This window comes from Boleophthalmus pectinirostris, unplaced genomic scaffold (assembly GCF_026225935.1).
Source record: "Boleophthalmus pectinirostris isolate CB_2022bp ecotype Guang Dong unplaced genomic scaffold, ASM2622593v1 HiC_scaffold_12, whole genome shotgun sequence".
Lineage (NCBI taxonomy): Eukaryota > Metazoa > Chordata > Actinopteri > Gobiiformes > Gobiidae > Boleophthalmus > Boleophthalmus pectinirostris.
In genome coordinates, this window is record NW_026571018.1 from 10232143 (window position 1) to 10304231 (window position 72089).

Below are 72089 nucleotides of genomic sequence, written 5' to 3' on the forward strand. Positions count from 1 at the left end.
GTTTCATATCGGTCACAACAAAATCCATATCGGTCGGGCTCTAGTCACTAGCCCATAAGCCCAAGTCAAGTCCAAGTCGTCTGCTTTGAGCTTCAAGTCATTTCAAGTCTTTAAACCAAAGTACCTAGATTTTTGCAATTTATATGAATTTTAAGATAAAATGTACTTAAAAAAATCATAGTAAATTTAGAGTTGTAGAAATTATTGTAGTTGTAGAAAAAATTTAAGAGTTGTAGACATTAATTTAGTTAATTTTTCATTTTTAAATGTCTTGACAAGATCTTAGTGTGAATCACTGCAGTTAGAATAGAAAGAATTCAGATTTAAAAGTGCTTCTCAAGTCACAGGACTCAAGTCCGAGTCATGTCTCAAGTCACTGACCTTCAAGACCAAGTTGACTCCCAAGTCTTAGTCAGTTTTATCAAGTCAAGTCTCAAGTCCCAAAAAATAGTGACTCGAGTCCAAGTCACAACTTGCAGGTCCACACCTCTGATAAATACAATTAAAGATGCACTGTGTAACTTTTCTGGCTTTTCTGGCATCTGTTACCTGCTTGTTTCTGTGTATACTGTGTGAATACTCAAGCTCAAAAATACCTAGAAAAAACTGTGAATTTGCTACTTTTACATTATAAAATGTCTTGACAAGCCTTTGGTACTGTTCCAATACAAAGCTTTAAATGTGGAGTTACGTCTTCATGTAATCTGCAGTAAAACAGCAAAGGATCATGGTCTATGTAGTTCCCTCCCACAAAGAGACTTGTAATTCGAGATGCTGTGATGGCCCATAATATTATTGTGAGACTTTTGACAATATGATATCACAATTTCTGTTATTTTTACTTCCCTGTCGATTTCTGGACCAAAATTGCAGAACTAAATTAGAATTTATGAGAAATGACAACTGAATGAACAACTCTGAATATTTGTACAGATCTATTACTGGAGCATGAATCGCTCAAAATACAGCTCTGAGGCAAGATGGGAGGATGTGTTGTCACAATTACAGGTTAAAAGTTGAATTAGATACTTATGATAAGGCTTGATAACAACTTTGATCCGCAATGATGGTAAGACACGCCTTTTTAAGAACAAAATAATTATAGTTTCTTTAGTGTTACCATGTGATATCTAGTTCTGATATCAATGAAGACTATTCTAAAAGTATTCAGTAAAGGTTATTTTTTTTGGCCCATTGATGTGATTTTTTTTTTTCTTTTTTCAGAATCAAAACTTGTTCAAATGAGTCTCTAGTTTTAATATCGACTGGGTATCGATTTCTGTTTTAACATCCCTACCTCACGTTTTTTAATACTGTATCTGAATTGCTAAGGGGCAGCTCAAATTTAAATTATTAAAATGTAAAATTATGTTGTAAATAATACAGTGAGTTCTTGGGTTTTGTCACTAATTGAAAACACCAACATTTGTGAGTTTACCTTTTGAATATTTCATGACAAAGTACAATGGAATCAGTAGGAAAGTCTGGCCCTTGCCTCCCCATCTGGGACATCTTCACATTTTATTAGGGGTGTAACGGTACATGTATTGATGCCGAACTGTTTCGGTGTGGGACATTCGGTTTCGTGCAGGGCTGTACATGAGTGATTTCGCGCAATTTGTGTGTGTTTAACATTACGCCACTACATGTGCAGCTACACGGAAGGCTCGGCTCTTTAATATTCACTGACTGGGGTGGCAGTGTTTCCCGTCGTGCTTTATAGTTAGAGTGGCCACCTTCACAACAATTGCCCTCCGGCTTGACTCTGAACCATGTGAATCCTCGGAAAACTGCGGCCGTCACGCAGTCCTCACTTTCGCCTGCAAGGAATCTCCACCCCCAAAATACGAAGATTGAGTAAAACTTCGGAACGGAACTGTTTTGTTTACTGTTTACAAAGAATTTACTTTTTATAATATTTCAAACATTTGTTGCTTATTTGAGAATATTTTATTTAATTTATTACTATTACCAATCAGCATTTATTTAATTTTCTCGTTTATTTAATGTTAAAATAAAATGTTGGTTTAATAAACACACAAATGTAAACAACAACAACAACGTAAATAAACAACAAGCAAATGGTCTTGTATTTTGTTCCCATTCTGGACCGATCATGAACCAAACTGTGGCCTCAAAACCGAGGTACGTACTGAACCATAATTTTTTGTGTCCTGTTACACTCCTACATTTTAGAATCTGAAAACGACCAATAGAAAAGCCTTACTGTGGCTGCACATTGAATCCAGAAGGTCCAGCCTCTGTCAACACAAGAACAACACAAACAACAAAGTCAAATATTTACACAGCAAACAAAATACAACTTAAGAGTCCATTTGGTCAACATGCTGGAGGAGTCAGACCAAATACACACTAACAATTTTGTATTCTAATGTACACATCAGAAATTGACACTTTGCAGTGACGTCACGCAGGGAGTGTTCTACATGTATGTCTAAGGCGAAATGCTTATCCATGATGACACAGCGTACACATTAGCAAACACAGCTAAAACAGATGTAAGATTGTCTGAAAACTAAAGGGAAAAAAATGCAAAAGTGACTGTAACAATGGATTTTCAGTAGCCTGTGATTGACGCGAGAGTTCATGGTCCTGTTTGGGAGTTTGAATTTCAACAAAAAGGTGAAAGTGACAACCTGAAAAACTAATTTTCTGTGTCTGAGACTTTTTTTAACAGCACAAATCAGCTAATCTGTTGTAGTTCCATCGTGAGCTCTTTGTGGTCAGACTGTCAGCTTCAGACGGAGCAGTGTCTACAGTGTCACACTCCCAGGGAATTTTCATGAGGTGCAAAGTATGAACTGAACAGGCTGCATTCATGTTCTATAATTTGATGATATCATATTTCAGATAAGGGGCAGGGTTTCGCTGTTATTGTTGAGAGATTGAGTCCACAAACTTACCATACCGTGTGGCTTTAAGTTCTTTTAATTATCAACAATCTCGCCTTAATGGTTGAATAAATACGTTTAGATGTAAATATAGATACCTGAATCTTTGTGTTCTGATTGGTCCAAAGCCGACAGCAGTCCTCCAGTCTGTAACACGGGCAAACCAACACACTAACTCCAAGATTCATACAACCACAAAGCAATTTTAAAATACCAAGTGTAGTACCTACAACTAAACAGAAAATCTTTTAAAATGTAAATTAATGAATTACACAACCCAGACCCTCTGACTGTAAATACCACAGATCTATTTTAGTCCTCGGTCTGATGTATTAACTAGTTTAGTCAACAGACAAGTGTTATGGATTATTAGTTCTGGTTAAGTCCCAGGTTTAGTCATTATTTGGTTTCAGTTTTAGTCTGGGTTCAATCTTCGGTAGGTATTTAAACCCTGGTAGTTTCAACTTTAACAAATGTTATTTTATTTTTATTCCAAATTTTCTGTGTTTGTTCAGCGTTAATCAGAATAAAAATGCATACAAATTTGAAAGAAAAAAAAAATCTAAACAAATAAGATCTGGTTCCCTTCCATTCACGTTAAAGGTGTATTATGCAACTTTTCTGGTGGAGGGTCCATCACCTAGCCTAATTCATCAGCTGATTTCACTTCGTGGAAACCGTCTGACCTTGCAGCATTAGGGTTTATTCGTTCGACAGTAGGCAAGTACTTTTTATCATTTAATCAATCACTGCTATTTGGTCGTGACGTATGAAATGCGCCGCTAACGGGGCTAACTGGTATATTAAGCTTTTTCCAAATCCCGTAGGAAGAAGGGCAATAACATCTTTCCCCTTGATAAAATTCACCAAACATTCTCTTTATTCCAGCTTTAAATCCTCGATCTCGGGACTCGTTGACAACAATGAATATATGACTCTTCGCTGATTGGCTGGTGCCCGAACTTGAACTTCTGGAGTTTTTGCAAAGCGTCTAGTGTATTTTGACTCCTGACGTTGCTGCTGAAGAGACATTAAATTGAGAGTCGTCACTAGGTGGTACCAATCTGGCTATCCATCGCCAGCTTGTCTCCCTGGAGATGTCATAGCTTTCCCTGGAATGTTCCGTGGCATGACATTATACACATCTATCATCGTATCTTGGATTTATTCCTAACGGGGGTTTCTGTTGCTCAAAAACAAAGTAATTCTCTCTGTGAACCTCTCCACAGATCTGACCTGTATATGTCTTCTTTCATATAGATAACTTTAATCTCTACCATGGAACATTCTAGACCAAGGATCTCCAACATATAGCTCGGAAGGTACCAAGCAGCTCTCCACTCACTTCCAAGTAGCTCGCCAAAGAATTTCTGAATTATATGTAACGCGCTTAAAAACTAAAATCTGATTAATTACCATTGTAAATTTATCATTTTGATGCCAAACTTATGCACCAGTAAATGGATAATGGTTAATAGGCCATAACTCTTCTACTTTCTCAATTTCTTGCGACCGCTAAAATGAGTAGCTCTCTGTCATTTTTGTTTCATGAAGGTAGCTCACCAGAAGAAAAAGGTTGGAGACCCTTGTTCTAGCTAATACAATAACATCTTCATGGAGAAAAGCATTTGACGAACCCTCCACCAGAAAAGTTACACAATGCAGCTTTAAGGAAGCGTTGCAAAGTTCGGCTCATTCCTGAACATCATGGTGTAGATGTAGTGTAGATGTGAGCTGCTGCAGTGAGAGTCAGACTGTGGTCCTTACAGCTGCTGCTCGGGGCGGTCTGCGCTGGAAGCACATCTCTGTGTGAAGGCTGTACTCTCGGATGGGGATCGCCCTGCCACACACATAGCACTTCTCCTGAGCTCCACTGGGCCTGGAGAGACACAAGATGCGATTAAGTGAGCAATCAGCAACATCGTTTTGAATGTTTGAAAATGTTTAAAGATCCTATATTGCGTAAATTTGACTCTCGTTAAGTTGAAACCATGTTATAATGTTGTTACCTCATCAAAAACAGACCTGGACTCATGTTTTGTTTCATTCACACATGTTTGAGTAACACTTTATTATTAGTCTGTCTACATTTGTAAACCTGAAAATGCTCTGTTCTACCTTGTGATGTCATGAAGCTGTAGTTTTCAAGTTAACAGATCCTTTTACCTTTAATTCAGTAGAGATTGGTAATTTCAGGGCTGAAATCATCCAAATGATTCTATTGAAGATGTATAGAGTTTAAAAACACAGTGGAGCACTTCCTGTATAACCCCATGACATCACAAAGTGGAACAAAGTGCTTTCCATTTAAGAGAAGTATATAGAGTTTGTGTGTTAAACATGTGTGAATGAAACAAAACACAACTACAGGTCTGTGTGTGATGAGGAAACAACATTATAACATAGGTCAGAAAACAGGATAACATACATAGACCCTTTAATAAGTTTCAATTTCATTTTAGAAGCTTCTCTTGCTCCCCAAACAAGTCACACCCCGTTCAGAGCCTTCTCGCAACACAATCAGCTTGCATCCTGCTAATGAAAAATGAATAAAAAATTGCTGTGTGGGAGCATAGGAGATGTAGAAATGTGAGTGTGTGAGGTATGTACTGTGAAAAGTAAGGAGGGTTCAAATAGGGCCCAGGAGACATCACTAGATTGCTCAAATATGCATGAATAACACATACAACGTCTTCAGGCATGTTTTTTGATGAGGAAACAACATTAAAATGTGGTAGAAAGCTCCAAAAAGTCAATTTAGCATTATACCCCGTCTTTAAAATGATGATGACAGCCTAGATCAGAGCAAAACTGACCCCCAACCAGAACTAGACCATGAAATGTGAATGCACTCTTGAACAGGGTTAACAAAAAGATAAAACATAAACTAGAACCAGCACAAACCCAGTCTACACCTAAATACAAGGTGTCCCAAAACATTTGACATCATTATGCATGCCAGTAATTTTGGCATTTCACAGAATGTTAGAAAACAGATTAAGATTTTATATTTAATGTTTTATTTTTGTTCTGTTTTTAGGTTGAGCCATGCCGTTCACTCCCAAAGAGAAGTCATTTTGCGTCTTGGAATCTGCTCGCACATTCACCCAAGACCCAAGACTTTGCAACCTTCAATGCAAAATTTGGAAAAACTTCACCAACTGGCAAACAAAGACCCATAATGAACTCACGATGTTCAACAACTAAACTAAATCAAGATAAAATAAGGCTTAAACAAAAACTATACCAGGACTATAAACATAAAGCGAGAGACTGTCAGGAGAACTCAGGTCCACAGTGTGTCAAAGGTTCTGTGTATGACATCAACCTCAAGTGGGAGGGGTGCATCAGTACTAGGGCTGGGTATCATTAAGAAGTCGCCGATACAATACATACCTCGATCAGTGAGTTTCGATTCAATACGATACATTTCAATTCGTTTTTAGTACGGTTAAATAAAAACAATGGCAAAATCATGACTGTGACACTAAAAGTCTTTGTTAAACCACTTCTTGTGCAAAGTTCATATGAAATACACCCATTTTACTCAGTGAAAATGTCAAATCTGTCACATAAACGAGTTTTCTTCAACTAAACAAGCAACAAAACTGTATCGCCGTAACAGAATAATCAAGTAAAATATACCAAAAAAATACTCTAGGTGATATATCGATACAGCAGCCCACGGTATCGATACTGTATCATCAGATTAAGCGATACGATATATCGATATTTCAATATTTTTGCACACCCCTAATCAGTAATAGTAATAGTGACATACTCTGTGTCATCTGAGTCCTCTGCTTCTCCTCGTCTCGTCCTTTTCCTCCTCAGTTTCAGTGACGCTAGAAAGTTTAGAGAAACAGTTAATTACAAGCGAGTTTAAAGCTTTAAGTAGGCAAGTCGAGGCAAGTTTATTTGTAAAATTCATAAAAGTACAAAGTAATTCAAAATGCTTTACAGAATAAGAAACAGATTAAAATCACAATAAAAACAGATCAATACATAAATAATCATCATAAATTTAAGAAGAGAGAGAGGCATTAAATGAGAGAGAAGAGTGCAGAACGAAAACTAAAAGTGGATTTGGAAGTGCAGTTCAACTTCACCACTAGATGTCAGGAAAACTCAATGTAATAAGACAGTTGTGGTAATTCTAGTAACAGCAGCAGCATTACCATTTCCAGGGTTGAATAAGTAATTGTAGTAGCACTAATAGTATTGTAAACTTGGCTCAGGTGGAGAGAGTGCAGTAGTAGTAGAAAATTTGTTGAGGTACACAGTAGTAGCAATGCAGTAGCAATATTAGCGGCAGAAGAAATTTCAGTAGTAGCGCGCAGTAGGTAATAATAGTAGTGGCATAAGTAGTCGTGTTACAAGTAGTAAACAGGGCTGCCATCTTTCATTTTTGATTGCCCACTTGCCCTACATATGATTCAGACTTTAGACATGTAAGAGTAATGTGTGTAAAAAGTAAAATATTTGAACTTGAGAGCCTCGCTGATAAAAGCTTTTCCAGTTTATTCTTCCACGTTTCCTTTTTCTACTTTGTGACGTGGTGAACAAAATTAATGATACTTTGCAGCTGATGTCAACATTCCCTGGGCTTGTGACACTAACTTCAGGTTCTGCTCTGTCTTAGACTTTAAATTGAGCTTTATTTTAAGACAATCTGACTATGAAAAACTGATTTAGCTAGAAATAAAAAGGTGAGCTGATTTGTGCTGTTAAAAAAGTCTCTCACACATAAAATTACAGTCATTAGCCAACAGTTTTACAGTTATTCGTACTCACCGTTATTGTTGAAAATCAAACTCCTAAACAGGACGAGCGTTAAATTAATCACAGGCCGTAGAAAATGTGCTGTTTAAAACTAAAATTTTGTGTTTTTCCATGAGTTTTCTGACAATCTTAAAACCTTTTGGATCAATTTGTGCCTTGTGTGACCATGGTAACTCCTAAACATTCAACTATAGAGATACATGTAGTACACCCCCAGCAAAGTATCATTAGTAGAGTCTCACCTCGGTCCTCCACTGAAGGCTCTCCATCGCAGAAGGCAGCGTGCATCTCGATCTGGTCCGAGGGGAAGGCTCGCTGGCAGATGGGGCACTGGACCGGACCCTCTGGACCAGGGGCCAGGTCTGAGTCCAGGTCTGGGGACTCGGATCTCTGTGGTCCTGGTTCCTCTCTGGACTGAGAGTCACAAGAGGGACGGTCCAAATCCACGTCTGCAGGTTTGAAGTGGAGCTGCTCTGGTGATTCTTTTGGTCCTAAAACAACACTCACTCAGCTCAGAATAATCATCTTTTTCAGGACAGTGAACAAAATAATTCTGGGTCTGGGTACATTTTGTTTCATTCACACATGTTTAATACACAAACTCTGCGCATTTAGGTCGGGTTCTTCTCTCAGATGGAAAACACATGTTACTCAAACATGTGTGAATAAAACAAAACACACCTCCAGGTCTGTTCTTGAGCAGGTAACAATTTCATAACCTGTCTTAAAGCTCACAAGAGTCAATTTTGGTTAATTTAGGACCTTTAAAAATGCAGATTTTACCCTCTTGTGACTCTGGACCCGTCTCCATTGATTCCTCGTGCTCCGCTTGTTCTACCACAATTGGAGAATCCACTTGGACCGTTTCAATCTCAGGGCTGACGGCCGCAGGCTAAGACAATGAAGTGTTAGGATGATTACAAACTCAAAGCTAAAAACACAACACATTGTTTTAAAGGTGCACTGTGTAACTTTTCTGTTGGAGGGTCTGTCACGAGATGTCTTTGCTCTGCCTCAAATATTCCACAGTGTGACATTAAACAGCTCTACCTTACATTTATTCAGTTACAGTGATTTTATTGCTGAAAAATATTTAGAAAAGCAGGCGTTCTGACTATGAGCAGGGTCACCTCTGCACACTCTGACCCCGTAACGTCGTCTGTTTTGGTGTCCGTGAAGATAGCGAGACCCTGTACCAGAAAAGTTCCACAATGCACCTTTAACTGTAAGATTAAAGGTCACCTGAGAAGGCAAAGTCAGCTCCTGAGTGAGGTCATTGTCACTGAGCTGAGTTTCTGTGGAATATAATATTACAAAGTAGAATTTATTGCCATAATATTAGTAATATGCTAAAATGCCCTCTAAAATGTAAATATAATGTAATGCAGCTCTATTAAACCAGTCCACAAGAGATGTAACGGCAACTGGTAATTTAATCATTTCAAATTGCTCACACTTCACTGTGATTGGTTAAAACCACCTGCCAATCAATCCTATAACAACAGAGGCTGACCTGTATTAGACATAGTGCGATAATGGACCTTGCCATGCATAAATATCAAAGTTCAACATTTGTGATTTTTTTTTTTTATTGATCTGTGTCTAGGCCTCTCATGATGTGAATTTTAAGTACAATAAATTGGTGAATGAAATAGAAGATTAACAAAATACTGAAATTAATTTATGCCACTGACACAAGAACCCTAAAGTAAAATATCCCCAAAAACTATTCTGAATGTACAATATCATAAAAACTCAGTAATAGGAGTTATTTATTCAACTCTCTATACCCTAATTCAGATTGTAGTACATAAAAGTAACAAAAAGTTCCTGTCTAGTACAAAGAAAAAGTACTCAAGATAAATATTGATAGTGACAGGCCTGCATGTGTCTGTCTCATTTCTGTCCTAAACATACAGAAATTGACTTTTGCTCTTGGTTGGGTTTATTTTATTTCATTTACCTGGACAAACCTCACAGTCCGACTCCACCTGTGTCTCGTCGTCTTTCAGATGAAAAAGTGCTTGCTTCTCATTCGGCTCTTCCTCTTCTGTCTCCTTAATCCTGGTCTCCTTCTCCCTCTCCTCACCAGCGCTCTTGTCTCCCTCCTCCTCTCCCTCCTCCTCCTCTTCCTCCCTCTGACTCTCTGTTTCCTCCCCCACCTCCTCCAGCTCATCGTTGGATTCGTGCTCCTTTAGTTTGCCTTTCTGTCTCCGAGAGCGTCTGAAATCACAAACACTCTTACACAGTTTTAGTGATAAAAAACAATCATCTGTTACCTTTCACAAACAAGATGGAAACAAAATGGGTTCTGTAATTGTGTACAATAGACTCAGAGATACTTTGCAGCTAACGTCATCAACATTTCCTGGAAGCACTACTGTTTCTCAAGTTAGACTTTAATCTGAGTTTTATTTTAACACAATCTGACCAGATAAGAAGACTTGGTTGGAACTACAACAAAACCTAAACACCTTGTTCATATCAATTTATTATTTTTTCTTGAGCTTTCAGACAATCTTAAAACTTTTTGCTTGTGTTTGTAAATGTGTGCATTATGTCACCATGGTAACATCACAAACATTCCACCATAGATATACATGTAGAACACCCCCAGTGTGATGTTACTGCAAAGTATCAATAGTATATATTGGATTAAAGAAACTCATTTACACAAGAAACAAAAGCACACTTCTGCCACCTATGGTTTAAAATGTGCCATTGTCATTTGCATTATGAGCCTTACCTTGTGGGGAGATGAATCTGAGGTGAATTAGGTTCAGGTGAGGGGGATTTCTGGAACAAAAATTTACCATATTCTTAATAAATATAAAGATACATTTTAAAAACCAAGATTTAAATAAACTTCAGGGTTACATTTTTTACATGAGATTTTGCCTTTTTTGGTAAAATTTTCCTTTCCATAAACTCTACCTGCTTCTTTTTGTGTTTTGCTTGAAATCCTTGAGAAATCCTATAGAAATATCTGGAGTGATCTCTGAATACACATGAAAGCTCCAACAAAAATGAGACACTACTTTGAGTCAGTCACATGACACTCTAACCTGGCTCATGCCGGACTGATATGTGTGTCACTCTGAACTGAGTTCTACACAAATATGGGGGGAATCCATCTTTCTGAGCAAGGTAAACGTCACTCTGCAGCTAAAGCTACAAAACTTTGGGAAAAAATGAAACAACAACTTTCTGAGGCTTTGGTCTTTAATTAAAGTGCTCCTTCAGAGTCTCACTTCTGACCTAGTTCAAGGTTTAGTCCCTGGTTTAGTCCTTGGTTTAGCTGTAGGACTGGGTTGTACCTCAGGTTGTGGCAGTACAGGCCCTCCCCACTCCAGTTTGTGGAGCAGACCCCTCTGAGCCTGCTTCAGACTCTTCTCATACACCTCCATCTGGGCCACGATCACCTGTCACAAGAAAATCATTAGTGCGGACACTGGGGACCAAGGTTAATACAGACATCATAGGCTCTTATTTGATGGATCTGTTGTACTAACATAGTTACATTACTACACAGTTACACTACCATTCAAAAGTTTGGACGGACCATCTCATTCAAAGTTTTATTTTCTATATTTTTACTACTTTCTACATTTTATATACACACAGAAGACATCAAACATATGAAGCAAGATATATGGAATTATGAAGTAAGTAAGTTCACTAAAAGTGAAAAAAGAAGTATAACCAAATCCTCAAAGTAGCCACCCTTTGCTTTGTTGACAAATATTTATAGTTATTGAACCTTTCCTTACAAAATAATTACATATATCTTACTTCATACATTTGATGTCATGTGCATAAAATGTCATAAACTTATACAAAAAACACTGAATGAGAGTGTGTGTTCAAACATTTAGCTCGTGGTGTATTTCTAATGAGAGAATTCTTGTCAGTGCCTTGGTGTAGAGGTTGGGGTCCAGGCCTCGGGGGCAGAAGGGCACTCCCCAGTAATAATGCACCGTGTCCTGGCCTGTGGAGCCTCCAGAGACACCGGGGACAGCAGACTGAGACAGGGTAGCAGACTGAGAACGAGCACCAGCAGCTCTGGGAAACAACAAAGAGACAGACAAAGATGGAAAAAGAGGTGGAGCTCACGGTACAGGATTATATTTGTATCACAACATTGAAGATATTCTTTTGCGTGCCCTTAAGCAGCAATAGTTTCCAGTTTTCCGCAATGTTCAAACCACGCATGTTTATATCTCTGTATTGTTATGTTGTTATGTGAATTATATGTGCAGGTTTAAAACAAATATTCTAACTAACTAAGTAAGACCACTGAAATATAATACGATGTAAACTCACCTTCACACATCAGAACTGAGACTTAAATGGGACTAAACCCAGAACTAAACCTAGCCTAGACTGAGCTAAACCAGGACTAGAGCAAGACTAGAGCAGGACCAATCCAAGTCTACATATGGACAAAACTGTGCTCAAATCAGAACACTCAAAACACCCAGATGTTTATAATTTGATCTTGTAAAAGCTGACAATATTACTGACACACGATACATTTCCAGCGATTGTAAAAGCAGATGTAAGTGTGAGACTGAATTTAGATTTACCTGCTGTCATTTTGTGTTGGAGCAGATTCCTCGGCTTCCCTCTCAGTTTGGTGGCTCTCACATTTTTCTTCTGGAAACACTGGACTTGGGGAGACCACAGGCTGTAGACAGAGCAGCTTGTTAACTGGGCATTTATAGATCAGGATTAAATTTCATCGCATAGATCAGACAGAGGGGGAGACTAACCACTCTGCCACAATGTTTGGCCTTACCATGGCGTTGTCCTCGTCCTCATCAGACCAGTGCAGCGTCATGTCACAGGTGGGCTCCCTCTCAGACAGATTCAGCGTGTCCTGTCTCTCTTCTGCATTTGTATCTTCAGCTTCATCTTCAGAAGCCTTTTCTCTCAGTTTATTTGTCCCAAACACTGGACTTTTACACCCGCTCTCCTCCTCTCTCTCCCGTCCTCGCTGTGTCTTTGAAAACACTGGACTTTTGATCAAACTGACATCTTTTTCTGAAATAAATGACAAAGAACTTCCCTGAGAAGAGAATACGAGGGCTGTAGCTTCACTCGTTTCTGATTTTAAGGCACTTTTCAAGTCTGTTTGCCCCAAAACGGGACTTTTACACGGTGGAGAGCTTGGAGCAGGTGGTGTGTCATCGTCCAAATCTACAATCTCGGTTTGTGGATGCGTATTTGTGGATTTGGGTGTGGGGTTAGTGGAACAGAGGCCGGGGCTTTTGTGGAAGGTGGGGCTCCGTGTGAGTTGATGGGAGTGGAAGTTCTGGGAGGGCAAGCTGCTGTCCTGAGAGCAGAGGACAAAGCCTGAAGCAGTGCAGGCGTCCAGCAGGTTCTGGTCCAGTTTGGGGACGTGGACCATGGCCTGGACTCGGAGCAGACCTGAAGAGGACGAGGGGAAGACCGGAGATTTGGGGAGTTCACAGTCTTCGATCTGAGTGGAGTCACAACTCTGGGACGAGAGACACACAAAGACCAGCATCAGCTCAGGAACCAAACCACATAAGTCACACCAAAATAAAAAGGAAATAGACCTAAAATAGGCAGGATGGTGTTACACTTAATAATGGCACAGTACATTTTCAGAGTTCCACTTTTTTTTCCAGAAAGACTTGTTAAACACACCTGAGGAGACCCTAGAGGCACGGACTCTGGGCTGCTGGGAGAGGGCTGTGTTTGGGACAGATCGGGCATCTCCATCAGAGGACTGCCCACTGCTCGCCTGCGTTTCCTGGTCCTGGACATGTGACCAGTTGCCCTTTGACCTCTCCCCTCTTGAGTGCTGCTGTCTGTGGTCTCTGGCTGTGAGTTTCCGTTTGAATAAACCAGTTTACGCCGAGGGGCAGCGCAGACAGGAGCATCATCTATCAGGCTCTGAGACTCACTGATCATCTGAGGACAAGACCACATGGAGGTTTTAGTGCAGTTACCACAGAGGTCGTCTCATTAAACATCATGTATCGCTTTATATAAAAGTCTAGGCCTGTCACAATAACAAATAAAGCACATAATTAAAGCACAATATATTACTACAAAGACATATTCTGATAAACAATAATACTGAAACTACCACTGATCCAAAGCAATAATCTCAGTAAACCAACTTTTAAATAGACAGCATCATTAAAAGAGCTGAACAATTAATTAGCAGAATGAATCAATAATTAGAGAAGTTAATTCTACCTCCTCCAGCTCAAATCTCATCACAGTACAAAAAAAGGCTAAAAATCCCCACTATTGCAAAGAAACTGTACACTAAAATAATGTATACTATAGGTATACTACTAAGTTGATATTGTAATTATCATAATAGGGCTATAAATCATGTATCATCAAGCTGATTGTCATGTTGTTTTTCCTTTGTACACTACTACGCAGTATTCTTATTTAGAACGACAACAATGGAAAAGTGTGTTTCAATCAAAGGTGTCTGTGGAACAGCCTAAATGAAAAAAAAAAATCAAAGCTTCAAGATCTATTCAAGTGTTTAAAAGAAAGATCAAATACAATATGCTAAAGAATACGAGATAGCAAATTAAGTTCTGTGTTAATAATAAGTATAACTGCTACAGATTTTACATTGAGTTGAAACTGCTAATGTTTTTTTGTGTGTGTGAAAAGAGGGCAAATATTACAAGTCTATACTTCTTTCTGCTTCTTTTCATTCACATTGGTGCATGAAACATAATTATTTTATATTCATCTTAAATGAATGAAACAAATAAAAACTCATTATATAAAAGTCCATAGTTTGCTCACACTGTCCTGGATGGCCTTCTTCACTGCGGCATCTTCCTCCTGAATCCTCTGCGCTCTGATGTTTGCCTCCTGTTCACTCAGACGCAGAGCCAGGTCCATCATCTCCTCCTCCGTCATCTCTGCACAAACACACCACAACACACTTCGTAAACTGCTGCTGTCAGGTTCATCATTTTTCTGTAAATTATTTCCTATTCCTAATATGGAAAATCACCCCATATAACTGCAAGCCTCAGCGAGCTTCATTTGACTGAAACCAAACATTGTGGGTGACGTTACACTCACTTAATCCACTTCTTTATACAGTCTATGGCTTTAATACACTGGTTTAAAGTCAAAGTGCATTTAAGAATATTAGTCAGTGGCAGATAGAAGATATGAGATTTTGGTTAATTACAGTTTAGTAAAATCCATAGTTAACTGCGCTTGATATTTGTAAACTGATTCACCTTTGGGCTTTGACATGAGTTGCCTCTCCCTTCTTCGCATTTCCCTCGCTGCAGCTGCTGGGCATTGCACTTCATCCTTAAAAAGCCAAAACAAAGTCCTTCCATTAGAAAGCACTGTGCTGACGTGTGATAATGCCCACTGGAATCAAATCGAATACTTCATTTGATGTAAATGTTCTATATTCATCATTATAAAAATATATTTAAGGCGCACTATGTCATATTTTAGATAGAGGGTCTGAAGTCTTCTGTTCTCCAAGGAGATTTTACTCTTCCCTGGAATGTTCCACAAAATGTCATAAAATGTTTATCTCCAGACAGATGAGTTCACACCATATTGTGGAACATTCCAGGCATTGTAATAACATTGAAAGGTGAACTGTGTATCTTTTATGGTGGAGTGTCCGTCAAACGCTTTTCTTCATGGAGATGCTATTGCTTTGTCTGGAATGTTTCATAATATCTGTTTTCATGGAGACTAAACTACACCAGGCTACAGGTCAGTGCTGTGGTGAGGTGACCCTGCTCACAGTCAGAATGCCTATTTCTCTAGGTATTTTTGCGTTATAAAACATCTGTAATTGAATAAATGTAACATAGAGCTGTTTAATGTGGAACACTCCAGGCAAAGCAATGACCCCCAACCAAAAAGTTAGCATAATCTTTAAAAAAAAACAGTAGCTCCTCTGTGTCTCTGATTGAACAATGTTCAGAGAAAGAGGTGGTTGATTAAAGATTGAAAAGTAATTACATCATCTTCCTGAGTGTCACTCGCTCCTCGTTGTTGACTTTCACCCAAAACTCCAGCATTTTCTCTGTTAATCCGTTTCCTCAAAGGCATCGTGGTGCTGCTTCTGAAGAAATCCTATAAACACACAAGAGAAACAATAGATCAGAATTACTCATTCATTCTAACTGAAAAGAAAAGTACTCCTTAAAAAAATCATATTTCAAAAATGTGCTGGGTACTAAGTCTATTAATTATCAAGAAACATGGTTAGATTCAAGGGTTTGTGACAGAAATTTATATTGTGGAGAAATGATATTCGCCAAGAGACATCATTTTTCCAAAGCAGATTGCAAAGCGTTTAATGCAGCTCTATCATTTAAGACTGTGGATTGAAACTATTCTCAGAGTGAACTCATAATTTTTAAGTTAGTTTGTGTGAAAACAGAGACAGCAAAGGAGAAAGGCAGATGGAGTAGAGGAAAGGGTCAGATGAAGCAGAGGAGCAGAGGAAAGGGTCAGACAGAGCAGAGGAGCAGAGGAGAGGGTCAGACGGAGCAGAGGAGCAGAGGAGAGGGTCAGACGGAGCAGAGGAGAGGGTCAGACGGAGCAGAGGAGAGGGTCAGACGGAGCAGAGGAGCAGAGGAGAGGGTCAGATGGCGCAGAGGAGAGGGTCAGATGGAGCAGAGGAGCAGAGGAAAGGGTCAGACGGAGCAGTGGAGCAGAGGAGAGGGTCAGACGGCGCAGAGGAAAGGGTCAGATGGAGCAGAGGAGCACAGGAGAGGGTCAGACGGAGCAGAGGAGAGGGTCAGACGGAGCAGAGAATGCAGATGTAGCTTACGGTCAGATGGAGCAGAGCAGAACAGAAGAGAGGAAACAAACACAAACTAGAAGAGTAGCTATGTTTGGCAAACGTTAAACTTGCTTTAACAGGTAGTTTGCAAATCAACAAAACAAATCAAAGCTAAACCAAACTGCAATTTAACATGGACAAACTGTTCTCCAGCGTGGACACTCCTGCTCACCCACTGCACCGGACGATAGAGGGACAGAGGAGCTCATTCCCCAACCGGCTCCTAAAGCTCCGCTCAAAAAGTGAGAGCCACAGGACTACATTCATATCATACACCATACAGATGTACAACAACTCACCCTTTTGTCTTCCTATGCCCTCTTGTATATAGCTGAGACTTTATATTTTAATACTTATGTTTCTATTTTATTTTGACTTTGACACTTGTCTCTTGCTGTCTTTTTTGCAACTCATTTAGAATTTATTATTACATTTATATTTGTACTCTTTTTTATTAAGTCTAAGATTAAGTCTCTAGAGCTCCATCCTACAGCTGAGGCTTATGCAAAGTTATACACAAATTAATTTTAAGCAAAGAAAGTCTGTGTTTGGGCTTTAGATGGACAAGGTGCACCGAATAACGTTAATTAACTACACTTTACGGACATAACAAATTAGCGTTAACTTTTAAGATACTCACGTGCTCACGCTCTTCCTCCTCTCATTTGTATAACAGCCAACCCTATAAAACAAAACATGTTTAAGTCACAAGTTTGAGATTAAAAAAACAAATAAATATCGCAGTTTAAATAGTGAATAAAACTTGTGTGAAGTCCTAACTGTTATAAGTTTGAGTTTGTGTATCTGAATACCCGGGAGTCAAGCTATCCAAACTTGGTTGACATGGAAACAGACCGCAATTTAGTCCTTAAAGAGCGTTTTTATAAAGACTTGTGCTTAGTAACTGGGTAAATAAAGCGGTCTATTGTTGTTTTTTATATGTCAGGTACTTATTAATGGGCAGACATCCTTGTAAAGTGTAAATAGTTAGTTAAAACTCACTCGCGGATCAGTCCCTCACTTTCGCGGAGCCATGTTTGTTTCCTGAGATCACGTGACACAGGAACAGACGTGACGGAGCGACGTACAGTTCTGAAAAAAAAAAAAAAAAAAAAAGTAATAATAAAAAATAATAAATAAATAAATAAAAATGAAAAAAAAAAAGTGAAATGAAAATAGTCGATCATTTCATGTTCATAATCTATATTAATAAAGACTGAATGATTTTATTAAGTCTGTGGAAAAAGAGCTGGGTCTATCCATATTCAACATTTGTTGTTGTTGTTGTTGTTCCAATTAACTTACAGCTGGACTATAGCCTACCAAGCTAAACTTAAAGATGTTATTGCTTTGTTCTTGCCTGCATGTTTCACAGCTGTGTTTTATTGCTCTCGGAAATACAGGAAAAAATGCGCTAGATCTTCATCTTTCCTTGGAGACAAGCAGGTAAGAGGAGTTAATATGGAGTTAAAATAAATAAATAAATAAATAAATAATCACACAAAAAGAACCATACACACATCTAGAGAAAGATTTTGGAAGAGGGACATCTTGTGGTGTGTTTGAGTTTAAAGCTTAATCTTATTTTAAACTGTATGAACATTGGTAAGGTGACAAACTAGATCTTACTCATGAACATTGTCAAGTAGCCTGTATGAGAAAAGCAAATCACAGCAACAAGGGCTGAAGAACATTCAAATAGGCTAAGTCTGAAGAGCTGAAAAACTTTTCTGAAAAACTCCCACAAGGCAATAAATACATGTCTTCTGCTATGTGGGGCTCACCAGGTCAGGTATGACTCCTAGGACTGACAATTCAAACTTAACAATAACATGGTATATTCATGCATTTGTCTGAGTGTATTCATTTGACATGCTGTTTGATTTTCATAAACAGAAAGCATTACACAATAAGGCCTAGTTAACCTATAATTAAATGCATGAAATGTAAAATAGCCAACATTTAAGTAACAATTAATCACATTAATCTGTAGGCATACTGAGGTGAATGTTAATTTGGCTCTGAGGAAAACAGGCACCAGCCCAAACCTGTTCTGTCAGGCCTGACATAAGGTTGAAAGCACATTTTAACACATCTCAATATATCAGGTCCTATGTATTGGTGGTTTTTAGATGATGTGATGATTAGTGATTATGTGGTTATTGTCATACTTCCAGATGGGGAACAAGAACCAGGTGTCCCTATATTGTTTAGTCTATATTATAAAAATATATACACAATTCAGTGAAATTCACAGATGTTGAACTGAACCTTATAAATTAAGATGACCAGACGTCCCTATTTACCTGGGACAGTCCCAGTTTTGAGCCCTTTGTCCCCTGTCCCAGCAGATTTATCCAAAACCTGTGATTTGTCCCAGTTTTATACAAGAAATGTCCCAGGTGACCCTATTTTTGACCAATTTGATCCCTGCCAGCAGTAAAGAGAGACATACATTGATGTTTGTTGAGGTAAAATACAGAAAAGCTGCTTAAAAATGACCAAAATATAAAGAAAATGTGACTATACCAGACTAGACCCACATGTCATTCGTGAATGTGCCAAGTGCATAACATATTTTCCTTAATTACACATTCGTTTCACAATTTTATTATTACCAACCACTCCAAACTGAGAGTGTCCCAGTTTTTTATTTTGAAAATCTGGTCACCCCACAATAAATCTGAATTTAATGTATGTATTAGGCCTGAATGTTAATTGATCTGTAAGCTGTAACCCAGCCACAGTGATCTATAAAATGTAAGCTTCACGGTTTCTAATCAGAGTGTAAAAAAGATCTACTTCAATTTTTTCTCTCAAATAATTTTCTATTCTCCAAGTTCACATAAAAATCTCATGAGTTTCTTGCCCATTGAGAAGAAGAGGTGTGCACTTGTAGTTTCAACAAAATTAAATAAATAAATAAATGAATAAAATGGACACATATAAATTAACACGGTTGTGTATGTCTTTTTTTTTTTTGTCACTATGTATTTATCTGTCTTTGGATTATCTGCTATTTTTTTCCTATTATTATTATTATTATTATTATTATTATTATTATTATTATTATTATTATTATTATTATTATTATATTTATTATTTTATTTATTTATTTTTGCTAGAGTTGTTTTATTTTTTTTTATTTTTTTTTTGGGGGGGGTGCACAAATATGATGTATGTTGATACACATACTTTGTAATTTGCTATCGAAATGTATAAATGTAATTATATATATAAAAAAAGGTTTATAATCTAAGGCAGAGAGAGTAAACAGAGAGAAGTTTATGTCGAACAGGTAATTCATTCATCTGCCTCTGCGCATGCGCGTTTAGAAGCAGCTGTGAGCGTCATGGCGGACACGATGCAAACCGATAATTTTCCATATTTACCTTCGGGTTTAGCGGAGGGTAAGGCACTTTTCCTCACTGATCTTTTACCTGATACTGTGGGGATGTGTGTGTGCGTGGCTCCAGCGGGAAATGCGTCTCGTTGCTGCAGCGGGCGTGTTTAAAGTGCAGAAGAGGCGCGCAGAGTGCAGCCCGGTGCTATATGCTAAGCTAAGTTAGCCGCAGCGCTCCGAGCTCCAAGGTCGACGAGAGCACGAAGCATCCGCGGTTTTCTCTCGTACGATCTGCTTTAATTACTAAGGATGCAAAGACAATAACATAATCAAACGTTTCTTGCATGGTAGAGATGGTCCAGAACAAACGAAATGACATAATGACGGACAATCTTATGACACGAGACCTAGTTTGTGCATGATGACAAAACTAGAAGTGTATAATATTTTCACCCATCCATTCATTAATATAGTCTCTCTGCAAACCTTTCCTAATAATTTGCAGAATTTACAATAGAAGACCAATATATTGCATAAACTGGGTCATATCTGGGTTGGGATGGTTGACAGACATAAAAATGTGAAAAGAGCGAGTAACGTGATAATCTGAGGGACATCGCTGCATTTTTTTTGCTTTATGGTCATTCACAAACACGGATTTTAATATTTTGGTTAAACAAATGAACATTTATACTCCTTTTTTTAATATTGGCAGGGATCAGATTAGTCAAAAATTGTGATAGTCCTGGTTTAATCTTGGTATAGTCCTGGTTTAGATCAAATTGGTTAAAAATAAGAACACCTGGGATATTTCTTGTATAAAGCTGGGACAAATCACTGGTTTTGTATAAATCTGATGGGACAGGGGACACAGGGCTCAAAACTGGGACTGTCCCGGGTAAATAGGAATGTCTGGTCACCCTAAATGAAGGACACTCTTATGACACGAGACCTAGTTTTTGCATGATTACAAAACTAAAACTGTACATTGTTTTCACTGATCCATTTTTTTAATGTCGTCTCTCTATAAACCTGTCCTAATAATTTGCCTAATGTTTGCAGAATTTACAATAGAAGAATTGTAATAATATTGCGTAGAATTGACAAATTGGTTCCCACAATGGTGGAATTTCACAAATTTTTCAATTCTTATCACATTATATTGAGTTATATACGTGTGAATTTAGTTATTATACACAGTTATACACAGTTATATACAGCAATATACAGTTATATACCACAATCCTGCATATTTTTACAAGCGGATATTTTTATTGTTAAGTAATTTATATTTTTTGTGATATTTAGTATCCATAATTAAATCTGCTTTGTTTTCTTCCCACTCTCTAGGTGAATTTCAAAGTTAATTTTAATGCCAAGGAACAGTCTGGATATTCAGTACCGATTTCTATACCATGATGATGATTAAAAAAAACTTTATGTAGTCAATAGAATGTGATTTTCAACATTAAAATCACAGTACTTTCTCTTACATTACCATGTGATCTTATATTTGTGTAATCCCTCAGTGGTTCAAATAGTTTCCACAGTGGTCCATGGGCGTGTACTAGTCTATGTGCTCTTATACTTGCTCAAATACAGCTAGAGGTCATTAAAAAGATATTCAGTAAAGGTTAATTTCTGTCCTATGAATGTGGCTTTTATAGTATAAATACCTGCACAAATTAGTTTGTAGTTTCATAATAGATTCAGTATTGATATTTAGCTTTGACAACCCTATTTCTTCTTTTCTTTTCTTTCCAGTGAATAAAATGATCGAGGAGCACAGCGACCTGTTTTCGGATTCTCAGTGTAAAGTGTGCAGCGCTGTCCTCATTTCAGAGTCCCAGAAGCTCACTCATTATCAGGTCAGTCTGTCCTACCAGTGTACTCTGCCTTTAATCTGCGCCCACACGCTTTCATTTAGAGAACAAGAAAAAGCCTATTTTGTGTTTTGTTGACCATCTACAACTGCTAAGTATCCTAATGAGATGCCCGAGGTTGCTTAAGGTGCACAGTGTAACGTTTCTGGTGGGGGTCCGCGGCTATGAAGATCTTATTTCGTTGACTGAAGAGTTATATTTAATAGGGGTGGCACGAGACAGAGAAGAGAGATGGGGTCCAGAAGACAAGATTTTGAAATAACAATAATCGTATCAATTTACAATTTTGGTCACATGATTTTACCTTGGTTCAATTTGTGTTGTGAATGTTTTTTTATGTGTTAATTTGCTAATTTTTATAACAGTATCCAGGCTTTTTGATGGTATATTTTTAGATCAGTGGAGAAATGCTCTACCAACTGAGCTACTGTCAGCCCTAACGCCCAATATGTTTATTATACTTCATTTGTATTATTAACTAAGAATGTAACAATTACTGAAATATCGTGATATCGTATCGTCAGAGGTCTTACAATAATCACAAAATATATCGAATCTCAAGTCTCTTCGCTTAAATTAATAGTTATGGTGCAGCAATATCTAAAAAAAACAGAGGGAACTACATAGACCATGATCCTTTGCTCTGTTTTAGTGCAGACTACATGAAGAAATAACTGTTATAAGCACTTTTAAATCTTAGTTCTTTGGTTTAAGTCTTGTCAAGGCAATTTAAGAGGAAAAAGTAGCATATTCACCTCCACAAAATATTGCAATAAATATCGTACAGTGAGATTTGGATATAGTTACATCCCTATTATTCTAAAACTGGACGTGCTCCTGTGTTCTCTGTCTCTCCGCTCTTATGTAGTTACATCCTTTGTGAGCGAGGTCACTTCTCCACAGATCTGACCTTTAAATTAGCGTAGTGGCATCTCTTGCTTGCTTCTGTGGAGAGATAATTTGTTTAATGCCATACACTGGAATATCCAAGGCAAAGTAAACACATCTGCATGGTGACGAGTAGGTGATGGCCTCTCCTCTGGAAAAGTTGCACAGTGCACCTTTAGTGTAGCACTGTGTTTTTGCACCTAACGATTAAATGTTTGACCTTTGACTTTTTTTTGTTTCTAGAGCAAGAAACATGCCAACAAAGTGCGACGCTACTTTTTTATTCAGAACGAGAATGAGCCTACTGTAAAGAAGCCCACAAAAGATAACAATGTGAGTTAAAACTGACAAATGGACTATTATCTAAGTAGAAAGTTAGTAGAAAAAGAAAAAGAAGGTACAGAAGTATTTCCATTTGAATTATTGTTGATTGTAATTGGTGAAAAGTAAATTAATTACCTTCTAATCCATACATATAATTAAGATTAAGATTTTTTACAAATAACATGTAAATGGCTCCATATTAATTAATTCATGAATTAATATTTCATTCACACAAATTGCATTTTTAGAAGTTACATAGAAAAGACTCTGTTTCACCTCATGAGTGTGGTAATACAGGAAGTGCTCCACTGTGTTTTTAAACTCCACACACCTTTACTAGAATCATTTGGATACTGAATAAAAAGTAAAATGTAGCTGTTAACTTGAAAACTACAGCTTTGTCACATCACAAGATGGAACAGAGCATTTTGAGCTTTGGAGATGTAGACAGACTCATAATAAAGTGTTACTCAAATGTGTGAATGAAACAAAACTCAACTCCAGGTCTGTTTTTGAGGAGGTAACAACATTATAACAGCATTAGGCAAAGCAAGTTTATTTGTGTAGAACAATTGAAGACTTGAAGCTCACAAGAGGCAATTTTGTGTAATATAGGACCTTTAAAATAAATCAAAACTTGAATGGGGAATGTTTTGTCTGTTCTAACTGTATAAACACCTATGAGCACATGTTGATTGTGACTTTCTTCAGGACTGTAATAACGGGGAGACAGACCGGTTCAAAGTGTGCCTGGTGTGTAACATGACGTTCACCTCGGCAGTGATGGCGGAGTCTCATTATCAGGGAAAAGTCCACGCCAAGAACCTGCGCCTCAAGACTGTGGGCCCCCAGAACACAGGTGAATGCATCAGACAAACTCTACTCTGCTTATTAACACTGGTCACAGACACCATTTAAAATAGTGACACTGTGCCTCATGTCTCTTCTTATCCAACCCAATCCACTTTATTTAAAGCACATTTAATAAACAAAACAGTTTCCAGAACACAATACAGATGAAAAAATATAAAACAAAGCTCTATTTAGCTCCAATAGTCTTATTAAAACAGTAAAAGTAGTGACATTAAATAAGAGCAAAAATACTAATGAATAATAAAATACCATATTTTCCATACTATTAGTCGCTCAGTCATTAAATGGTCTATTTTTAAACTTTTTTCACAAATAAACCTCAACAGACTTTAAATGAAACACAACAGTTGGATGGGTCAGTGGGATTTTGTTTGGCACGTTCACGGTGACTCTGGGCTTTGTTCAGTTGTGGCGTGTAGGGAGGGTGCTGTCTGGGACCGCTGGATTGTCGGCGTGTTCGCAGTGACTCAGTTGTGTCTAGAAGTGGCATGTTGCACTTGCTTTTTCGTTTCATTCCTCTGTTCCGTTCCTCGTCAGTGTGGAGTGATGAGTGTGGCTGCGGGTGTGTTTCGCTGCGCGGTCGCTGTCTGCTCCGTGCGTGTTTGTGCGTGCGCTGCGGGTGGTGCAGCTTTGTAGTTTACTGAAGTTGTAGGACACCCAAGTGGATTCTGGTATAGGGCGCTCTGGATTGTGGGGCGCGCAGTCGTTTTATGATGGATTGGGAGGCTTAAGAGTGCGCCTTATAGTGCAGAAAATACTGTAATCAAATCCATCGCAATGAGTTGTGGTCACATTTTTATCTAGCGCTTTTCCAAGTTCAAGGCACGCAAAGCACTTTACATCCCACAAATCTACATCACTCATGCTTCCACACTACAATTCTCCATAAATATACAAAAACATGACACAAAACAATACACTACTGCACATCGCATCAGGTTTGTGAAGTGGTAGTTTCATTAGTGGGATGGGACGAGAGACTCGGAGTGTTAAAAACAAAATGCAATAATTACACTTTAATACATTGTTTTTGGTGAATATAGCATTTTCAGAACAATAAAAGGTAACATGGTGATCTAAATATGTTACATGTTTACAATTAATACCCGTAGTAGTGTAATACTTCCTCTTTAACTTTGTACCTGTTTGTCTTCATCAGTGGCTCCTCAGATGACTGCGCCTGCACCTACAGTCCAAACGAAGAAACAGAAAACGGGCGAGTCTCCACTGAACGACAAATCCAACCCCAACCACTTCTGTTCTGTGTGTCAGGCCTCCTTCAACAACCCCCTGATGGCCCAGCAGCATTACCAGGTACAGCCTCCCCGGAAGGAAAGGGCCCACATTACACTGTTTTCTGATCTGTTATAATGTTTCCTTCATCACAAACATGTCTGGAGTTAGTTTAGTTTCATTCCCACACATGTTGAACACACAAACCTTGCATATTTTAGTTCTACTTTCAAACATAAAACAATCTCTTCCACCTTGTGATGTCATGTGGTAATACTGGTTTGTGGAATTTTGCATCGCCTGCACTGGGCACCTCCAGTTCATTGTTGACACTTCTCTGTGGTTTAACTCCGGCGTCATCCAACTATTACAGAATTTGTCCTTCTTTGCCATTATCAGTCTCACAAAAGGGGTCTGCTGTGCTCTTCTTATTTTATCTTCTCCAGCCTGTTCTTCTTAGTTCCTATTTAAACCTCTTTGCGTAGAAGCATAGTCGTACTTTTATAGCCAATACTAATGTGCAGTGTTGAGCATTCAATTTCATCGGTTCCCAGACTGATGTAAATAAACTTCTCCTGCCTCAGACTCTAGACTCTCTGCCTCTGTACAACTCCAGGATAGTGATTGTGTTTTTAAACTCCATACACCTGCTCTATAATCATTTGGATAATTTCAGCCCTGGAATTGCAAATCTCTACTGAACAAAGGCAAACTACCATGGCATTCCAAGGTCAGAGCGTTTTGAGCTTTAGAGATGTAGACAGACTAATAATAAATGGTTACACAAACATTACATGTGTTAATGAATTAAAACAACTCTGGGTATGTTTTTGATGCGGTATTATAACGTGGTTTAAAAGTCACAAGAATCATGTTTGTGTAATATATAGCCATGTAAAATTACTTCATATTGTTACTGTATTACTCCTGTTAAAATTCACTGATATACATGAGCTGTGGTAAAGTGGTTTTAAAAAAAGGCTTCACTGTCTTCACTTCCACTAACTGTCCTCCATCTTTTTTAAGGGAAAGAAGCATCAAAAACACATAAAGAAAATGAAGCTGATGGAGACGTACGGCCCGGCCACAGCCCCAGGTCAGAGCGGAGTGGAGAGGAAGGAGAAAGGGAGCAGAGTGGGAGCAGAGAGGAAGACGAATGGGAGCAGAAAGGGAGCAGAGGGAGCAGAGAGGAAGAGGAATGGGAGCAGAAAGAGAGCAGGTGGGAGCAGAGAGGAAGAGGAATGGGAGCAGAAAGGGAGCAGGGAGGGAGGAAGGGGAAAGGGAGGAGGGAGGAAGAGGGAGGGAGGAAGGGGAAGCAGGAAGGAGCAGAGAAGGGAAAGGGAGCAGGGAAGGGGAAAGCAGGAAGGGAGCAGAGGAAGGGAAAGGAGCAGGGAGGAGGGAAACTGAGCAGGAAAGGGAAAGGGAGCAGGAAGGGAGCAGAGAGGAAGGGGAAAGGGGGCAGGAAGGGAGCAGAGAGGAAGGGGAAAGGGAGCAGGAAGGGTGCAGAGAGGAAGGGGAAAGGGAGCAGGAAGGGGAAAGGGAGCAGGAAGGGGAAAGGGAGCAAGGAGGAAGCAGAGAGGAAGGGGAAAGACAGCAGGAAGGGAGCAGGGATGGAGCAGAGGGAGAGGAGAGAGTGAGGAGAGAGTGAGGAGAGAGTGAGGAGAGAGAGAGGAGAGAGTGAGGAGAGAGTGAGGAGAGAGTGAGGAGAGAGTGAGGAGAGAGTGAGGAGAGAGTGAGGAGAGAGTGAGGGGAAAGGTAACAGAGAGGGAGCAGGGAAGGAGCTGGGGTTTTAAACATGGACTAATCTAACCTGACCTGATCCAAACTTATTTCTCCCACAGCAACGACCGTGAAGGGCTACCCCTGCGCCATCTGTAAACTGGAGCTGAACTCTGTGGAGCAGTACCAGTCCCACATCAGCGGGGCCAAACACAAGAACCAGTGAGTCCTGCATCAGAGCCCATCATTATAATCATTTGTTCTTTACATTCCCTGGGGGTGGAATGCTAACTTTAGGCTCTGCTCTGTCTCCGACTTTATTAGACTTTAATCTGTGCTTTATTTTAACACCGTCTGACCAAAAAGAGAAAAAGTAATTACGGGACTCAGAGCCAGAGCTTGTGATATTTTTAGTGACAGACATAAGAAATGGATAAATCAGTTTTATTGTTTGAGTTTTAGATCAGATGTGACGTGATTTTTCTTTCCCAGATTGAAGAAGTCTGGGCTGGCTCCCTCAGAGTCCCTCCAGGCCTCAGACTCCTTCAGCGGTGAGTACCCCGAACAGCAGCTCTCGTCTGGGGAGGAGCGGCCGTACGGAGCCCTGGAGGATCAGTGGGACGGGAATCCTTTCGCCGCCACAGACCAGAACTACTCAGAGGAGGACCCTGGCTTCTGTGAGGAGTACCAGACCTACTCTAAAAACTGAACATTTCCACATGGACACTGTACAAAAGTGAAGGTCAACAGTTTTCTAGACAATATGCTGCAATATGCTTTAAAGGGCCCATATTACGGTATTTTCCGAACTTTTTATGATGTTTTCCTCGCCACAAACATACCTGGAGTTGTTTTGTTTCATTCATATTCAGGCTCTTCAGTTCTTCTCTCAAACTGAAAACACGTGGTAATACAGAAGGAGCTCCACTGTGTTTTTAAAGTCCATAGTCACGGTTATAGTCGCAATTGGTCAAATTTTTATACAGCGCTTTTCCACCTTCAAGGCTCTCAAAGCGCTTTAAAATTCAACCATGGAACTGCCAATCCGTACTGAACAAAAATTAAAAGGAGCTGAAAACTTAATCTATTGCTTCATGACATCACAAGGTGGAACAGAGATGTAGACAGACTAATAATGCAGGATTGACCTTTTTCACTGCAGCCGAAAGTGTCGCGATGTAGGGTCAACGTAACTCCCAGTTAATGCTTTTCTACGGCAAAAATATCTGTGGAAATGTCTCATAAATCTGCACCATCGCCAAATCTTCAACCAACAAGGTCAACAAAGGATAAACATTTTAAATTTTGGAGAATTTATCCACAACTATCAAGGTAAGAAAGAAGAAAACGAAAAGGCGAACAACGACGAGCATTAGTGAACTACTCCTGAGAAAAACTAACGCTATGGTCATGAATAAAACATAAGTAACTTGTGAACTCAGACTGATCCTAGAATTAAAATTAAATACTGATTTCATGATGTAGATATTAGAATAGACAGAGAGATTTGTGCAGCTTAAATGCGAGACATGAATGAATGAATTACTTATTAGTTATGTTTTATTCATGACCATAATGTTAGTTTTTGCTCAGGAGTAGTTCACTAATGCGTCGTCGTTGTTTGTGTTTACGTTTTCGTCTTTCGTCCTGATAGTTGTGGATAAATTCTTCATGGATAGAATATGTCCTTTGTCGACCTTGTTGAGATGAAGTGATGGGGGCAGATTTATGAAGCTGGTGAAGACATTTCTACAGATATTTTGCCACAGAAAAACATTATCCGGGAGTTAAGTTGACCCTACATCGTGGCACTTCCGGTCGTTGTGAAAAAGTTTTTATTACCCAAACATGTGTGAATGAAACAAAACACAACTCCAGGTCTGTTTTTGAGGCGGTAACAACATTATAACTTGGCTTAAAGCTCAATAACGAGTCAATTTTGTGTAATATAGGACCTTTTAAAGGGTTTATTGTTTCACAGTCATTGTTTTACATTAACTTTACGTTCTATCATGACGATGGTTTGCAGCTCTCTTTGTTTATTTTAAGGCTGTGAAAATTATCAGAACAAGTTTATAATTTTTTATTTTTTTTTATATTTGTTTAGAGGAGAGAGCCAATGGGAAATAACCCGCCTCAGTCCTCATTGGTCGTCTCTCCTCAGTGGGGCGGGATTTACAAAAATAGGAAACGGAATTGGGTCATAGGATATAATTCCACTGGAGGAACTAGGTTTGTGAATGTTCATGAGAATTCTGCTTTGAATTTTACAGATGTTTTATAATTACTTTGTTTATCACAGGAACCTTCATATAGTTAAAGCTGCACTGTGTAACTTTTGTGGTGGAGGGTCCGTCAAACGCTTTTTCTCCGTGGAGATGTTATTGCTTTGTCTGGAATGTTTCACAGTATGGCATTAAACGTGTCAATCATCATGAGACCAAACCACAGAGAATCAGTTAATTACAGGTCAGATCTTGTATATCTACATATTTTTGAGCTATAAAACCACCTGTAATTCAATAAATGTAAGGTAGAGCTGTTTAAAGTCATACTGCGGAACATTCCAGACACAGCGATGACAAAAAAAGAAAGAATTAAAAAGCAGGTGACGGACCCCTCAACCAAAAAGTTACACAGTGCGCCTTTAAAACACTATTCCTTTATAAAAAACTATTATTTTAGCTGTTAGCAATCTGTATTTTATTTCTTTTTATTGAATATTATTTATCGTTTATTTCTTATACACGTTAATTCAATAAAACTTTACTAACAGCAGCTCCGTAGATCCTGTCCGTAGCGCGTTTCAACTGATGTCAAATTTAAAGATGTCAAAAAGTTTTATAAATGCAAAATAGGAAAAAAAAAATAGTAACGTTTAAAGGTGCAGTGTGTAACTTTTTGGTTGGAGGTCCGTCACCTGCTTGTTTCTATGGATATGCCACTATGGATACGCCTGGAATGTTCCACAATATGACTTTAAACAACCTTATATAAAAAAAAAATTACATTTATTCAATTATAGCTCAAAAACCTACAAAAACAGGGATTCTGACTATGAAAAGAGTCGCCTCTCAACAGAGCTGACCTGTAACTTGATAGAAAGGTTTAATGCCATACTGGAACAAAAGCATTTGACGGACGCTCCACCAGAAAAGTTAAACAATGCAGCTTTTAATCAGGGTTTAACATGAACTTTTGCCGCTTTCATTCCATTGACTAAAGTCCTTTTCAGACGCTTTTTTCCGATCATAATAATTTTCTTAGAGCTCTACAGAACTACAAAGCTATTAACATGGTACTTAAAGCATAGACTGTTTATATAAATGGACGTGGCTAAATAGGAAGTGAGCATGGGCACTTCCGGCTCCATCGACTCTGGCTCCAATCCACTTTGTATTGAAAAATCGTCACCTCTTTCTCTGTAACTGCTGCTGTCAGGGTTCTCATCTTGGTCTTAAAATGTTCATATTAACCTGCTCTACATGATCCAGGTGGACTAGACCAGCTCTGAACCGGGAAAGGGACTGGACCGGTATTAAACCAGGACAAATCTACTGTGACTGAACCAGGACTTTACCCAAAACTGAACAGGGAGTAAACCAATTGGCAAAAGGAGGGATTAAACCAGAACTAAACCACACTGACCCAGGACTGAATTAGGACTGAACCAGGACTAAAGCTGCTCTGAACCAGGACCAAACCAGGACTAAACCAGGACAGAACTACTGTGACAGAACCAGGACTTTACCTAAACTGAACAGGGACTAAACCAACTGGCAAAAAGAGGGATTAAACCAAAACTAAACCAGACTAACCCATGACAAAACCAGGACTAACCCAGGACTGAATTAGGACTAAACCAGGACTGGACTGGGACTGGACCAGGATTAAACCAGGACAGAGCTACTATGACTGAACCAGAACTTTACCAAACTGAACATGGACTAAACAAATTGACAAAAGAAGGGATTAAACCAGGACTAACCCAGGACTGAATTAGGACTAAACCGGGACTAAACCGGCTCTGAACCAGGAGACTAATAGTGGATTTAAAATGTTCGTATTAACCCGCTCTGCATGATCCTGGTGTATTTATTTTACTCTTTTACCCCTACATCGATTCCTATTCCATAAAAGTCTGCACCAAATTCACCCTGTAACTTTTTTTGTCCTCAGTGAGCTTCATTTGACTGGACCTGACCGCTTTTGGTGACGTCACACTCACTTAGTCCACTTCTTTATACAGTCTGTGGTTAAAATATTTATACCTGGTCATAGTAAAGGTACATAAAGGTATAACCAGCGAAAATGGAAGTCAGCTTTTGGTTCGTGTTAAGCCCTGATAAAAGGTCCTTTGTTTTACTTTTGGTCTGATTGTTCACTCCTGTTTCTTGACGTGTGTGTGTATTGGATTGTTGGACACTTTATTTGTGCTTTACTTTTTCCATTTGTTTTTTTTTTTTTGTTTTTTTTACTGGCCTGTCAAATAATTTATGAGAATAGCGAGGAAAATTGAAAATGTGTGGTTTTATTTTATTTTATGTTTTATTTTTTCCCCCTTTCTGTTTAAAGGTGAACTGTGTAACCTTTCGGTTTGGGCGTCCGTCACCTGCTTGTTACTATGGAGATGTCATTGCGCTGTCTGGAATGTTCCATAGTATGGCATTAAACAGCTCTGCCTTAGATTTACTCAATTACAGCTGGTTTTAAAGCTCAAAAATGCCTAGAAAAACATGGATTCTGACTGTGAGCAAGGTCGCCTCTCCACAGATCTGACTGTAACTTGGTCTGGTTTGGTTTCCATGAAGATAAAACGGTTTAATGCCATACTGTGGAACATTTTAGACAAAGCATTAATGTATTTGAATCAGAAAAGTTACGCAATGGACCTTTTAAATGCCTCAAAATAAGACGTTTATCAAGAGTGGCTTCTAAATTGACAGTTCATTTCCTCAAAGGAGAACAGTGGGTTAGAGTTAGTTAGTGTTTAATCTGCAGTAGAGAGTATACTTTTTACATTTTTGGCCAGTTGAGAAATTATAAACGGTGTTAATGTGCTGTGAAGTGAGAGAACAGGAGGGGGCGCTGTAGTGGTGACGTTTTTGGATGTATTTGATAAAACAAGGACTTGTAAAACTTAAAAATAAGTGGCTTGTAAAGACATTTCAAAGAAGTGGCTGAAAAATTGCATCAAATAAAACGTTTGTAAAGAAAGCAACATTTTCTTGTCTGTTTTTAGGACTGTGATAATTAAAAACAGCAAACATAAGAGAGAATATTTAAAGGGCCTTTATAATGGTATTTTTTATTTATCACTATTATAATGTAGTTTTCTTGTCACAAACACCTGGATTTGTGTTTTGTTTCATTCACGCATTTTAAAACACAAACACTGCAGATTTAGGGTGAAAACGTGGATGATTTCAGTCCTGGAGTTGCCAATTTCTACTAAACTAAACTACCCCTTCATGACATCACAAGGTGCAACATTGGATTTTGAGCTTTGAAGATGTGGAGAGATTAATAATAAAGTGTTACTCAAATGTGTGAATGAAAGAAAACACAACTCAGTTACGTTAAAATAAAAATCTAACATGACTTAAAGCTCACAAGAGTCAATTTTGCACAATAAAAGCCCTTAAAGTTATATTGAGGTTTACAAATGAACCTTTCACTTTTGTACAAAATAATGAAATGCATTTATCTGGTATTAAAAAAATATAATGTTTTCTCTCATGAGCCTGGAAACTAGCTCATGACAAAGACAAAACAAAGACTAAAAATATTGGTACAAAATATCGGCTAAAATGTTCTGATAATCAATAAACCATCCCTGTACTTATTATAGTATTTATAGTATTATAGTACTTTTTATATGTTAAGATTGTTTTCCAAGTATCAGTAATTGTTGTATAGTACACGCCTGTGTCCACAAGATGGCGTATAAACCCTTTTTATACAAGGTTCACGTGAATTGATTGGTTTTTTTGGTCTTTAAAACCGTCTCAAGTTGGATCCTTTAGACTCGTTGTGTTGTGTTTGCATTATTATAAAGTACAATATGAATAACATAAACATATAACAGTGTAACATTTGGATTCTAATTCATCTTTTTGAATTCTAACTAATCTATTTTATGTCTGCCGTGGTGCCCTTTGGCAAGGTGTTTCAGTCCTGTTTCAGTCTTGTTTTAGTCCTGTTTTAGTACTGATTTAGTCCTGATTCAGTCCTGATTTAGTCCTGTTTCAGTCTTGTTTTAGTCCTGTTCCAGTCCTGATTCAGTCCTGATTTAGTCCTGTTTTAGTCCTCTTTCAGTCCTGCATCAATCCTGGATTATGAGTCTTTGTTGAGTTCTATCTGAGCCCCGGCTGAGTCCTTGGATTTGGATTCTAATACATCTTTCTGAATTCTAACTAAACTGTTTTAAGTCTGCTGAGGTTCCCTTTGGCAAGGTCTCCCACTGAAAAGCGTTTATTTGGGATTGCTCTGGTAAAGTAAAGATTACATAAAAAATTATAAAAAAGTAAACAGTGTTAACGACTCGTGGTGTAGCAATAACCAAAATATTGTGATATCGTATCGTCAAAAGTCTCTCAATAATATCATGGACCATCACAATATATCGAATCACAAGTTTATTTGCTTAAATTCATTGTTATGGAGCAGCAAAAGGTAAAAAAACAGAGGGAACTACATCGACCATGATCCTTTGCTTCGTTTTGGTGCAAACTACATGAAGAAATAGCAGTTCTAAACACTTTTAAATCTTAGTTCTTTTGGATTAAGTCAGAGCTACTGTAACTGAACCAGGACTTTACCCAGACTGAACAAGGACTAAACCAACTGTCAGAAGGGGGGATTAAACCAGGACTAAACCAGGACTGGACTGGGACTGGACCAGTATTAAATCAGGACAGATCTATTATGACTGAACCAGGACTTTACCAAACTGAACATGGACTAAACAAATTGACAAAAGGAGGGATTAAACCAGGACTAACCCAGGACTGAATTAGGACTAAACCAGGACTAAACCATGTCTGAACGAGGGGACTAATTTTGGACTTAAAATGTTCATATTAACCCGCTCTACATGATCCTGGTGTTTTTATTTCGCAATTTTGCCCAAAAAATCGATTCCTGTTCCTAACATAAAAGTCTGCACCGAATTTGTCCTATAACTCCTTGCCTCGGTGAGCTTCATTTGACTGGAGCTGAACGCTATTGTTGATGTCACACTCACTTAGTCCACTTCTTTACACAGTCTGTGGTTAAAATATATTTACTCGGTCATGGCAGTATGCAGAAGCACAATAAATATCGTACCGTGAGATGTATATCGTGAAAATATCGTACCGAGAGAGTTTGGATATCGTTACATCCCCAGTAATGACCCATGAGTTTGGATCTGGACCACACTACGATGGCTCAACGGTTCGTGCCCACTCACAGCGAGGTCTCGGGTTCAATTCCGTGTTTTTGTGAAGGTTCTGCGGGCCTCCTATGGCTGCTCCAGCTGCACGACTGACCTCATGGGAGATTTCAAATAAATATCCAAACTGAGAAAATACACAAATTCTCCACCACTTTATAATTTGTTGGTGAGTTCACAAACTTGACATATTTATGGCTTAAGTCCTTTCAGCTGACAACAATCAACGTCTTTAGGGTTGAGTAATGGCACCGCTTTCCGAAGCAAATGAGGTGTAAATCATTTCAGCTTGGTTTATTTGTGGTGACAAGATGGGAAAGATATTCAATTTGGTTTATGTTTCATGTGGATAGGCCCAGTTATTACAGAGACATGAACCAAACTGAATGAAAACCTCTACCTCTGACGACACAATCCAGGAATTTCTCATATTTTTGTAACACAATTGTGATTTTAATACTTTTATTTACTCTCTGTTACTAAGACTGGAAGTAGTAGTTGTTTTTACGTCGTATTATTTTGAGCTATAGGTGGTTTTCAGCTGCTAGAACCAACTCCAGGTCTGTTTTTGAGGACTTAACAACATTAGAACACGGCCTAAAGCTCAAAAGAGTCTTAATTTGGATTTAACTAAGTTGAAACAAGAATCAAGTCAGACTCACCCATCCCCCTCCTCCCCCACGGCTCCCAGTACCAAACTCTGAGAACCATTGATGCCGTTTGGTGTTGTCATTTTCCCATGATGCCGCTGGTGTGACCCTGTGTCCCTGTCGTGGGGGCCTAAAGTCTTTATCACGGCTGTCTCTCTGATTGACATGTCAGTGTCAGGGGTGCGCACGTGGGGATTAAAAGTCCTATATTATAGCCCAGGGTGAGTCCTGGTTGAGTTCTGGTTGAGTCTTGTTTGAGTCCCCTTTTAGAGTCCTCTTTTAGTCCTGGATCAGTCCTGTTTCAGTCCTGGATTTGTCCTGGTTTATGAGTCCTTGTTGAGTTCTAGCTGAGCCCCGGTTGTGTCCTGGTTGAATCCCCTTCGAATCCTCTTTTAGTCCTGGATCAGTCCTGTTTAAGCCCTGATTGAGTCCCGCTTCGGTCCTTTTTCAGTCCTGTTTCGGTCCTATTTCACTCCTGTTTTAGTCCTTGATCAGTCCTGGTTTATGAGTCCTTGTTGAGTCCTAGCTGAGCCCCGGTTGAGTCCCGGTTGAGTCCTGGTTGAATTCTGGTTGAATCCCCTTTGAGTCCTCTTTCAGTCCTGATTCAGTCCTATTTCAGGCCTGGTTCAGTCCTGATGTAGTCCTGATTCAGTCCTGGATCAGTCTTGTTTCAGTCCTGTTTTAGCCCTGATTCAGTCCTGATTTAGTCCTGGTTTAGTCCTGATTTAGTCCCTGTCGTACTCATTCCAGCCGTCTTTTAGTCCTTGTTTTGTCACTGTTTAATTTTTAGTTAGTGTCATTTTTTGTAAGAGCAGGGCTGAAATTCTTGGTCAACTTAAAGATCCTATATTTCACTATATTTCCTAAATTTACCTTTAGTTCATTAGAGATGAGCAGTTCCAGGGCTAAAATGATCCAAATGTTTATTGAGAAGATGTATAGAGTTTAAAAATGAGCAGGTCTAGTGTAACCAGATGTCCATATTTACCCAGGACAGTCCCACTTTTGAGCCCTGTGTCCCCTGTCCCAGCAGATTTATACAAAACCATTGATTTGTCCCAGTTTTATACTAGAAATGTCCCAGGTGTCCCTATTTTTAACCAACGGTAAAGAGAGGCATAAATTACATAAATTACATAAAATATATAGAACACGAATCTTCCATTTCAATGCAGACTTCATGACCAAACCTTACTTTTAAATCTGAATTCTTTCTGCTCTGACCGTAATGTTTCACAATAAGATCTTGTCAAGACATTTAAAAAGGAAAAATTAACATTTCTACAATTCTTATATAAACACTCATATATAAATATACCAAGACTTTTTAAGTACAATTTCGTTTAAAAGTCATAAATTACAAAAATCTAAACTATATTTGGTCTTTTAAACAAAGCCTGGAGGTGATGGACACACCGGGGCTAAAGGACACGTCTCTGGCCCCTGTGAGTCTCCAGACGGGACAATGATCCAGAGACGGGGGCTTCCTCACACTGTCATAATGATCACCGGAGGGCGGGGACCATAGCAACGCTTAAAGATGCATTGTGTAACTTTTTGGGTGGAGGGTCCATCAAGGAGATGTTATTGGTTTGTCTGGAATGTTTCACAGTGTGTCCCTTCTACATTCTCCAGAATCCAGAAGGAACTAGGACCATAGAGCTGGAAAAAACTCCTTACAAATTTGTGCTGATCCAACCCAAGACACTAATTTGTATCACTCAAAATTCATTCCTCAAATGCAGAAAACTCTTGAAAACATCCAAAACAAAATGCATAAATTCTTTTGCCTGAAATAAGTAATAGTTTGGTAGCCAGGCTGGTGCCACCCAGTGCCTCCGCTCAAATAAACTTTTCTCCAGCGTCTAGGTCAGGAATCAGAATTCACTAAACGGTTCACAAAAACCCCAGAAGTGCGAGTTCGGGCACCAGCCAATCAGCAAAGAGCCATATATTCTGTGTTGTCAACGATTCCCGAGATCGAGGATTTAAAGCCGGAACAAAGAGAATGTTTGGTGAATTTTATCAAGCGGAAAAACGTTATTGCCCTTCTTCCTACAGGATTTGGGAAAAGTTTAATATACCAGTTAGCCCCGTTAGTGGCGCATTACATACGTCAAGACCAAATAGCAGCGATTGGTTAAATAAAAAAAGTACCCGCCTACCCGAGCGAATGAATCCTAATGCTGCGAGGTCAGACGCTTTCTACGAAGTGAAACCGGCTGATGAATCAGGTTAATAATTTGGTGCTTCGATTGTTGAATCTGTCAAAATCCGCTCTGTTTCTCAGTGTTGATTTTTCTCAGTTTTTTTTATGTTTAAGCAGCCATGTTTGCTTCTGACGTGTCTCTCTGATTGGTTAATCCACCTGTCAATCATGGCCTCTGAAAGTTTTTTTTTCAAAGCTTGTGGTTCTGGCAGGTCAGATCTGTGGAGAGGCGACCCCGCTGAATGTCAGAATCTCTGTTTTTCAAGGCGTTTTTGAGCAATAAAATCACCTGTTATTGAATACATGTAAGGTAGAGCTGTTTAATGTCATACTGTGGAACATTTCAGGCAGAGCAATGGCGTATCCATAGAAACAAGCAGGTGAAGGACCCCCCACCAAAAAGTTACACAGTGCAGCTTTTAGGAAATTATACTTGACAGAAAAAGCAGTGATCAGTGGATCTGTAATTGAAAGAAACAGAAATAGTCCAAGTCCCCAACGAGTCTTCAGTTATGACCTGGAGCCGAGGTTCTGCTCAGGTTATTTTTGCATCATTAACTTGTTTAGTCCTCATTCTAAGATCTGGTTTTGTCCTGGTTTAATCTTACTTTAGTCCTGCTTTATGCTCATTCCCAGCCTTTCTTTAGTCCCAGTTTAGTCCTGGTTTAGTCTTAGTTTAGTCCTAATTTTCAGTCCTGGTTTAGTCCTGGGTTAATCCTGGTTTAGTCCTGGTTTAGTCCTGATTTGGTCCTAGTTTAGTCCTGGTTTAGACTTAGTTTAGTCCTAATTTTCAGTCCTGGTTTAGTCCTGTTTTTTTCCTGATTTAGTCCTGGTTTAGTCCTCATTCTCAGCCCTTCTTTAGTCCTGATTTAGTCCTAGTTTAGTTCTGGTTTAGTCCTGGTTTAGTCCTGGCTTAGTCCTCATTCTCAGCCCTGGTTTAGTCCTAGTTAATTCCTGGTTTCAGTTCTGGTTTAGTCCTTATTCTGAGCCCTTCTTAAGTCCTAATTTAGTCATGGTTTAGTCCTTCTTTAGTCCTGGTTTAGTCCTGTTTTAGTCCTTCTTCAGTTCTGTTTTAGTCCTTATTCTCAGTTCTTCTTTAGTCCTGTTTTAGTCCTGGTTTAGTCCCGCTGGCCCCCGTTAGACCCCATGCGTTTGAGGAGTGACCCGGAGCTGTGTCTGCGCTGGGTCAGAGACAGACAGTCTGACTCTCAGTGACAAAAACAACATAATCACCTCCGAACCTGAAACGGACCAAACCGAAAACCGGACCACCAGACACGAACACAAGGACCACGGACCACCGGCCCCTCCTCTGGTCCACCGCTCCCAAACCACACCACGTCTGTTTCAGTTCAAAGCCGCACTGTGTAAGTTTTCCGTTTAGGGTCCGTCACCTTTTTGTTTCTGTGGATTTATCACTGATCTGCCTGAAATGTTCCACAGTGTGACATTAAACAGCTCTACTTTATATTTATTCATTTACAAGTGGTTTAATTGCTCAAAAAAATCTAGAAAAACAGGGATTCTGATTGTGAGCGAAAGAACAAGGCCGAATATTTCAAAGGTACGATTTAATTTTGTAGGACTATGATACTAAATGTTGTGTTTTGAACCCAGACTGACTCAACCGAGAACTAAACCAGGATGAACCCAGGACTGAATCAGGACTAAAGCAGGACTAAACCAGGACTAAAGCAGGACTAAAGTAGGACTAAAGTAGGACTAAAGCAGGACTGAACACCAGGACTGAACCAGGACTAAACCAGGAGTAAAACAAGACTAAAACAGGACTGAACCAGGACCAAAGCAGGACCGAACCAGGACTAAAACATGACAAAATCAGGACTGAACCAGGACTGAACCAGGACTAAACCAGGACTAAAACAGGACTGAACTCAGGACTGAATCAGGGCTAAAACAGGTCTAAACCAGGACTAAAGCAGAATTAAAGTAGCAATAAAGCAGGACTGAACACCAGGACTAAAACAAGACTAAAACAGGACTGAACCAGGACTAAAGCAGGACCAAAGCAGGACCGAACCAGGACTGAACCAGGACTAAAACATAACAAAATCAGGACTAAATCAGGACTAAACCAGAGCTGAATCAGGAAAAAAACTGGACTAAAGCAGGACTAAACCAGGATTGAACCAGGACCAACACATGATTAAATCAGGACTAAATCAGGGCTAAAACAGGACTAAACCAGGAGGAAAACAGAACTAAAACAGACTTAAACCAGGACTAAACCAGGATTAAAACATGATTAAATCAGGACTAAATCAGGATTAATCCAGGACTAAACCAGCGCTGAATCAGGAAAAAAACAGGACTGAACCAAGACTGAACCAGGACTGAACCAGGACTGAACCAGGACTGAACCAGGACTGAACCAAGACTGAACCAGGACTAAACCAGGACTGAACCGGAGCTATACCAAGACTAAAACAGGACTAAAAGAGGACTGAGCCAGGACTAAACCAGGACTAAAAAAGGACTAAAGCAGGACTAAACCAGGATTGACCCAGGACTAAAACAGGACTGAACCCAGGACTGAACAAGGACTAAACCAGGACTAAACCAGGACTAAACTCGGACTAGCGGTAGTCAGTGTGAGATCTACCGCTCTATATCTAGATCTAAATCAGTTCTTTCCGGTCAAACTGTGTTAAAATAAATCTCAGATCAGGTCTAAACTGAGCAACCGAGCTTCAGACAGAGCAGTGCCTTCAGTTAGCGTCACAGCCCCGGGAGATGTTGACGACTTCAGCTGCAGAGTGTCGATCCTCTGTTCTGCTGTAATATCATCAGAAGGCAGTGGATGTTACAGAGACAGACTGAGAGACAGAAACACTTCAGAGCTCAAGATGGCGGCGGGTGTGAGGCAGACTGGCTGGCTGCTGCGCACAGATAAAGATCACGGAGGTCTTCACTTTTAATTAACGCTTGTGTGTTTCTCAAACTTTGGTCCATGGTCCAAGTGTGGGCCTCTTAGACTTCGACAAAGACTCAGACAAACTTTATGGAGCCACAAGGGAAATTACCTCAATCAGAGTTTTCCACACTTCAAAAAAAAAAAAAAATCTAGCCAAGTTAAGATGACTTGAATTAAGAAAGTTTAAATTTCAACAAAACAAAAAAAAACAACAACAATTTTCTTCATTATTTGGCTCCAAAACCAAAAAAAAAAAGAAAAAAAGAAAAAAAAAGGATAATGATTCTTTTTTTTTTATGGCAATGGAATCTATAATAAAAACTGGAGATGTTCTCAATTTAAATCATTTTAAACTAGATTTTTTTTTTTTTTTTCCAGTGTAGCAGTCTTTATTTGCCGTTGTAAATGTATAATTTTGATGCCTATCTAAATATAAATAAATAAATGGATAATAGTTTGTGGTTTATAGACGTCTAACTGTACTCCGTCTTAAATGTACTTAAATGTACGAACACTAAAATGAGTATGGCATTTTTGTTTGGTAAAAGTAACTCAGCGGAGGAAAAACGGTTGGAGACTCCTGCCTCAGAGGGTCAAGACCGAGAAAAGACCAAGACTTTTAAAGGTTGAGACCAAGACAAGACCGAGACCACAGACCATCGAGACCAAATCTTTATCAATTTTTGTAATTTATTTTTTTTGTATTTTACAGTTATTTTGGGACATGTATATCAAACGAGCACACAGGCTGCAGTGAGAAGCCGCGCCCCATTCACACCGGTGCAGGTTTATTGCCGACAGCAGCAGCCGTAATCAAATATAATCTCACTGATTGACTGTCAGACTTCGAGTCTGAGACAAGACCAAGTCCAAGCGCCTTCAAGACCAAGATAAGACTGCGTCCAAATGCACTCGAGTTCAAGACGAGACCAAGACCGTAAAAAAAATGGCCTCGAGGCCAGTCTCAAGACCAAGACCAGTCTCGAGTACTACGAACACGACTTTTGACTGGTAGTGCATAAAACATTTTAACAAATACTAATGCTGATCATGAGAATAAAAACTGAAACCAACCAAAAATGCCTTAAAATCTAAATAGAATATTTAAAATTTTGGTCAGTGATATAAATAACATATTGAAGAGACCTGCTGGGGGACTAGAATAATCATTTGTTGTGGCGTGTGTCTGATTCACGGTCTGCAGCTCTGAGCCTGAACGCATCACAGCACTTAAACGCACCATGGCTCAGTGACCCCAGTATCTCCTGACCATCAGACCGAGCGCAGCAGCAGCTCAAGCACCAGCAGGTTAAAGAGGACATATTGTGCTTGTGTCTGCTCTAGAGTTATAATCTACCACACCCCTGGATCATTGTGTTATAATTCAGACATTTTAAATCTCAATATTCATCTAAAACGATTATAGTATTTTTCGGATTATAAGACCCAATGTCAATAATGTTGAATTCTCTCGTCTATTTTCATACATAAGGCACATTAAACGAAACAAATGGAACGACACTTCAGACTGATTCCTTAGCCCAGGCATCCACGATCCATTGGCAGATTGTGGCATAATTCGTCTGCTTTGAGCTTCAAGTCATTTCAAGTCTTTAAACCAAAGTAGATTTTTGCAATTTATATGATTTTTAAGATAAATTGTACTTATAAAGTCATAGTATATTTATATATAAGTATTTACAGAGTATATAAGAGTAGTAGAAATGCAAATGTTTCCTTTTTAAATGTCTTGAGAGTCTAGATCAGGAGCATCAAGCACATGGCCCGGGGCCAGATCTGGCCTTCCAAGACCTTTAATCTGGCCCTCGGCTGATTTTCTTCTAGAATATTTTAATTATATTTTCTATTAAAATATTAGTAATTTTCTGTGGCGCTGAGCATATCAGCATCTCCAGCACCTCTGTACGTGGCCCCTCCCACCAGAGCAGCACAAATGAAGACTTGTCTCTTTCCAAACGCTCTTAAAGGACGATCGTTTTGACTGTTCACCAGGACACACTCATCAGCAAAATGTCAAAAATGAGAAAAGTGGAGCCGAGTGCAGGATTTTCCAAGAAAAATTGACTTATTCCTATTTGCATACAAGTTCATGTTAAAACATTGTGTTGAAATTGCATTTTTCTTAAAGTTTCAGGTTGTTCATAATATTATAATATTTTGTAAAATTAAGAGTTCATCAGTTTAAAAAGATTTCTGTAATAGATTTGTGTTTCTCTGCACAAATATTTGAATTTATTGTTATTTTTGGGGTTTATATGACATGAGTTTTCTGATCCGGCCCCTTTGGGATCAAAGTAGGTTGGATATGGCCCCCGGACTAAAATGAGTTTGACACGTCTGATCTAGAGTGAATCATTACAGTCAGAATAGAAAGAATTCAAAGTGTTTTTCAAGTTTTCTCAAGCCTAAGTCCGAGCCAAGTCTCAAGTCATTGACCTTCAAGTCCAAGTCGAGTCCCAAGTCTTAGTCCATTTTAACAAGTCAAGTCTCAAGTCCTAAAAATAGTGACTCAAGTCTGACTCCAAGTCTCGACTTGCATGTCCCCACCTGACACCAACAACTATAACATGATTTAAAGCTCTGAAAAGTTGATTTTGCAGAAGAGGTCTGTTTTAAAGATGCACTCTGTAACTTTTCTGACCATTTGCCACTTGCTTATCTCCAAGGTTCCACACTACAGAAATAAACTCATCGGATAAATCAGTCACGTCAGATCTGTCCAGAATGCGCGCAGTTTGCATGCTAGTTGTTATCATTACTGTGACGGTGATGTGGTGAATAATTTGGATACTTAAAAAAGTTAAAAGATTAAGTTAAAAGAGGACACTGCAAACTGTTTTTCACATTTTTGAAACAGGTTTAGTGCAGACAGGAGCAGACAGGAGCAGACAGGAGCAGACAGGAGCAGGGCCACAGCTTAATGTTCCTGCTTATCTGAGGTTCAAACCCAGACCACTGATTCAGATAAAGACTTTGAGTTTTGAGAGGGATCATTAACCAAACGTGATAAAGATCAAACTGAGAAAGAAAAACGTGTCAGAGAAAATGGACACATGAGTAAACAGCCATATGGAAACGATAACAATTAAAGAACTGAACAAAACATACGCAGAGGTTAAACACGCAGCAGCACACTCAAACACAACTCAGACTTGGAGATGTGAGAACCGCCTCTGCTCAAAACTGTTCTGATCTGGTTTGCGTACAACTGAGACATTTTATTTGCACACTTTTGTTTTAAAGACGAGGTTTTACATTTCTATGGGATATTATTTGCTAACACATCACATATTTAGGTCACCATCAGGTTTGTGAAGTTGTTGTGTGCAGTTTTGTATATTTATGGAGAATTGTCGCAGGGATACTTTATGAAGATGTGAGTCTGGTCACCAGTGAATCCCCCAAGTTCAATGGGCGTGATTGACAGGTGGATTAGCCAATCAGGGACATGCATGGTTTGTTGGTATCATAACAAACAGAGCAAAGAAAATAAAAGAAATAGATTGTATATTCCTACTCAATGTTCATCCATGGATATAAACTTCAAACACAAAAGTTAATTGTCTTTTTTGTAGTGTATGAAACAACATCCAGTGCTGATTTGTTTTTTTGAGAATAACAAAATTTTGCATCATAGGTTTTCAGAGCTTTTAACCTTTATAGTTGTTTCTTCTCACTCTTTACTCTCCCGAAGTTGCATTTGGAGTGATTCGTGCATGTTTGAGCAAACTTTAATCGCTTATTTTCAAGGCAGCATATTGTTAATCCCTGTTTTCACCATGGATCTATAATAAAAACTGGCATTCCCCCTCTGTCCCAGCTCGAGACAGACTGGTGGCCGCCCAGAAAGAATTATCGAACAAAGAGCAATGCATTTTTTAGGAATTCAAACTGTCCGTGTTTGGCTGACAGGGCATCAACAACTTTCACAAAGGTCAGAATTTCTACGGATTCTTTTCTATTTTCACGACATCAACTTTAAAAAAAAAATTAATCCTCAAAGTGCCTAAAAGTTAGCTTTATAAGACTAAGGCTACGTTCAGACTGCAGGGCTTAATGCTCAATTCCGATTTTTTTGTGAAATACGATGTTTTTGCCAGGTCGTTCACATTTCCAATTAAATGTGACTTGTATGTGACTCCAGTTTGAACAGTAAATGACCCTAAAGTGTCCCACATGTGCACTGGAGACACGACGACGTCAACCACAACGAGCGTGCTCTGTGTTTACGGAAGTTGTCCAAACATGGACGCGAGCATTGAGTACCTGGCGATTTTAAAGTTCCTCTCGTACCGGAGCCAGAACATGAACAACTTACTTGTTTTAAGGAGGCGATTGAGAAGGAGAAGGACGAGGTTTTTGGCCGTGGTGTTTTGTGGGACAGTGGCAGCAACGTCCGTTGAAAGAAACGTGTGGATGTGGAGACGGAGCCAAGAGTGGTGAGTGGTGATGTGCTTCACTTCAGTGACACAGAGTTCATTAACAATTTTCACCTACTTCAGCGCAGAATAGTGACGTTTGTGTCTTGTTGATAACGTGTAGGTGGATGAATGCACTTTGACCGTTCAGACTGAAGTCACATGTCAAAAGATCAGATATGTATCGGTTTCAGGAGCACATATCCAAGTGGCCTGGGTCACATTTGAAAAAATCAGATCTGTGCCGTTCAGACTGTCATTAAAAGATCAGATACAGGTCACATAGGGGCCAAAAAATCTGATTTGGGTCACTTCAGGCTGCAGTCTGAACACAGCCTTAGACTAGCCCCTCTGACCCTGCGCTCGCTCTGCTCTAGCAGCTCTCGCACTGATTGGTCCAAATGCTCCATGCCGTGCACGTTACAGACATCACACAGGTGGGAGGAGCATATTGAGGAAGTAAATGCGTAAAAGAAAATTTTTTTTGGGGCCCATGCACCATTGAGCATGGGCCATTGAAAACAATACAACGCCATCTTGGGCACATCTTCCAGATTTTATTATAGTTCTATGATTTTCACCACCACCGGTACACGCCCAGTGCACTCAATGTCATTTTATTTTCTTAATAGGCTCCACTTAGTGCCTCCGTTTAATTTCATTTCTCTCCAGGTACTAGGTCAGGAATCAGAATACACTAGATGGTTTGCAAGAACCCTAGAAGTTGTAGACCACGCAACGGCCAATCAGTAAAGAGCTGTGAAGCCATAACGTCAAATTCAAGCGCCTGTCTGGGTCCCTTGTGTGGTACAGCACAACAGTAAACAAAGTTGTCGAGATGGATGTAGACGAAGACAGACATTCTGTGTTGGCAACGATTCCCGAGATCGAGGATTTAAAGTTGGAACAAAGAGAATGTTTGGTGAATTTTATGAAGAGGAAAGACATTATTGCCCTTCTTCCTACGGGATTTGTGTGCATTACATACATCACGACCAATTAGCAGCGATTGGTTAAATAAAAAAAGTACCTGCCTACCATCGAGCGAACGAATCCTAATGCTGTGAGGTCAGACGGTTTCCATGAAGTGAAACCTGCTGATGAATCAGGCTAGGATTCGCACCTGCTCACTGTGATATGTGTCTATCCACTGGAGATGCTGACTCTTTTTTGTGATGATGTTTACGGCAACATCGGCTCCCACTGGGCACTGCTGTTTTCTAATGTTGAAGTCGGGAATGTTGAAGGGAATTTTGAGATTTAAAATATCTAAATGAACATAACAGAATGATCCACAAGTGTCACAGATCATAACTATAAGCAGGCTGTGTGCTGTAACAGTATTTGGATGGGAAAAGTTGACATGAAACCTTTTTTTTTTCAGTTGAAGACAAAGTAAATTAGACTAAATCCAGACTTCTCTCCATCAGCGTAACCCTGAGCGGTCCGTACCCCACAGTTTGAGAAGCCCCTCCTCTCTGGACCTCAGCACTTCCTCTGCTCCTCTGCTCTGTGTCATTTACTCTGCTCTGGGAGCCATTACGGCAGCACTGATGCAGATTGGACCTCATTAAACCCAAAGTGCGTCACAGAAGTCCCGACCCAGATCCAGGTGGTGATTTTGGACTTTTAAAGACTTCCTACTTCCTAACGCAACATATTTAGAGAAGCTTGATAATAAAACGCTACAACCCTGTGCTCCAGCTCCACCGCAGCAGTAGAACTATCCGCCTCTTCAGCAGGACCGTCAACGGAAATTAAAACTACAAAGGTACAATTCTGGGCCCCTAAAATCCTGCAGCCCGGAGCAACAGGCCCCATCAAATCCTCTTTACCTCTTATTTTATGATGTTACTACCTGCACAGATCTAAAAGCCAAAGTTTGCGTAATTGCGTAATCTTCTGGTTTAATATTACAGGTGTGGCAGAGTCCAAATCCAAATCCCAATCCAAATACACTTTATTTATATAGCACATTTTACAAACTAAGCAGTTTCCAAAGTGCTGCACAGAGATCAAAAAATGAAGACAACAATGAAGTAAATTTCTAAACTTTGGTCATACCAGTCCTAAATCAATAAAACCAGTCAAATCAAATAAAAGCAAAAAATAAAAATCATAAAGTAGCAGTAAATACCATAAGTCAAATAAAATAAATAAAAGACACAGAGGACGACACAACTCACACAACCCAGTCCCTCCTGGATTTAAGTCTCGTTATAAGCTACGGTTTTATGACGACGGTCTGAACAGAAGATGCAAAAGTGGCGTCTTTATTTTTTATTCCGCGTTTAGACGAGTGTTTTCGGGGGAATTCTGCATGCATACGGTGATGCAAAAGTGTGTGGAATTCAATTGGGTATGCATGCCAGGTTTCTGTGAATAAGAAAGCTTTCAGAAATATTCATGTATATTTGGGAAATCCATGCATATTTGGCTGTAGTTGAACATAAAATAAATATTCACAACCTCTCAAATGAGCCCAGTCATACTTAAAATGTATCGTGTGTGTATTTTATCCATCAGAATACAAATTAAAAAGTTACGACATCAAGAATTCTAATCATGAAATGAACATTTACGATTATGCTTTCTTCAGTATGAATATAAATTCGTAGACGCAACTTTACTTTCAAAAATACGTCATCACTTCACAGGCATTATTTATTGAGAAGATAGATAGATTGAGATGCTGCATACGGACTAAACCAGGACTGAACCAGGACTGAATCAGGACAGGAATATTTCTACTGATGAAAGAGGGGAACCGTCAGGGCCTTCAAGGTATTCAGCGAAGGCCCAAGAAAAAAATATTGAAAAAATTTTGTACTACTAATATATTTTTTCAATATTTTTTATTCAGTGAGTATTTAGTATAATTTATAGATCATTGTTAAAAACTTGGACTAATATTTCTTGGGAAACAAAGGGTTAATATAATGGAATGGAAATGGACCAATCACAATTTTTCCTCCAGTGGTATCTGGGTAAATCAGTGACTCCCTAATATGCACGGATTTCCCACATGCATGGATTTCTGTCCTATGCACGTGAATATTTCTGAAAGCTTTCTTACTCCATAGATTTGCGTCTTGGGCAGGTAGACGGGAACGTTATGACGGATTGAATTCAACTTTTCCACTCTGGAGGGTGGTTTCAGATTTTTGCATTTTTAAGCCCCAAAAACGCTGTCACTGTCCAAACGAAAGGCACTTCTGATAAAATATTTTGTCGTTTTTAACCGCAAGCGTTCTCGTGTAAAGAGGCTCTTAGGCCCCACGAGCTGGAACTGGATTTCGAACCTCAGAGCACGCACAAAAGAGCAGTGTTGGGGAGTAACAGATTACATGTACCGGTGTTATGTAATCAGAGTACAAATAATGAGTAACTGTATTCAGTTACAGTTACTGTTTCAGTGAGTGGTAATTGGATTACAGTTACTTTGTTGAAATAAATGGATTACACGGCGGTATTTTCCTGTTTTCACATTTTGGGCTATATCCCCAGGTCTAAACTAGATCTAAACCAGGCCTAAACAAGGTGTAAAACCAGGTCTAAACCAGGTCTAAACCAGGACTAAACCAGGTCTAAAACCAGGTCTAAACCAGGTCTAAACCAGGACTAAACCAGGTCTAAAACCAGGTTTAAACCAGGTCTAAACCAGGACTAAACCAGGACTAAAACCAGGTCTAAACTAGATGTAAACCAGGACTAAACCAGGTCTAAAACCAGGACTAAAACCAAGTCTAAACTAGATCTAAACCAGGTCTAAACCAGGTCTAAACCAGGTCTAAATCAGGACTAAACCAGGTCTAAAACCAGGTCTAAACCAGGTCTAAACCAGGACTAAACTAGATCTGAACCAGGTCTAAACCAGGACTAAACCAGGACTTAAACCAGGACTAAAACCAGGTCTAAACTAGATCTAAACCAGGTCTAAAACAGGTCTAAACCAGGACTAAACCAGGACTAAAACCAGGACTAAACCAGGACTAAAACCAGGTCTAAACCAGGTAAAGTAATTTAATGGATTCTGCTACAAACTACATTTTGGGGTATGTAATAGTAAAGTAACCTTCCCAACACTGCAAAAGAGTAAATCTGAAGAGACGTACTGTGGGGCAAGTCCATTCAAAGCTTTAAAAACAAACAATAAATTCTTAAAATCTAAAACAAATCCAAAGCCAGTGCAATGACGTTAAAATCGGGGTAATGTGCTCATGTTTTTCTCCCATCCAAAGACTTAGACTAATGCTTCTAAGTGGGACAGGCGTAACATCTGAATGAATAATAGTTCTGTTTTGGTGCTTGGTGATTGTGCAGTTCTTGTGTTTGCGGATGTTGTCGCACAAACAGGTCTGTGGAGATCGGGGTGTTTCTGGTTTAGGATGTGGTCATAATGTTATGGTCCATTCCCCTCAGAGATTTACGAGAGTCTTGTTTTGTGACTGTTTGCTCCTCGCCGTCGCCAAAACAATGCCCAGAACAGAGTATGGAACAGGTCTAAATCAGTACAAACTAGGACTAAACTAGGACTAAACCAGAACTAAACCAGGTCTAAATCAGCACTAACTAGGATTAAACCTCATGAATAAACCAAAACTCAACCTCAGGACTAACCCAGGTCTAACTCAGGACTAAACGAGGACTAACCCAGGTCTAACTCAGGACTAAACGAGGACTAAACCAGGTCTAAATCAGCACAAACTAGAACTAAACCAGGACTAAACCTCGCAAATAAACCAGAACTAAACCTCACAAATAACCCAGGTCTAAACCAGGACAAAACTAGAACTAACCCAGGTCTAAACCAGCACAAACTAGAATTAAACCTCACAAATAAACCAGAACCCAACCGCAGGAATAACCCTAGTCAAAACCAGGACTAAACCAGAACTAAACCAAGACTAATCCGAGTCTAAACCAGGAGTAACCCAAGCCTAAACCAGAACTAAGCTAGATCTAAACCAGCACAAACCAGGACTAACCCAGGTCTAAACAAGGACTAACCTGAGTCTAAACCAGTACTATCCAGGACTAACCTAGGTCTACACCAGGACTAACCTAGGTCTAAACTAGCACAAACTAGGACTAACCCAGGTCTTAACCAGGACTAACCTGAGTCTAAACCAGGACAAACCAGGTCTAAAACAGGACTAACCCAGGTCTAAGCTAGCATAAACTAGGACTAACCCAACTCTAAACCAGTACTAAACCAGGACTAAACCAGGTCTAAACCAGGACTAAACAAGGACTAACCTGAGTCTAAACCAGCACAAACCAGGACTAACCCAGGTCTAAACTTTAACCTTCTCTTCTTTCCTTGAGGACAGTAAACACGATTATCCCATGTCGACCGGAGTCCTGGAGCCAGTGCAGATAAGACCAGACTAGTCCTGGTCTGAACCTGGTCTGAGTCTGGTCCTGGGGCAGTTTTAGGACTCGTTACTCTGTAGGAACTGGAGACTGTCTCTCAATCACTCCTCACTGTCACATGTACCCTAAAGACAGAGGAAGGCCCGGGCTGGTTTTCAGGCACAGGAATAGTTAGTCCAGATCTAGTTCTGGGTTAGTCCATCTTCTAGTTCTGGTCTTGGTTTAGTTTAAGGTCCTATATTACACAAAATTGACTCTTGTGAGTTTTTAGGCATATTAAAGTAAAGGAGCGGCAGTGGCTCAGATGATAGAGCGTTTGTCCACTGATCCGAAGGTTGGCGGGTTGAATCTCAACATAAAACAGCATCGGTTGGCGGTGTGATTCCAGCTCCCACAGATGATTCCTGTCGTTGTGTCCTGAACATTTGTAGCCTGATTCATCAGCTGGTTTCACTTCGTGGAAACTGTTTGACCTCGCAGCATTAGGATTCATTCGCTCAACAGTAGGCAGGTACTTTTTTTATTTAACCAATTTCTGCTGTTTGGTTGCTGTTGTTCCGACTTTAAATCCTCGATCTCGAGAATCATTGCCAACACAGAATGTATGGCTTCGTCTACATCCATCCGACCGCTTTGTTTACTGTTGTGCTGTTCCACAAAAGGGACCCAGACAGACGCTTGAGTTTAACGTAATGGCTTCACAGCTGTTCATTGATTGGCTGGTGCGTGGTCTACAACTCCCGGGATTCTTGCAAACCGTCTAGTGTATTCTGATTCCTGACCTAGTGGAAAGAAATGAAATTGAGCGTAGGCACTAAATTGTTAGCATAAGTGAGCATTTTAAGCATTGGAGATGTAGAGAGACTAATATTAAAAGGCTACTCAGACACGTGTGAATGAAACAAAACACAACTCCAGGTCTGTTTTTGAGGAGGTAACGGCATTCTAACATGGCGTAAATCTCACAGAAGTTCATTTTGTGTAATATTGGGCCTTTAATAACCCTGGGGAATGTTGTGATGTCATCTGAAATGCCTCCTCTGTGCCTTTAAAGGGGACCTCACCTGAATCCTGCGCCCGGGAGTCTGAGCTGTTTTCATCCGAACTCAAATAAACACGGGGCACTTCCTGGACTCCTGCACTCCACAAACAAACCAGCCCTGAACCAACAAACCCCTCACGCTGGACCAGGGCCTGACCCAGGATCTGGATCTGTGACACATGTCGGACATTCCTCTCACCTCATGGAGCCTAAAGTGCATTTCACTAAACTGTAGTTAACATCATTAGACTTAAAGGTGCACTGTGTAAGTTTTTAGCCTGTTTGTTTCTATGGATATGTCATTGCACCACCTGGAATGTTCCACAGTATGACTTTAAACAGCTCTACCTTACAGTTTATCAATTACAGGTGGTTTTATAACTCAAAAATACCTACAAAAAAGGCATTTTGACTGTGAGCAGCATCGCCTCTCCACAGATCTGACCTGTAACTCAGTCCGGTTTGGTCTCCATGAAGATAGAAAGATAAAGCAATAACATCTCCATGGAGAAAACCTTTTGATGGACCCTCCACCAGAAAAGTTACACAATGCATCTTTAAACAGGGGCCATTACCGTATTTCTTGGATTATAAGGTGCACTTAAAATCCTTAACTTTTCTCAAAAATTGACAGTGCGCCTTATAATCTGGTGTACCTTAAGTATTAATTCTGGTTGTGCTTACTGACCTCGAAACCGATTTTATGTGGTACACGGCACAAAAAAATTGCAGTTTTCTTCAGATCTTAGTTTATGCAAATGAGCCATGTGGTTTTAAGTTTAATTTCTGTAAAATGTAAACAAATGTGTGCAAAGCTGCATTAAACATTATTACTCAGTGTATATTTGAGTCTTCCTCGTAAGACATAAAAAACCTAAAAACGCTTAAAAAAACGTATTAACATGTTTTATATGTTTCACTTTGGTCCCCTCTCCCTTTGCTCTCTATGCTGTCACTCCTCCTTCAGAGCGCTATCAGACTTAGACAAATTAGACTTAGGGAAATTATTTGTACACAGTAGATCACGTCACAATAAAATATAGTAACAAAGAGTAAAAAATATAAAATAATAATACATAATAAGTAAATAAAATAAATAATAATAAATAGTAAAATAAGAAATAAAATAAAATCACAGCTTTATACAAGACAGTCAGGAGTCCATTGCGCTGATGAAACTACTGCACATCGCATCAGGTTTGTGAAGTCAGTTTTGTATGACATTTTTGTATATTTATGAAGAATTGTCATGTGGGCGCATGGGTGATGTACGCTTGTGGGCGGAGCCTTGTACAGAATCTTACAGTTAACCGTAATGTTGGACGTACACTGTGTGATATTTTCAATTGTTTCACTCAGCCCCAGCTCAAAGTGTATGACCAAATCACAGGGTTTAAAAGTTCACAGCTCACGATTCATGTTCTCACACTATACAAACTACTTCAGCAGTGCAAAACCCTCACGAGAGGCGACTTCAAGGCGATTTCAAACAGGTTTGATGTTCTTGTCGATCAGGAACTGGTCGTGAGATATTAATCAGTTCTCATTACCTGATGTTTACGACACAAAACTCGACACAAGATTAAGCCAAAACCTGATCCCAAAAACAGTGGTACAAGTGAAAAATCAGCTCAAAAAGGGCCAAAAATCGCATATTGTACGTTTGGCTTAAGGAGGGTTTGAAATGGGTCCAGGAGAGATCGCTAAATTACTCAAACATGCATGGATGACCTCTAAAACCTCTTCAGGCAGGTTTTTGATGAGGGAACAACGTTATAACATGGTAGAAAGCTCCAAGTCAACACCCTCTTTAAGGATTTTCCAAAAAGAATGTATTTTTTTTTACATTTCAAAGTATTCCTCCCAAAAACGTTCACAACACAAGTTTAGGTCTCGTTCGGTCTGAGATTTGGAGGTCCAAGCCACAAACGGGCCCTTCCCCCAGTGTCCCCTTTAATCCAGGGTCCAGCCCCAACCACAGTATAGACTCCACCATCACACACAGAACTGCACTGTGAGGAAAAGAACTCAGAGTAGTTAAATATATACTACATTTCTTCCTTTCTTTTTTGTTTTTACTTAATTTTTTCTTCATTCATAGTCTCTGTGATAAACCAGTCTGCATCAAACCAGACAGACATCAACACAACTAATTAAAATAATGAACACGGCTATAAACAATCGTGATATTTAACAGAAAAATACAACCAAAGCACAAATCAAACTGATCAAAAAGAAGACAAAACATAAAAATTAATTATATAAAAATAGTCATGTTTTTTGAGAAAGTACAGGTACATATATTCTACTATTGTTGTTGATGTCAAAATAAATCTGTGTATACCATCTGCAATTATAAAGTTTTTGCTGTCTAATAATCAGGAAGTGCCCAGTTAGCATGCTAGTTATTGCTAGTTTTACTGCTTTTGGCGTCTGAAATTTGTGAAAAGCAGGAGAATAATTATGTTCTGAATCCATAAAGTAAGTGAGGAAAAACTTTGGACCATTGCAAACTGTTTCAAATGAACTAGTTCTGTTTTTCACATTTTCTGTCTTCATGGAGACCAAAGCAGACTGAGTTACAGGTCAGATCCGTGGTGAGGTGACCCCGCTCACAGTCAGAATGCCTGTTTTTATAGGTATTTTTGAGCTATAAAACCAAGAGAGTAGGTTTGGTCTCAGCTTTGGTGGGGACATTGTCAGCTAACTTCCCCCCTCCCTCATATGTTTTATGAATTCTTTCCAAAAACACACAGAGTCTGGGCAGGTCCAAAAGAAGTGAAAGGTGGTTTTTTATTTTTCTGTAACTGTAATCTGTACAAAATGTGTCCATTGCCCTTCTAATGGTTACGTTACGTTTACACGGAAACAAATCACCATGTCACCGTATCAGAAACGATTTGCGTCCAGACACGTCGTTTCTGTGTCTGTAAGTCTTCCCTGTCCACACAGCTTTGCACATATTTGTTTATGTTTTATAGAAACGAAACTTAAAACCACATGGGTAATTTGCATAAACTAAGCGCTCAAAAAACAGCTCGCTCCTTGTGCCCTGATGCGGTTCATCTTCTGTTGGACTAAAGGACACGACTCATTGGAATATGTGTGTTCGTTCTATGACAGAGGAGTGTTCTGCTGATGGTGAGTTCTGTGAAAGTATTTCCATCTCCGCTGTTTCCCGTTTGTCTATGCTTTGTTTTCCGCAATATATATACATGACCGATGCAAATCAGGAAGGTACAAGTCACAGTGGCGTGATCCAATAAGGACAAAACTAGAGCTCCTACGTCAGCCTATCAACGTTTTCAGGCGTACACACAGAGCCTGATCAGATCCGTACTCAGATGAATTTGTGGGAGCTGGCGGCACCAGATCGTTGGAGCCGTTTTAGTGTGGATGAACTCTGCATCTACAACGAAAAGGACTCGAATACGTACTAGTGTGGATGGGGCCCAAGATTATTCCTTAGCGGATAACAGCAATGTAGAAGTTTGTAGCAGATTTCCCTTTGCTTGTTGGTGATGAGATATTTGTGAGGTCATGTCCGTACAGTTTTCCCATGGAATATTGTCAGTAGAGTCCGGCTGCTGACAGCGCACGAGTAGGGCTCCATTTGGGAGGTGCACTTGTGGTGATAGTAGCTCTTTTTCCGCATAGACTCATTATAAGGCAAGTTTAACTGAAGATGAAGCCAAGTAAGTTCCTTTTGAAATGTTTTTTAAAGTTTGGTAAAGTGTCTTCACTCACGCCTTCTTAAACCGACATCTTCAGCTGGCCCTGTGCTGTCGCTTCCCCAGTTTAGGCTCCTCGTCACATAACCCTGTCGTCACATCACTGAATACATCCCAGAACGTCTAATAAACCAAATGTGAACTGAAACGTGTCAAATTAATACTACTGAGTTTGAAAATATCAGAGTAAATGTATATTTGTGTTTATTAAAATAAAATGGCAAATATTGGTTGTGACATGTTTCCACCGACCCTATGCAAACCTACGCCTGTCTATGTAAGGTAGAGTTGTTTAATGTCATACTGTGGAACATTCCAGGCAGAGCAATGGCGTATCCATAGAAACGAGCAGGTGATGGAACCCCAACCAGAAAAGTTACAATCAGAACAGAACATTTACAGATCTGAGCCGTGCTCTTTAGATTAGACGACATATTTCACAGTGAATAATCGTCTCGTGAGCTCGTGTGAAACTGTGAGTAAGTGACACGAGGTTTTTGTTGTCGAAATGAAATGATTCAAATGTTTGTGTTTCTTGAATTGCTCCTGAAGACAGCGTTTGTCTTTGTTTTGTTTCTTCTTGTGGTAGATAGATAACAAAATTGGACAGTAGCTCTAAAATTATGAAACCCACAAACTGTTAAATGAGAGGGGACTCCAAAAGGCCTTTTTTTCCCCCTCAATATTCAGATGACTGGGGTTTTTGCCTAATTTTGAAATAGTTTACAATAAAAAAATGTTCACAGACATTCTTATTTGTCTGAATTGAAGGATAAATTCTAAATATTGAAATGTGAACAAGAAAAAAAATCTGAAAAAACTGGACTTTTACTAAATACTTTTAAGGGTGTACTTAAAGGTATTACTTGTCTGGTGGATGGTCCCTCACCTGCTTGTCTCCATGGAGATGTGTCTAGAATGTTCCACAGTATGGCAATAAACTTAAGAATCTCCATGGAAACAAATTGTGAGAAAAATTACAGGTGAGATTTGCGGAGAGGCGAGCCCACTCACAGTAAGATTTGACGTTGTTTAAAGGTGCGCTGCGTAACTTTTTGGTTGGGGGTCCGTCACCTGCTTATTTCTATGGAGATGTTAATAATCTGCCTGGAATGTTCCACAGTATGACTTTAAACAGCTTTATCTTACATTTATTCAATTACATGTGGTTGCGCAGCGTAAAAATATCTAGAAAAACAAGTATTTTGACTCTGAGCAGGGTCGTCTCTCCACAGATCTGACCTGTAACTTGGTCTGGTTTGGGCTCCATGATAGAAAGGTTTAATGCAATACTGTGGAACATTCTCGACAAAGCAAAAACAGAGATACCTGCTCTCAAGTGTAATAAAGTAAAAGAAAAAAGTATCGACTTAAAAAAAGTAAAGTACCGATACGTAAAATTTATACTTAAAGGTGCATTGTGTAACTTTTCTGGTGGAGGGTCCGTCAGTGATTGCCTGGAATGTTCCACAGTATGACTTTAAACAGCTCCACCTTACATTCATTCAATTACAGGTGGTTTCGCAACATAAAAATACCTAGAAAAACATGTATTTTGACTGTGAGCGAGGTCGCCTCTCCACAGATCTGACCTGTAACTCGGTCTGGTTTGGTCTCCATGAAGATAGAAAGGTTTATTGCCATACTGTGGAACATTCCAGACAAACATTTGAAGGACCCTCCACCAGAAAAGTTACACAATGCACCTTTTAAGATATTTTTGAGCACCCAGAGTTGAATAAATGCAAGACCATTTAAACCAAACCTTTATCATCTCCATGGAGACAAATTGGCTCTAGAAAAGTGACGCAGTGCACCTTTAAGATGATCTCGATCTATCTGAACTATAATTGTCTTTGCGTTGTGTTTGGAGGTGATCAGGGAGGCCACATCTCGTCGTTCTTTTGTGTTTTTTTTTCGTCTCATCGCGGGAGCAGAGCCTGGCCCCTTTTTATTTCAGAGCAGAGACGGAGGGACAGGAAGTGGGACAAAGGGACAGGAAGTGGGACAATCCGGAGGTGGACAGTGAGCAACGCCGAACAAAAGATTTGAGCGACGTATCTGTGTTTGTCTGAATGAGCCGGGGCCCACAGCGCCGAGAGAGAGAGGGAGAGAGAGGAGGATGGAGAGAGGGAGGAAAGAGAGAGGGGGATTAGAGAAGGACGGAGAGAGGGGAGAGGAGAGGGAGAGGGGGGAGAAATAAAGAGAGAGAGGAGGTAGAGAGAGAGGGAAAGGGGGATAAAGAGGGAGGGAGAGAGCGGGGGGGGGGCAGAGAGAGAGGGAGCGAGAGAGAGGGGGATTAGAGAAAGGACGGAGTGAAGGGAGAGGAGAGGGAGAGGGAGAGAGAGAGAGAGGGAGAGAGAGAGGATATAGAGAGGGACAGAGAGAGGAGGATAGAGAGGGAGAGGGGAGAGAGAAGGACGAAGAGAGGAGAGGTAGAGGGGGAGAGAGAAGAGAGAGAGAGAGAGAGAGAGAGGGGATAAAGAGGGAGGGAAAGAGGCAGGGAGGGGGATAGAGAAGGATGGAGAGCAGGGAGAGGAGAGGTAGAGGGGGAGAGAGAAAGAGAGAGATAGAGAAGGGGATAAAGAGGGAGGGAGAGAGGGAGAGGGGTGTAGAGAGGGAGGGGGAGAGAGAAAGGGAGGAAAAGAGAGGGACGGAGAGAGGAGAGGGAGGGGAAGAGAGAGGGATAGAGAGGGGGAGGGAAAGAGAGGGATGGAGAGAGTTAGAGGGATAGAGAGGGAGAAAGGGGAGTGAAAGAGAGGGAGAGAGAGTTAGAGGGAGGGGAAGAAGAGGAGATGGAGAGAGGGTAGAGAGAGGGAGAGGAGAGAGAGGAGAAAAAGGAGAGGGGGAGAGAGAAGGAGGGAGGGGAGGAAAGAAGAGCGGGAGAGAGGGAAGGAGAGAGGGAGAGAGAAAAAGGAGAGGGGGATAGAGAAGGAGGAAGGGGAGGAGAGAGAGAGAGAGGGAGGGAAGGAGAGAGAGAAAGGAGAGAGAGAAAGGACAGAGAGATAGAGAAGGAGGGAGGGGAGGAAAGAAGAGAGGGAGAGAAAGGGAGGGAAGGAAGAAGGGAGGGAGAGAGAGGGCAAGTGGAAGAGAGAGAGGTGGTGGCGAGAGACGAAGAGAGAGGGGAGGGAGAAGAGAGGAAGAGAGACAGAGGCAAAGAGAGAGGGTTGCAGGACAGGGAGAGAGGGAGAGAGAGGAATGAAAGAAAGAGAGAGAAATTGTGTGGGTGCCACCTCTACCCCTGAACTGAGAGAGAGAAGAGAGGGAGAGCAAGTAAGAACCTAGAGAGAAGAAGAGAGAAGGAGAGAGAGTAAAAAAGAGGAGGTATGTGTGAGCTTCCCCAACCCTCTAACTAAAAAAAAGAGAGAAAGCGAGAGAGGGACAGGGGGGTGGCAGGGCGAAGGATGGGTGGTCGCGCTCTGCCCACACCACCCTCTTCATCACCCCCCCCCCCCTCCTGTACCGGGCCCTGGTCAAGGTCAGTGTGAGTGAATAGGGCCCGTCCACCTGCAGCAGGGGCCCCTCTCGCTCCAGGGGCCCCTCTGAGACAAAAGGCCCACTCCAGTACATTTACATACAAGTACAAGCAGGGCAATTACCAGGCAGCATAACACCACAGCCACCGGACTCTGCGCACAAACTTTGGGCGCTGTTGACGTCACGTTATGTTTTTGAGTGTTGTGATGTTGTTTACGACTAAAAAATACTCACGGTATGACATTAAACTCCTCCTTATCAAAGCCTGATCTTGTCACATCTCAGAATTTATAAGGACCGGGCCTGGTTAGTACTTGGGATGAGAGTAGGAGTGTGCAAAAATATTGAAATATCGATATATCGTATAGTTTAATGTGATGATACAGTACTGATATCGTGAGCTGCTGTATCGATATATTGCCAAGAGTATTTTTTGGTGTATTTTACTAAATTATTTTGTGACAGTGCTACAGTTCATCAGCCGGTTTCACTTTGTGGAAACCGTCTGACCTCGCAGCATTAGGATTCGTTCGCACAACAGTAGGCGGGTACTTTGTTTATTGAACCAATCGCTGCTATTTGGTCGTGACGCATGTAATGCGCCGGAACGCTCAGTGGTGTCCAAGTAATTGCAGCACAACAACAAACAAAGCAGAGAGTGAACATGTCTGTCACCGATCATTGTGGTTTCTGCGAGGTGAAGTTTGTATTTGACAAAGTAAGTCCAAAAGAGGATAGCGTATACAGTCTACTATCGCAACTCGGAGTGCTTCAGCTCCTCACTGATTGGCCGGTGCGTGGTCTGCAGCTTCTGGGGTTCTTATGTTATTAGGTTCTTTTTTCAGACCAAGAGTTTGTTTTCATACCTGACAGTTTCGACTGCTCACTAGCGCTCTTCCTCAGAGTGGTCACGTGATGTTGCTGTGACGTGTCCGGTCAGCTGATTTATACAGGTTTTGGCGCTGTCTTCCTACCAGTGGAGGCAGGACGACAGAGTCATCTGCAGTCCCACTTCCTCCATCATGTGACCATTCTGAGGAAGACCGCTAGTGAGTAGTCGAAACTGTCAGGTATGAAAACAAACTCTTGGTCTGAAAAAAGAACCTAATAACATAAATTATCGGACTATTCTGGGGTTCTTGTTTTGTTGCCATTTCTGAGGAAGGAAACATATTCACTGTTTTGATGATTAAAATGTTTGTGTTTCATATTAACTTTGCACAAGACGTGGTTTAACAAAGACTTTTAGTATCACAGATTTAGCCATTATTTTTTATTGATTATTTGTTTCGAAAAACTGATGTCATGTCCTTAGGCATGACACTTCACCCACAGTGCATGGTATGAAAATGGTGTGTGCGAGTGTTGGTGGTGGTTGGAGGAGCTAGACTAATATTGCAATATTATTATTAATATTAAACTTATCTCCATAAAGACAAACAGGTGAGGCCAAGTTACATTTCAGATCTGTGGAGTGGCAACATCCCTCAAAATGGGAAAAACACATGTTATTTCAAGTTTTTCGAATAATAAAACACCTAACTGAATAAATGCAATATACGTTTAAAGTAGTCCTTCTCAATAGTTGGGGGAACTCGGGGTACATCCTTTTTTGCTGTATTGGAATAAAGTGTAATTGCACATCCACTACAGTAGTTGGCAGTGATGCTCTCATTGTCAGAGTGTGTGCAGGGAGTATTATAGTGCTATAGTGTTGGATTTTTTGCACTGAGCAAATGCACACACAGCACAGAGTGGGAGATATGAAGTACAGAGAACAAACAAACTATGTAAAGTATATGTAGCATGCAGCTTCACTGTGATTACGGTCAGACACGAGGAAAGACAGCTGTGTTTACTGTGTTTAAAAACGTTGGCAGCGGACAGCATGAAATCAAATAAATTACTGCGTCGCTTAAAGACATTACACCCCAATCACGATGATAAGCCGCTTGAGTTTTTTCAGCTAAAACATGCTGAATATTTCAACAATGATCCCGCTTTGTGAATGCTGCAGCATTAGACATGGTTTCTGTCACGCTGGATGACGCAAGTTCCCTGAACTATAACACGGACATCACCTTTAAAGACAAAGAGGACACAGGAGCAGACCGCCTCATGACGCAGGTGAGCACAAGGCTACAGATGGAATACGACACATGCTGCGTGTGTCCCGGGAGTCGCTTTGGAGACTAAAACGTTTGCTCTCGTATGCAGGCGACTGAAGGCCAGGGTGTGATTTGTCCATGTTTGGTAGTGGTTCTGTGGAGTGAAGGGGCGCAAAATATTTTCTTTTTCCTAGGGGGGGCGTGATAGAAAATAATTGAGAAGCACTGGTTTAAAGTAATGTTGTGGAACATTCTAGAGAATGCCATAACATTTCTATAGAATTCCTATGCATAATGTACAGTATAATGTAACAAGCTACCTCAATGGTGTGCTGCTAATTCACCATCTCACAGACTTCATTACCAACTGTCACCAGCAGAGGCCGATAGACACCAGGCACACAAAGGTTTATGCATTATTTGGGTGTTTTGATTATAATATTTCATCCTGTTTCTAAAAGATTTTTATTTTATTTAGAAATGGGAGGAAACTCACAAATGTCCAAATAATTTTCCTTGTGGATCAGTAAAGTTTGTCTATGTCTAAGTCTAAACGTTCTCTTGTTTATACACTTTAGTTAGGCCACACCCCTGCACATGTGAAAAAAATAAAATTAAATAAGAGCGACAAAATTAGCGGTGGGCATTTCAGTGCACGCATTATCATTAGTCATTTAGAGCTGCAGTGAATGGCTCTCTCAAACAGAGGAACCGTTCAGGTCGACACCATCTGCATCATGACCTTTCACCTCTGACCCCCGAGACCCCGAACAAGAGTCCCAGAAGACCCCACCTGGACCGGACCTGATCCTCATCACAGTCCGGTCCTAATGACAAACAAAACAACCATAAGCGCGGTTCTCTGGACAGATGCGCCTCTGTGAATGGGTCTCTGTGATGGTTGAAGAGGCACAGACTGGCTGCCATATTCCTGCGGTCCCGCTCTGGGGCAGCTGTGGCTTCAGACGGCAATAACCAGCATCAGGTGTGACCATAGACTGTGTATATGAATGGACACAAATAGGAAGTGAGCACTGGCACGCTTCAGTCTCCAGCAGCTCCAATTCACTTTGCACTGAAAAAACTGTGCTCCTTTTTCTGTACCTGCTGCTGTCCGGCTGTTGGTCTTAAAATGTTCCTGCTCCACAAGATTCTGGTGTATTTATTTTGCTATTTTGTCTGTAAATCAATTTCTAATATGGAATTTGCTCCAAATTCACTCCTATATCCACAAGACTCGATGAGGTTCATTTGGCTGGCCGAATGCTACGCTTAGTCTAGGGAGACCAAACGTCTGTTTTTTCCCCGGACATGTCCGTTTTTTGCGTCCTGTCCTGGGTGTCCATTTTTTTTGTTTTTTTAAGTGATGGAAATGTCCGAGTTTTCTTTAGCGTTCTTTGGGGTCATTAAATCGAGCGTCTCTCGTAGCTCTCTCAGAAGTAGCGAGCAGACACAAACAGTCGGTCAGTCTGCAACATGCTGAAGCGCAAATGTGTATTTAACAATGACGACATGTTCAAGAAATTTTCCATTTTCCATCCCGGTTGAGACAAGTGGGAGGCCATGTGCACAGGTTGCGAGGAGGAGGACCCCGGCCCCCACCCCGGTAAGGTGTCCGGGTTTTCACAAACAGAAATATGGTCAACCTAGTTTAGTCCACTTCTCTATCCATGGATGTGACTGAGGTGGTGTCCACACGACAACTTTTTTTGGTCAAAGCAGTGAAGTTTGTATTCATTTTGGCCTTTCGTCCACATGGAGCTGGTGTTTTGTCTGGTCTTTTTTGAAAACGGATTCTAGAGTGGAGAAATCTGAGAACGCCGGTGTTGTTTTGTCATGTGGACAAGCAAACCGCAGCTTTTGGAAACCAATGATGTCGCGACTCCGTCATCACCACGTGACCAGAAGAGAACTCTGCGCAGGAAGGACTTTATGCACATGTGCTCTTTGTAGTACTGTGTGTCCAGTGGCTCTGGCTGTATCCTGCCTCACATTTATTCCATTACAGGTGGTTTTATAGCTCAAAAACACCACAGATCATATACAGGTGTGGCACCCAAAACATGCTACATAAATCTCCAGGAAAAACAGTTGATAGTCAAGGTCAGGTAAATACAATCAATCAATGAACCTGCCCAGGGACGACAGGTGGAAATTAGTACTGGTGCTACAACCTGGAACAATGCATCTCTGTTAAGATTAATGTAAAAATTGTGCGCTGTCCCTGTCTCATTAACATAAATAAATAAATATGTATGTCGTCTGGATGTGAATATTTATTGATCCGACAAGTGTGTGGATGCGAATTTCTTTCAACCTGCAAATAAAAAAAAGACAGGAGCGCTGTCATGTGGACGTAGCCTGAGAAGTGGCTGAATAATGCACAAAATTGTTAACATTTCAAGTCCACATTGGTCAATGGCCATAACTGACATGTGGATTAACCTATGAGAAGTGCTTTACAAAGAGTGTACATGAGTGATCTCTGAGTCTGTGGTACTTCTGTATTTCATGTATTTGAACACAGAATGAATGAATACATGAGTGCAACAGCTATCAACTCAAGGCAAACAGAGAAAAAGGCAAAGTTCTTCGCACTTCGACCACAAAAACACTACCACAAACCCACAGACTGTTTATATAAATAACCTAACTAACCTGAAAGCCGCCGTGTTCCAAATAGGAAGTGAGTGTGGGCACGAACTGGTTCGTCGCCCTCTGGTTGAAATTGACTTCTACTGAAAAACTGTCACCCCTTTCTCGGTAACTGCTGCTGTTAGGCTCGACAATTTGGTCTCAAAATGTTTACTAGGAATGTAACAATATTGAAATTTCTCTGTACGATATTTTCACGATATGCATCTTAAATGATATTTACTGCAATTTTTTATTTTGTGGAAAAAAAAAGATGCTGTTTCCTTTTAAAACGCCTTGACAAGCCTTTGCTCCTGCCATTTTTTAGCCTTTGCTGCACCATAACAATACATTTAAGCAAACAAACTTGAAATCCGATATTTTGTGATGGTCCACGATATTATTGTGAGACTTCTGATGATACTGTATCACAATATTTCAGTTATTTTTACATCCCTAGTATTAACCCACTCCACATGATCCTTTTATTTTGATATTTTGTCCGTAAATTAAGATATAAACATTAATAACAGACCAATCAGGGGCCTGTTTTCCTCGCGGTCGCTCCCTATCGATTGACACGTTTGTTTGCTTGGCGCCCGTCAGCAGTCTCCTGTCACAACAAACATGGACAGAAATGTTGAAATGGGCAAGACAAATATCAAATCACGTAAAAGACTGAGAAATAGCCAGTTAGAAATATACGTTTAATGTCACTCTGTAGAATATTCCGGGAAAAGCAATAATATTTCCGTGGAGACAAGCAGGTGGCAGCTCCTCAATCAGAAAAGTTACATGGGCTTTAAGATCATTTTTGTACTGGACATGACCTGGCTCCGTCCCCCTCTGTCCTCTGCCTGGAGCTGCTGGATCATGTGACCAGATCCCGAGGAGGTCAGAGGTCGTCCGTGATAAGACGGGTCAAAGTGACAAAGTTTCCCAAAAACTGCATTGTTAAAATATTTCCACAAAACGGATGTGAACCCTGAAGACGCTCCTGGCGCAAAAATAAATCACCAGACACATTCTCAAAACCCAGAGCTAAACTAGGACCAAACCAAGACTAAACAAGGTCTAAAGAAGGTGTAAACAAGGCCGAGAATAAAGTCTAGATGTCACCAAAGTAATGGAGTTGAAGAAAGGGATGAATGCTGTAATATCCGATTATAGCGTGTTTACAGACACATTCGAAACACTTCTAGTTTAACTATGAAAGACAAATCTGACCTCCAGGCACTGACGACAGGAGAGTTTATGTCACACTGTACAAAATGTAGTCTGATTAAAGGTGCATTATGTAACTTTTTGGTTGGGGGTACGTCTGTTACAGGGGTCTCCAACCTGTAACTCAGGAGCTTCCAGTAGGTCTCTAGTCCCTTCCTAGTCGCTCGCCAATAAATTCTGAATTATACGTACTGTCCTGAATAACTCAAATTTGATTGATTGCGATCGTAAATGTGTTATTTTGAACTTTGTGCACCAATAAATGGATAATAAATGGATAATGGTCTTAAGTTTTATAGGTATTTAACTGCAGGGGTGTGCAAAAATACTGAAATATCGATGTATCGTATCTGCTCTCAAATGTAGTGAAGTAAAAGTTAAAAGTACAGATCCCTAAAAATTGTCCTTGTACGTCATTACCTTCTACCACCAAATCAAAACAATACAAGATAATCCGTGTATCATTCATTCATTTGTTTTTCAAAATAAACCAAAAATAAGAAAATGAAAAAACAACTATTCATTATTCATTATTTGTCTCCAAAACCAAAATGAAAAAACGGATAACAACTTTCCTGTTTCCATGACATAAACTGTAATGCCGGACTTTTACGCCACATACGGACTGAACCAGGACTAAACCAGGTCTAAACCAGAAGTGAACCAGGACTAAACCAGGTCTAAACCAGGACTAAACCAGGTCTCAACCAGGTCTAAACCAGGACTAAACCAGGTCTAAATCAGGACTAAACCAGGTCTAAATAAAAAATGAACCAGGATTAAACCAGGTCTAAACCAGGACTAAACCAGGTCTAAACCAGGATTAAGCCAGGACTAAACCGGTATCAGCCCTGGTCTCAGTCATGGTCTGATCCCGGTCTCAGTCCCAGTCTCGGTCCCGGTCTGCTCCCAGTCTTGTCCCGGCTGATGACCCGACAGTCTACATGGGCGCACCTCTGGGCTGACACTCAGTTCTACTCCAGTCCTGGTTTAGTCCTGGTTCAGTCCGTATGCGGCGCAAAAATCCAGCATTGCAATTTAAGTCATGGAAACGGGAAACAACTGTTACACATTTTTTTCCATTAAAAATAAAATTAAGGATAACAATCATTAAGCGTTTTTTCATTTTGGTTTTGGAGACAAATAATGAAGAAAATAATTGTTTTTTCATTTTCTTATTTTTGGTTTTATTTTGAAAAACGAATGACCGAATGATACACGGATTTGTTCTAAATATGTTTTGTGTTAGCAGTTAATGCTTTAACGCTACAACCAAAACTCTCTTCCGTATATCCTAACCTCTCCTGCTTCCTTTTTTACAGCCCCGACTTCCTGTTTGGGCCTCAGATTGGTGGAGGCAGCACTTGGCTCCGTGCAGCCCGTTTGCTAATAGTAGCTTTTAACGCTGCTGTTTAAATGGCCTCGTAAAAGCCCCTGACAGAGACACTTCCCTTACGCCCACCCCGGCCCAGTCTGTCTCCTGCTCCCTCACTCGGCTTTACGGCGCATTTAGCTCACGCAGACCTGTAAACGGCTCAGATTTACGGTAACGCGGAGTTTACGGGGACCAGCGTTGACTTTGGCCTTTGTCTGGAGCGAACACAAGTGCAGAGCTGTAAATTTCGCTCAATGGGATGTTTTCAGACCTGGAGAATCCAGGGTTATTTAAAGGAATGTGTCCCGCTAATGTGCCTGTCTCATTGACCAGACGGCAACAATAAACAAATAAATTAGCTAAAGAAATTGAAGGTGCTCTTTCTGATTTTTACTGTTTTAAAAAAAAAGTGAAAAAGAGAACTAGTTCATTTAAAACTATTTGCAGAGGTTCAAAGTTATTCCTCTTGGTCTCATCTCAGACTTGATCATGTTTGGACTCGGTCTGGTCTCGGTCTTGAAAGAGCTTGGACTCAGTCTTGTCTCGGTATTGAAGGCGTTTGGACTCGGTCTTGTCTCGGTCTTGAAGGCGCTTGGACTCAGTCTTGTCTCGGTCTTGAAGGCGCTTGGACTCAGTCTTGTCTCGGTCTTGAAGGCGTTTGGACTCGGTCTTGTCTCGGTCTTGAAGGCGTATGGACTCAGTCTTGTCTCGGCCTTGAAGGCACTTGGACTCGGTCTTGTCTCGGACTTGAAGGCGCTTGGACTCGGTCTTGGACTCGGTCTTGTCTCGGTCTTGAAGGCGTTTGGACTCGGTCTTGTCTCGGTCTTGAAGGCGTTTGGACTCGGTCTTGTCTCAGTCTTGAAGGTGTTTGGACTCGGTCTTGTCTCAGTCTTGAAGGTGTTTTGGACTCGGTCTTTTTTCAGTCTTGAAGGTGTTTGGACTCAGTCTTGTCTCGGTCTTGAAGGCACTTGGACTCGGTCTTGTTTCGGTCTTGAAGGCGCTTGGACTCGGTCTTGTCCCAGTCTTAAGGGCGTTTAGACTCGGTCTTGTCTCAGTCTTGAAGGCACTTGGATTCGGTCTTGTTTCGGTCTTGAAGGCGCTTGGACTCGGTCTTGTCTCAGTCTTGAAGGTGTGTGGACTCGGTCTTGTCTAAGTCTTGAAGGCGCTTGGACTCAGTTTGGACTCAGTCTTGAAGGCATTTGAACTCGGTCTCGAGGTCTGACACTCACTGAGTCATAAAATGGAGATAGATTCATAAAAACATTGATATATTTGTGCCAAAAACTGTATAATATAACAATAAATGATGAAAATTATGAAGATGGTCTTGATTTGGTCTCGATTTGGTCTTGATTTGGTCTCGATGGGCTGTGGTCTCGGTCTTGTCTCAGTCTCGGCCTGTAAAAGTCTCGGTCTTGACCCTCAGAGGTCTTGGTCTTGTCCTGGTCTTGTTCATGATTAGTGCAGTCTTTATTACAACACAACTAACAATGCACTTCCTGACACTCTGAAAATGAAAAGCTTCATACTTAGATGCAGACAGTCAACAGCAAACTTATTTTGATCTCCAAAGCTGCTTATACTCAACAAGACAAGACAAGTTCTGCTCAAATACACGACTACAGGCCCTTAAATCATTTTATACCACTGCTCAGGGGAATACTAAAATGATCCTGAACACCATATAACTTTTCAGGTTGGGGACATCTGGTTATCATGTAAATATTTCCTGGAATGTCACACAGTATGATATTAAACCTCCTATATTATGCAAATTTGACTCTTGTGAGACTTTGGGCATGTTAGAATGTTATTACCTCCTCATAAACAGACCCAGAGTTGTGTTTTGTGTTTTGTTTCATTCACACATGCCAACAGTAACACCGAAACCCTTCATCGGTTCTGTTTATCTGCATGACGGAAAGGTCTTCATTTTTCATTCTGCACTCTTCTCTCTCATTTAACGTCTCACTCTTTTTAATTCTAAGATGATTATTTATGTTTTGATTTGTTTGTATTGTGATTTTAATGTATTTCTTATTCTGTAAATCACTTTGAATTACTTTGTGTACGAATTGTGCGATACAAATAAACTTGCTTTGTCTTATTATTAGTCTATTTACATCACCAAAGCTTAAAATGCTCTGTAATGATGATGAAGCGGTAGTTTTCAATAGAGATCGGCAATTCCAGGTCTTAAATTATCCAGATGATTCTAATGAAGGTGTATGGAGTTTAAAAACCTGTATTACGAGTGGTTTCGGTTTCAGAAAAGACTCAGTTGATCTTAAGATTTCATTAGTTTTGTGGAGAGCCAAACAAAGACAATTACCCAAAGCTCTACAAAATCTTTTTACATTTGTCTCGGAGGACTGTGAACATAGAAGGACAACGTTAAAACAGAAATGTGTCTGTAGCAAACACGCTGCGTAGAATAGTAATAAATGATGTAGGCTACTGTATTAACCTTTATCCTATGTAACAATGGTGTAGTTACAAGTTTATAATGCAGTGTAATAACTATGGGCGAGTAACCAGAAGACAAGGGAGAGAGGAGGGAGAGACTGAACTGCTTTGATGGCACCATGTATTAGAATAGACAAAAGACAAAAAACTATAAATGAGTGAATGGCCATTCAGTGAAAAAATCCCCAATATTCACAATACAATAAAGTTCAGTGTGGTAGACTATATAGTTAAACTAGTTTATTGCCAACACGGTTTTGTCACCCACGTTACATGTCTCTGTATATAGAGTCAAGATATGGAACTTGTTAAATCATGATTTAAAAAGTTGCATTAGTGTTTCTAAATTCAAGAAAATATACAAGGATAAAATAAAGATGAACTATGCGACTAAGGAAAATGTTTTCCCCTATTTTCCGGGCTATTAGGCGCGCTCTTAAGCCTCTAACCCTATCAAAAAAACTACCGCGCGCCCCGCAATCCAGAGTGCCCTATACACGAATCCACTCGGGTGTCCCAGCACAACTTCAGTAAATTCAATTCAATTCAAGTTTATTTATATAGCACATTTAAAACAATTTCAGCTGACCAAAGTGCTTCACTTACAAGTCAACAACATAGAAGAAACAGTTACAAATACATATATACAGATAACATGTGAAAACTGCAATAAAAACACCAAGATAACCTGACTAGCTTGTACTAAACGCCAGGGAGAAGAGGTGAGTTTTCAGTCTCGTCTTAAACTGTGTTACAGATTGAGAGGATCTGACAGGAAGAGGAAGGTTGTTCCACAGTCTGGACACTGCCACAGAAAAAGCTCTGTCACCTCTCGTCTTGAGCCTAGTTTTGGGCACGACCAACAGGAGCTGGTCGGCTGATCTCAGGGCTCTGGGCGGAGTATACGGCTGTAGTAACTCACTCAAATAGACTGGACCCATAGAGTGCAAACATTTGAAAACAATTTATAACATTTTAAATTGCACCCGATATAAGATAGGGAGCCAGTGCAGGTCACACAGAACAGGTGTGATGTGTTCATGTTTATTAGTATTTGTCAGCAGATGAGCTGCAGCGTTCTGGATGTGTTGTAAGTGCTGCAGGGAGCCCTGGTCTAACCCTACATATAAAGAATTACAATAGTCCAGGCGTGATGTTACGAAAGCATGGATAGCTTTTTTGAACTCTGCCCGTGGGAGGTAGGGCTTTACTTTAGCGAGTAAACTACAAAGCCACACCACCCGCAGCGCACGCAAACACGCACGGAGCAGACGGCGACCGCACAGCGAAAAACACCCGCAGACACACTCATCACTCCACGCCAACAAGGAACGGAACGAAGGAACGAACCGAAAAAGCGAGTGCCAGTGTGCCACTCTGAGCCACAACTGGACAGCTGAGTCACTGCGAACACGCCGACAATCCAGCGGTCCCAGACAGCACCCTCCCTACACGCCACAACTGAACAAAGCCCAGAGTCACCGTGAACGCCCAAAACAAAGTCCCAACTGACCCATCCAACTGTTGTGTTTCGTTTAAAGTCCGATGTGGTTTATTTGTGAAAAAAGTTTGAAAATAGACCATTCTATGACAGTGCGCCTTATAATCCAGAGCGCCTAATAGTGCAGAAAATACGGTAAGTTAATGAAAGCACACGTGTTTGGCTTATTCATGGGTGACTTGGTTTGGTTTTTGGGGTGGGGAACGATCATTAAAGAAATGCTTAATTTTTTTAAAATCTGTGACAGGAGCAGGGTTTATAAGATCTATCTTCTTCCTGTTCCTTTTGTTCATGCAGCAAAGTCAAGGCAAATAATGGTCAAAATATGTATTTATGTTAATTGTCAGATCTGTTGTTGTTGTTGTTCTCTTTAAATTCATGCCAACAAAATAATAGCATGAGCAATAAATAAATAAAGAAAAAAACTCAGCCTAAATATGCAGGGTTTGTGTGTTAAACATGTGTGAATGAAACAAAACACAACTCCGGGTTTGTTTGTGACGAGGAAACAACATTGTAACATAGATCACTTTAAAGTCATTTAATTACAGATGTTTTTATTGGTCAAAAATAGAAAAACACGCAAACTCCACACAGTTAGGGAAATGAACCCAGGACGTTGCTGTCAAGAAAGAGGACTAAGTATGACTATGACTATTCCACAAAAAAATTAAAGTCTAGCAATTGTTTCTCTCTCCCTTTTGTCCTCTTCATATTTGTGATTGAGTGTTGTATTTATTTATAGCGAGGCTGGAGACTGAGGTGGGCTGCGCTGTAACAACAGGCCCGGCAGATGGAAGAGCTTTCTCGTGATTGCGCTCCACAAAAACAAAGATGAGTAAATGAAAAGCTGAAAAATGCTCCGTCCTCTCATTTAGAGTGTGGGCGGCAGACAGCTTTGTTTTTGTTTGGAGAACTTTTACTTTGAGTTTGTGACCACAGGCGAAAACATAGCAGAGGTTCGAAGGCAGTAAGTTCACATGGTACAAAGATCAGGCTATAGGCGACATTTTGAAGACTTTTCACAGTTCAAAAGATTTTTTTTCTTTTTTGAGTTGTTAAAAGTGCATTGTGTAGCTTTTCTGGTGGAGGGTGTGTCAAATGCTTTTCTCCGTGGAGATGTTATTGTTTTGTCCAGGGTTCTCACGCTATTTCACTGACAAAATTTCAAAACTTTTTATGACCTAAAGTGGATTTTCCATGACTTTACGGCAGACACGGAGACTTGCAAGTTGTGACTTTGACTCGAGTCAGACTTGAGTCACTAATATTAGGACCTGAGACTTGACTTGATAAAATGGACTAAGACTTGGGACTCGACTTGGACTTGAAGATCAGTGACTTGGGACTTGACTCGGACTTGAGGCCTGTGACTTGAGAAGACTTGAGAAGCTTTTAAATCTGAATTATTTCTATTCTGACTAATTATTCACTCTAAGATCTGGTCAAGACATTTAAAAAGGAAACATTTGCATTTCTACAACTCTTATGTACTCTATAAATACTCTTATATAAATATACTATGACTTTTTAAGTATAATTTATCTTAAACCTTATCTTAAAACTTATCTTAAATCTAAGCAAGATTTGAAATGACTTGAAGCTCAAAACAGACAACTTGGACTTGACTTGGACTTATGGGCCAGTGACTGGAGACTCTTTGACTTTGACTTGCCTGTATTTGACTTGGGACTTGACTCGGACTTGAGGTCAAAGACTTGAGACTTACTTGGGACTTACAAAATGATGACTTGATCCCACCTCTGCTTTACGGTACCCTGTAGAATGTGTAGAAGAATCAGACTTTTAGGGCTAAATATGAAATGTTAACCCTTTCCACCCACTTTATGGTTTGGTATTATAGTTTTTTAACATTCAAAATACTGTCAGTGCATTTATTGTCGTCTCTTTTAAACAAAAGGCGCATACACTATCGGTCAAAAGTTTTAGAACACCACACTTTTTTCCATGTTTTTTTGTTTACTGCTGACCAAAACGTATTCTAAACTTTTGAATCATGAAAGGCAGATAACAGCTGAACACACTTGTGGCTCTTTCTTTCTACAATAGAAAACAAATATTCTTCAGAAAGTTCTTCCCAAGTCTGTTGCAGAAGTTTCCATAAATGTGTGGCACTTGTAGGTTGTTTGTCTTTCACTCTTCTGTCCAGTTCATCCAAAACCAGCTCGATGGGGTTTAAGTCTGGAGACTGTGCTGGACACTCCATGTTTTCAAGTTTACCATCTTGTTTTTTTTTTTTTTTTTCCTGAGGTAGTTTTGGCAGAGCTTGGACTTGTGTTTTGTTATCTTTTATCTTTTTTTGAACCTCTGGCTGTTCAGTTTTTACCTTTGTACCATTTCAAGCTTATTTTAAGACCAAAATGAGGAGTCTGACAACAGCAGTTACAAAGAGAGGGTCCCAGTCCCAGTTTTGAGCCCTGTGTTCCCTGTCCGAGTAGATTTACCCAAACCCAGTTTTTACAAGAAATGTCCCAGGTGTGCCTATTTATGACCAATTTTAAACCTGCTAACACTAAAGAGAGGCATCAGTTGTCATTTGTTTTGGCAAAATATAGAAAAGCTGCTTAAAAACGACCAAAACACAAAGAAAATGTAACAATACTGTAGAGCCTTGTGGGACCAAACACAAAACAGTGCGGTGCAGGACACATTTTGAAAGCTCATTGTGGGCGC

The 72089-nt window shown here is 40.1% G+C and overlaps 2 protein-coding genes across 4 annotated transcripts in view; one reads left to right on the forward strand and one right to left on the reverse strand.

Moving 5' to 3' along the window:
• The window catches only part of uimc1 (ubiquitin interaction motif containing 1), a 21283-nt gene extending 3682 nt beyond the window's left edge, over positions 1-17601 (reverse strand). For 2 of the 3 annotated variants that reach the window (XM_055148589.1, XM_055148590.1), the window contains exons 1-19: positions 17533-17601; positions 17171-17212; positions 15702-15815; positions 14951-15026; positions 14502-14620; positions 13368-13634; positions 12493-13194; positions 12281-12381; positions 11609-11756; positions 11012-11116; positions 10441-10490; positions 9658-9917; positions 8937-8989; positions 8478-8586; positions 7937-8185; positions 6694-6757; positions 4680-4791; positions 3011-3059; positions 2228-2261 (exon numbers count right to left, since the gene is read on the reverse strand). In XM_055148589.1, coding sequence (XP_055004564.1) covers positions 2228-2261; positions 3011-3059; positions 4680-4791; positions 6694-6757; positions 7937-8185; positions 8478-8586; positions 8937-8989; positions 9658-9917; positions 10441-10490; positions 11012-11116; positions 11609-11756; positions 12281-12381; positions 12493-13194; positions 13368-13634; positions 14502-14620; positions 14951-15026; positions 15702-15791 — 2588 coding nt within the window. In that variant the 5' untranslated portion in view covers positions 15792-15815; positions 17171-17212; positions 17533-17601. Of the gene's footprint in view, positions 1-2227; positions 2262-3010; positions 3060-4679; positions 4792-6693; positions 6758-7706; positions 7730-7936; positions 8186-8477; positions 8587-8936; positions 8990-9657; positions 9918-10440; positions 10491-11011; positions 11117-11608; positions 11757-12280; positions 12382-12492; positions 13195-13367; positions 13635-14501; positions 14621-14950; positions 15027-15701; positions 15816-17170; positions 17213-17532 lie in introns of those variants that run through there. The other variant, XR_008631550.1, reaches the window with a different exon arrangement.
• A 2259-nt stretch (positions 17602-19860) lies between these two features.
• On the forward strand, positions 19861-32014 carry znf346 (zinc finger protein 346). The gene is made up of 8 exons (XM_020920680.2): positions 19861-19940; positions 21638-21741; positions 22888-22977; positions 23680-23827; positions 25001-25155; positions 26101-26170; positions 26916-27015; positions 27286-32014. Exons 1-8 carry the CDS (start codon positions 19883-19885, stop codon positions 27500-27502), a joined length of 942 nt encoding a protein of 313 aa, XP_020776339.1. The 5' UTR covers positions 19861-19882; the 3' UTR covers positions 27503-32014.
• The last annotated feature ends 40075 nt before the right edge of the window (positions 32015-72089 follow it).

Bases quoted from the DNA above. Each gene is read 5' to 3' on its own strand.
- znf346 (XM_020920680.2), top strand. From the start codon at position 19,883: ATGGCGGACACGATGCAAACCGATAATTTTCCATATTTACCTTCGGGT. The intron at 19,941-21,637 runs GTAAGGCACTTT...TTTTCTTTCCAG, and splicing joins ACCTTCGGGTTTAGCGGAGG to TGAATAAAATGATCGAGGAG. The intron at 25,156-26,100 runs GTACAGCCTCCC...ATCTTTTTTAAG, and splicing joins TGGCCCAGCAGCATTACCAG to GGAAAGAAGCATCAAAAACA.